The 66,339-nt window shown below is 34.2% G+C and overlaps 2 protein-coding genes and 1 pseudogene across 2 annotated transcripts; 1 reads left to right on the top strand and 2 right to left on the bottom strand.

The window, feature by feature from the left end:
- Window positions 1-18,831: 18,831 nt before the first annotated feature.
- On the bottom strand, window positions 18,832-23,182 carry LOC138331932 (uncharacterized). The gene is made up of 2 exons (XM_069279800.1): window positions 22,659-23,182; window positions 18,832-21,844 (listed from the first exon to the last, which is right to left on the bottom strand). The coding sequence occupies exons 1-2, from the start codon at window positions 23,081-23,083 to the stop codon at window positions 21,100-21,102; spliced, it is 1,170 nt and encodes a 389-aa protein (XP_069135901.1). The 5' UTR covers window positions 23,084-23,182; the 3' UTR covers window positions 18,832-21,099.
- An 890-nt stretch (window positions 23,183-24,072) lies between these two features.
- On the top strand, window positions 24,073-39,620 carry LOC138330680 (uncharacterized; annotated as a pseudogene).
- Window positions 39,621-42,900: 3,280 nt separating this feature from the next.
- LOC138330679 (uncharacterized) lies at window positions 42,901-46,048 on the bottom strand. The gene is made up of 5 exons (XM_069278223.1): window positions 44,261-46,048; window positions 44,021-44,097; window positions 43,615-43,836; window positions 43,249-43,371; window positions 42,901-43,030 (listed from the first exon to the last, which is right to left on the bottom strand). Exons 1-3 carry the CDS (start codon window positions 46,046-46,048, stop codon window positions 43,617-43,619), a joined length of 2,085 nt encoding a protein of 694 aa, XP_069134324.1. The 3' UTR covers window positions 42,901-43,030; window positions 43,249-43,371; window positions 43,615-43,616.
- Between the last annotated feature and the right edge of the window lie 20,291 nt (window positions 46,049-66,339).

The following is a 66,339-nucleotide window of genomic DNA, read 5'->3' as shown; positions in this document are numbered from 1 at the left end:
CGTATCAAATGTGAAAGATTATCATTTATTTAATAATAAATTGCAGTTCACAGTATTTTTTCTTATTTTCTTCGCAATCAACTTACAATGATATTAATGCTGCTGAATAAGTTTACAGAATTATTCTAAAATAGTTTATATTGTATCTGGGGGCAAATCACTACTACATGTACGACATATATGTGGTTATTCAGTTTATTCTTCACAACACACCGGCCAGGGGGGGGGGGGGGGGCGTGGGTTAAAAAGCTAGTTCAAGCGAACTTCCGGAATTGCGATCACAATACCTGGTAAATCCATGGAATTTAGCGATCACAATACCTGGTAAAACCAGTTTTGAAAGCTAAAAATGCTAAACGATCAAGCGGAGGTAACTCGATATACGAAATTCGGAAAGATATCATCTGTTCGATAATTAACCATAAAAATGTTTGACCGAAGAAAAAACTTAAAACAAATTACACCACTTATGCTTTTGTAATCAAGACAAAAAAAAAAAATCATTATAGGGAAAAAATTAAAAATATCTCACCATAACAAGAAAATAAATAGTAACAGAGTGACGTGTTGTGAACAAGGCGTCTTTTATCATTTTATTTTCATGAAAAAATCGCAAGCAACAATAGTCCAAAGAATGGATTTATCGCCACTGCATGCAACAACCGTTATGGAAATTTTCCATTTTGTGAATTTAACGGATACAGACTTGTTAGCAATGAGAGAGGGATGAAGTAAAGAAAAATTCATCGCTGAAATTGAAATGTCTGTATTACACATGAAATTGATGCGAAAAATCAACAAAACAGTCCAAGAGGCACTACGACGTCCAGCATTAGATATCTTCACCAACGATAGACGCCATGTCAGCCTAATAATGCTCCGAAACGAGAATTGAAACCCGTGGAAACTCAAACATATACCAAAAAAGGATTTAAAAGCAAAAGCGACGAAGAAATGTGAAAAGTACGAAGAAATGGTGGCAGTCAGAGGCAACAAATAAAAAACACGCAATTGGGAATGAAAATACTGCAAGGTAAAATCTTTAGTTGCTTGCGATAAAATAAATTTCGCTTATGCGGTATGATAAGTTTAAACTAAAAATGCTGATTATAAAATACAGACAATATGCAGTCAATAAAAAGCACACCGGGCAAAAATTGTAAAAGCAGCGGCATACAATTAAGTGTTATATGATCTGTTAAAACATTTACAGTCATTGAATGCATCTTCACAAAATATTGTCACCTATTACATAAGTCAGCCATGGCAACATAAAATTGTACATTGTACAACAAATACAATGTATCAAACGGTCTACGTAAACAGATGAATCTACATAATGAATGGACATAGCTTAACCGGTAACCTCCAAAATGCACAAACAATTTATCAAAAACACATATGTTGTAAACATGTGCTTTTTTCTTTTCTTTTCTTTTTTCACAGACGGGCACAACGAGACATAGGGATGTCATCTCGATATGGGAGAATGTTACGCCAGAACGAATTATAACTTCGAAATTGAGAAAATTCTACTGTTGAGTAAAGCCAGCAAGTGAATTCAAAGAATGAAAAATGACCCAGAAAATTATCATAAGAATCGGCGATGAAAATCAATTCGATCCGCTATAAATCGACATTTAGGCAGATCTAAATAGAAATTTAGACATTGTTCACGACACAATTTTTAAACTAGCAAACAAAAAACTCCATGGGGTTACTAAAAAAATGAGAATGAGGGAAGGTACCTTCACACCACACTTAACACAAAGAAATCATCCCCATACGTGACCTTATCAAAATCTCCACTTACCTTGAAATAGCCCACACATAATCCAATTAAACTCCGTTAGGTGTTTGGTAGTTTCCTTACTATCCGCATTTTGTTAGTAGTGGGGACTAGAATTTCCACCACACAACTACATAGAAATTCCTTCGAAGTCTTTTAGTAGAGTGATTGAAGTCAAAGAATATGCACATTTTGACACATGAAACACAACAAAAGAATTATCAAAGCGGGCTTGGTCAGCAAGGAAGCGATGTCAGACATATGGATGTAATTCAACAGAAACAGGATCTTGTCCTATTAAAATGTTGAAATTATTTCTTCACAACAAACGACGAGAACGCGAAGTCCTTGTTTAATAGAATATAAAAAGGACTTTTTCGTCACACAAAGTGGTCCGGCATCAGTACCATAAAACTTTCTCAGACCAAATTTTTTACCTCAAGCCTATGGAAAATCATATACTTGAGTAAAAATCTATCTGAGAATAGTTTTTATGGTGCTGGGCCCAGTTCCCACCACACTTTTTGTGTATAATAAACTTGATAATAAACAGCCATAGAAAACAAATCGTTTCGTAAATTCCTTACGGACATGTGCGGCTGAAGCAAAATGTTCTCGTCGTTACACACGGACTGCTCCGTGCGACAGCAAATTCAAAGCGTTCCATCGCTAAACCCTGTCCTATATTATTAGGATTTTTTTTTTTTATTTTCATTTTTTTTTTTTTTTTTTGCCTAGTATAACAGTCAGCCTTCGCGGTACCCTCTTAAAAATTTGGATTTGGTCCCTACGCTACGTTCAACGGCATATTTCTAATATTTCTAATCTTATGTAACTACTGCCCCCCATGTTACATCCCATTTATGAAAATAAAACATAAACTCTGCACAATGAAGTACTCATCCGAGACCCTTCCTTTATTGTCACATTTGTAGTGGGCCCAGTCTCGTATACACCGATTTTAGTAGAACAAACGCTAGTTGCTCATATCAAGGCGTGCGCTTCCGTTTTTATTTTTTTAATATCCCACGGTGGTAGTTAATAGATAAACAAAAATGCAGTATTTGTCCAACTGCACCCCGATATCCCCCAGAGGTTTGACCCGTTTTTTAAGACATATTATGATATTGGCATAACCCTAAAATAAAAATGAATAAAAGACCGATTGACCGCCGCCGAGTCATTAAAAAACCCGATTTTCAGGTCACTTTGACCAAAGAGTAAAAAAAACCGATCTTACTACAATTCACTGCTCAGACTCAAGGCCATTACGCAATTTTTAATATTAGATTACATCCGTCAGGGACTTATTTCAAGGCCGCTTCGTATACATGCAGGATCACTATGTGTCAGCTAAGTTGGTGTTTATCATCAAAGCTATAATAAATGGGCTGTGAAATTTGTAGCAAATTACTCCTATTTCGAGGTCATGGGCACTGCACAGATGTTCCATGATCGTTTTTAGCCAGCAGGGCAAAAGCCCCCTAGAAAATTAGAAACATTGCGCAAATTTACTACTGATCAAGAATCCAGAAATAAATAACTTCATAAATTACTAAAGAAAGGGTCACATGGCACCTTGTGAACTCACATATAAGCGAAATTACAGTCCAGTATCAACCTGTGAATAATAGAATGCCGGCAAAGCCAACTCATGAATGGGTCGCCAGTTTATGTTTAGTCAAAGATGATGAATCGAACGCGGACTAACGTATTGAACAAAAAATCCTATGATTTATTAAAATGTACTTATTTCAAAAAAGATGTTAATACGGATATTTTTTAATTAATTATCCGCGAGATTTTAGTATTATAATTAATTATACTAATAAAGACATCATAGAAAACTTATTGAATAACAAATAAATATCAAGAGTAATAAATAGTAGTGCCTATGTTCATGCTTTTTTAAAAAGTGTTAAACAAAGATACAACAACGAACGTGTTTGGATTTCGCACATGACTTTTTTTTATCGGCCCTTTAACGCCAGTTTTTTGTCAAGGACTATATACTCACAGAAGGGTACCCTCCTGGTGTTGAAACATACAGGCGTTTATTTTCTGTCGGCTTCATACTTAAGAGTTTTATGTATCAACAAAGAAGAACTTAAACAATCACTCTGATTCCCTATAATTCTAACTGTGAGTTTTCAAGAACGTTTAAGATGGTAGGAGAATTTACATGTAATTTAATTTCAGAATGAATCATAAATGAGCCGGCACGCACATATGAATCAATAGATGAAAATATAAGTTCTTCTAAGATTTTTTAGAAAAAAAAACATCCCAACAACGGTTTGCTTTAAATGTCATAAATATGGAAATAATAGTGAACGTTACATACATTAATCTACATTCACCATATGATAGTAAGCTACAAACACCTCGACTTGACGAAATGTACTCTTTTCTATCAACAAAAAACCGGCAGACGAATCAGTTATTTAGTTCAGTTTCAAACGGTACTTACTTTAACACCCATTATTTCGCCTATTGAAAATTTTGAGCTTCTATATGCATACCAGAATTACTTCAAGATAAACAATATCAAAAATCATTAATGTGTGTTCCCGAAAACAATCGGGGGGCATAGGTCCACTAATGAATCCTATATGGAATAAAGTACTGATTCGCGCATGTTATCCCAAAAGCCAAAACATCACTATTATTACTATAATTCTCAATAGTTTTGTGTTTAATTAGACATGCATTATACAATGAGTATATACCAGAGTATCGTTTTTTCTATTGTAGCCCGGAAGTACATATTTTCCCATGTATATTCAGCTTTGTCAGTTCCCAAAACGCCAGACAAAGTTTACAATGTCATGTGGTACATGTCTAGTTTTTGTATACCTGTAAGGTTTTTTATATGTAAAAGCTGCCTTTAGGTCTATTGGTCCGTCAGAAATCAGTAATGGTTTCATTTACATAATTGGTACGTTGTTTAAGTCATAGTTTTATTAGCTTGCCAGTTCATTTTGTTTCGGCAATTGTAACACAGAAACTAGAAATCAGCCTCCCGACGCCTATTGTACTGAGAGACGAGGATGGTAATCAGTTGTCGGTTTTTGTATACCGCTTGTAAAGGTTTTTTATCATGTATAGACACTGATTATGATATAAAGATAGTATATATTTAACATATGCGATATTCCAATTTCTCATTTGTTTACAATGACCTTCATTCCATGCACATGGGATAACTTCCCCCTTGATCCTATGAGTTCGCTGTGTCGTGTTGGTCATTCATACATTTCAATCACTAAATCATTAGTAAAAATTATTTGTTCATAGTGTTAGCATGTATGAATAACTAGAAGATAGCACTAAAGATGATATAAAAATTATAGCTATGTATACATATGACAGATTTACAGTGAAAATAATTACAAGTTCAGACGAAACGTTGTCGTAATATATTACAAAATCCTCTTCTGATTTGTGACTTAGTATAGGTCAATAGTTAGGGTCCATTTACTATATATAAGTAGTAAAAAGTGTAGAACGCGAATTTAGTGTAAATAAAATATGACATTGAAATAACAGGATATTTCATGGCTAATACTTCTGAGCGCTAGTTTCTATAATATTTTGGTCTAGAGCTTGAGTCCGCGCATTAAAAATGTACTGATCAGTCATCCTTTTAAATATAATGCGTAGAGTTTTGTTTAGTAATGTCTTGATAAAGGGTCAAAGATCGCCTCAGAAAATTTGACAATATTTGTTTTTGTTCCACGTATACGCGTGTTGGAATTACTCTCCTTGTCACCATCATTATGAAAGTATAGCATAGTAGCTAACTTATACTGTCAAATCAATATACGCGGCTAATTTATTAGTTTTTGATACATCATAATTTTATCAGACGATTTCATCAGAATAGACGCAACCTTTTAGAATTTTTTAAAGGTGACAATTCAAGTCTACAGTAGAAACATTAATTAAAATTTGGTAGTAATTATACAATACTTCATGAGGACAAACCTCGGTATTATAAATGGAAATTAGAATCAGTGTCATGTTTTACTGCGATTATGCCAGAAAAGCCTGCGGTGTGTGAACGATGGCTGTGAAAAGATCAAACTCGCTCGCTGTTCCGCCATTACACCATTGTGGTCGAAACACGTGTATGTTGGCGTCAGACACCTGTGCCCATGCACGTAGAGTAATGTCCACAGCTGTTTGTCCTAAGAACAGCTCAATTAAAATGGTATCGCTCTGTACAAGAGAGTGTGAGTTATTACCTTTTTTTACGCGTGAATTGTCTTGCCTAAAAGATCATTTTTTTAACACTCCTCGGGTAATTTAAGTAACACATTTGGTTTAAGGTGCGTGACTTAGGCTCGGGTAATGCGGTACAGTTGCGATAATACATTGTACGTGCTGAATGTGTTGGTATTGATCAAGCAGAATTGTAAATTAAGGCAACGTATATCCAATTGCAAAAGCTAAACAAATGGACCGTGGAATTTGTCAATATTTAGTGTTATGTGCCTTACATAAAGAAATATATAACAAGTACATTTAGGCCATATTTTGTCTTCTTGTTATTGTAAAGAAAGTTAGTCTGAGGTGAAATGTCCCTATTTAGATAAAGATGGTTAAGGATAGAAAATTAGAATATTATATTATTGACACGTTCACATTTAACAAAATTTGATGCTCGCCATTTAAAAACCGCATTTTTTGTGACATTATGCTCTGTCGTAAAATAAGCAAATAAAGAAGTCCTGATTTCGCCATATGCGATCATGAAATGTATATTCGTAGACTCTTATTAATTACCGCCTTAATTTGCAGTGTTGTGTGATCCATGTGATACATAATTACAATAATTAAGCAGCAAGAAGGTAATGCCATTAGTGGAACAGACTCTAAAATCCCCTGCCTCTGGCCTCGCTAAATCAGAAAAGGTCTGTCTTGTATGTAATTGCCATGTATTTGTGGCTTTTTTAGGATTTTTTTGGGGCAATTAACACTCTGTCTTCTTGTCCCCATGAATTGTTATCTTCCGTTCAATATATGTTAAAAACAAAATGAAGATTTGATTTTTTAGAACAGCAATGCCGCGTTACTACAAGAAACATTTTCAATACCTTTACTCCAAGGGTAGATTTTTTTTAAAAGCGATGTAGCGATTCACTTGATCCCCTCCAATCAGCCAAGTTGTGATAAATACATTTATGCTTAATTATTAATACTGACAAAAAATCAATTCCACACATGAATATAAATATAGTATTTTATGAAAGTAATTTGGAAAAAAAAAGATGAAATACATGATCATCGTTATTTGATCTTTATGCTTTCTACTAATTTATTTACATATACTATGCCTATCAAACAATATTACTTTGAACTATATATACAGTACAAGAGCCCAACGGTGATTTTTACAAAATTCTAATCCACGCACCGTCTAGCACGGACGACCCGACCCGCAATTGCCGCCCTGACGTTGTACCAATCCTTGGGCATAGTTTTTTACCGCTCACGTTGCAACACTGAAGCTACTTGAGGCAACCGGATGCACGGATCTCGTGGATACGAGTAATCGTCAGCGCATACGTGGGCGTCCATCGAGCTAATAGCGCGATCTCGTCGCTGAATGTCAGATAGCAGTGACTTTTTAGAGCCTACGCAATAGCACGGATCCGTCAAAGGAATGACATAGATTGCGTGGGACAGCGTTCTTGCTTAAGATATTTACCAAGTAATTGGATTTCTGTCTACGTCATCACTTGTACAAAGGACAAAGATCACTCGTCCTCTCGTCAATTTAAGCATTTATACCCCGATTCAATTTCAGCTCCAATTCTACAGAATGTAAGTTCGCGAGGAGTTCGCTTAAGTACTTGTATTTTGTGATCATTGGTGTGATAATTCATTCAATAGGCTACATATTCCAAATATAGAAATGGATATATTAGCTTATATAATGTTATATCTCACATCTTTGCACAATGTGTGGTACTACATTTAACTGACCATATTTATACAAACATGCTAATAGTAATGTAGGTTGTCCCGATTCATCAGACTACTAAGCGGTGTTTAGAGGAAGAGTTACAGCAAATCTAAATAAGGGAGGATATTGTCTAGCATATTTCTTTATATAGTAGAAAATATTCCGAGAATATGGAGAATGTTTTATAAGGGTCTTCATTATTTCATCTGTTCGCTTGTCCCATATACTCGTAACACCATCCTGTTCGAGGTTGATCGTTATTATGGAAGGGAATTATACAAAAGCGGGTGCAAAAATAAATGTATTTAGCATGGAAATGGACTAATTCTAAGTATGAATTCTATCAAAAGACTAGTATGTATTATTCGATGTTTATGTAAACGTTTACTTAGCGGCATTAAATGAAACGTGAAAATATATCGCCGCTGTTTAGAGTTAAATAATTGAAGTATTAGAATAAACTAAAAACTCTGTACAATCCCTCGGGAGTGTAACTCAAAATTTGGTCATTTTTTTTAAATCGTGGTTGGTCCCTACTACTGGACTGTTTAAGAAACGACGAATGATTTGATGGAGGTAATCAAAGTATGATAATAGAATTGTAATGGAATAGATTTAGATTACCCTTTTTGTGCAAACGAGTATAAAAGATATACACTGTTAGATCCGGGTCATCTTCTTACTTGGTATAAGAACGTCAATCACCAACGCAAAACTTGAATGGATAAGAATTGAGCAAGAATTTTAATTGAACATGAAAGGAGTACGAATGTCATCTTCAAAACGATAGTCCGTTGTACTCATTGTCCTTGAAATTCGATTTTTTGTTATCAATTTTATTTACCCAAACCAATAATGGAAAAGATAACGTTGTTTTGAAAAGGCATAACTCGCTCCTTGGGGCGCACAAATCCTTAATCTACCTAAAATTGGTTTGTCAAGCCAATGAGTATACCATCAATTATTACAGATATAAAAATTATTTTCGTAAGCTATATGCATGAGCAGTTAAATGTCATTTCCAACTTATAGTTACATCTTACTATCATGTAAAGATTTCATACAAAAATACTATATGGATTCAGTAAATCACAAGTACTGATGTATGTAACAATTAGTTCTTAACCGTTGAAAAGGAATATATTGAGACAAATGGACGAAAAATTGAGCAATAAAGTCGCTATATATGTGGCAGATCTTTTGATTCAATTAAAAAACATACTTAAAATTATAACCGTTATATCGATAAACGACCATTGGTTAATATTTCTTATTACTTCGGAATGTAGATACTATCGATATTTAATGTTTGTGATGTATCACTATGGTTAGTTATAACAGACCCTAGTGTCCATGGTATATACCATTTAAATGTAATCGTGTATAAATATGTATATCCAGCTGATGAGTCAACATACAATGTACTCCGTCTCCTTGTATTTGTTCCGGTTTAAACCGAAAACCGAGTATTAGACACGCAAAAAAAAATGATTGTCACAATCATATATTCATTTTATATTAAGCTTTTCACCAATAATTTATAAATCCTTGCTTTCACTTACGTGTGAAGAAATTTAAAATAAAATAAATAAATGATTATCATTGCTATTTCACGTACAAGTATAATTATGATTTATTTCTATATTGTGTTTATTTATTTACTTTAATGCATTAACGTACGTGTAAGACAATTTACAAGAACGATAATCGACGCGAAAACCCTAAGACTCTAAACGTCAAGGGATTTCTAAGCGAGATATCTCTCGTATGATTATTTCTTGAAGCTTGTCGAAGGTCTAACTAAGATGTATCCTCATATTGATGTGGGTATGATGACTAGTCGTTAACTGTCATCCATGCTGTATTAGGCAAGATAGATTGAGTCGATCGATGCGAGAGCGTAATGGGTGAATCTTCTGTCACACCTACAGTGTCGGGACAACTATACCTGTCAGATTCATGTGGCTCTGCACTGAGAATGCCAGGACCTAAGATATCTTGGCGCCTGAAATATACTGTATTGTAATAAATTGGCCATATCTTCAACTTTTCTCACTTTTAGGAATGAAGTAGAGGAAAAGTGAAAACAACAGTAACATATTGGTTTTATTTTACCTACGACGTTCATCTAAGCTACATGTAGCCCGTTAAAAATGGGGAAATTGCTTAAAACAATAAAAATTGATTTGTAACACAAACACACTGTGTCCTGGATCCCCAGCTGACAGAGATCAATTAAATGCCCGAGTAGTGTCCATGTCTTTAATTCAAGGGTTGGAAACTCCTTCTTTGTCTTTGTTGATAGGCAGAGGGTAACCTCCGGTTTATAGGCATTTTTTGGCATTTGGCCTTGGCTAACTTCTTTTAAGTGCATTCTTTTTAAACATTCATATTTTTGCATCATCACAAAGTTTAAACATTATATCATGGTTTGATGTGATCATGTTTCCCGATTTAATGTTATTTAATATGATTTTTGAAAACATGAAAATAAGCAATTTTACCTGGTTTTTCGAAAATCCGGCATTCAAAACCGGAAGTGCGTTTTGTTTTATTAATAAATAAGTTAAAATATTATTTTTTCCATCCAAAATCGTACTCAAACCATCTGAAAATTACTGAACTTTAACAACATATCAAAATTATTCTTTTATATTCAACCATTTAAGAGTTTATCTAAAAAACCCTAAGCACATACAAAGGTACATCTGCCGATCGTAAAATTGGAGGAGTTGCCAATCTATGTATATATGTTTCTGGTTTTACGTACCTTCGCGATAAATCGTTCAGTGTCAGTCTCAATACAGGTACAATATATGAGTAAAATATCAGTACATGATTGGAAGTATATGCATTTTTTTCTGCCAGACAGAATTACATTCTGATTTAGATATGCTTTCTTGAAATGTTGGTCTTTGGTTTTGCGAACAAAGAAGAGCTCGATGTATTGGCCTCAGATTTTTCTTTATAAAGCGTGCCAGTCGCTCAACTCAAGTCACGCGTTTTCTAAGATAATGCACATTTTAATTTAGCTGCAATATTGTAGCTCAAAAGACTTTTAGACAGAAAATGGTGTCGTCTTTAGAGCTACAATTGGTGCCTATTACTGCTAATGGAGCAAAATAATGATTATGCAAACGAGTATAACGTTTGTTTGCATTTATCGTACTTGTTTGATATCGCTGACCTACTAGCTAGGCAATTAAACTGAACCACATAAAATATCAAATTCTCATCGAGGCATTATTTTTTTACATAATACATATGAAGGTCTTTTTGATGGGAATTTATACGGCAAGTCCACAAATTGTTAATTTGACGTCTTGTGAACGGTATGGTAGATATTAAGAATGGTAGTTATGTTTGTTTGGACAAAAATAATATGTAAATGCATGTATACGCATAAAATAATTGGAAACCTACAAAAAAGTATAGAAAACTGTGCCCGAGTGATTTTCGGAGGCAGTGCTCCACTACGACACATAGGGACCAATTCGTACCCGGCCGAAAGGTATCAAATTGGTATAGTAGGCCAGGTACGATTATTCGTTCTAATTCAATTGAGCCAGTTTATAAATGATTTATTAAAATGGCTCCGGACATATTTTTCAATTCAATTTGGTAATTACACCAGCGTGTCAAAAGTAGCAGACCTTACCTGGCAGAAATCAGCGGATGTTCATAGTTCTTGTGTAATTATGTCTTTATCGTCAACAGATTAAATAATTATCGTATATGCCTCACATCCGCAAAACTGTATTACTTTATTTATCAGAAATATATTATTTTACATCAATGGGTGTGATGGTACGGTATGTGGGCCTAGTAATACAAAACAACCAAAACGAAGACAAAAATGATTGTAAAATGTGTGCATTCGTAAATAATAGATCCCGCTTGTAGAATGAAGAGTTTGAAATAAACTAAGTTTCATTTAAAATATAAATCTTTTAATCAGTTTTGTAGCTCTAGACTTCCTTTGGCAAAAAAGTCATATATCTTTTGAACAGTAATTAATGATAGTTGTCATTAACATTCGTTTTAGTGTATTCACAAAATGATATGTCACAAAACAAAATTCTCGGCAATGTAAAACTAAAGTTTCATGACGAATGTACATGTAGCACGGAATATAGATTTCTATCTTCAGGTGGATTTTACGTTATTTTGTTTCTGGTTTATTTCCACGGGACTTAATGCAGGTTATTACTATATGAGATCTGAAGGACAATTACCTGTACATACCTGAGCCAAGATGTTAGTTACAGTTAAAACTGTCAGCGTGGTTTGGGTGGGGATAAAGGTAGTCTTGATTGACAACATATACCGTTCATATACAGTAATATATATATACAATTATTTTACTATAGTTATATTATACAGGTACAGATTCTGTCACAACATGATATCAATTTAATTGAATGTTATAAACCGGTCCCCTGAGGATAATATATAATAATACGGTATACCTACATGTTGTGACGCCTGGGGTATGACCTTAGGGAATGACTCGAATTAGGGTGGGAAGGCCCTAGTGGCCATGACAACATACCTATGTGCCTTTAGATAGTTAGAGTTACAATTATCAGAGATGTAGATAGATTATTACACAACTATATAGTACCTGTTTCCCCATCAGTATGTTCATGTCTATAAATGCATTGGGTATACATATAGCTGAGTAATGATATGAAGTGCATAATGAAAATAATGGAAATAAATAAAACAAGTAATTAATCCGTGTTGAAAGTACTAAAACAGATTGACGATTAAAATATTTCTGACAACATGAACTTAGACACTCTACAAAATTTAAATGCTATCATAATCTGCAGCTTTTGTGTAATTTCAATGTTGATCTAATGCTGATGGGTATACCACACAAAATTATAAACAACATTATATAACATTATAAAGAATAAAAATGAAAAATATGAATCTATTTTTTTCAAGCATATGACCAAGGATTTGCAAGTCCTTGGTATGATTGAATATTAAATGTCTATAATTAATTTTAATGTCAAACTATATGTTTAAACAGAGATTAAGCTTTAAATATCGCCAAAGACAAGAACGTAGATGACTTATAAATATGTGCATGAAATAAACTCATCATAAATATATTTTGAGGTGAACATGATCTGTAACCCCACCCATGCGCCGTCCCCAACCCCCCCCCCCCATCCCCCCCCCCCCCCCGCCCCGATCCCGTCCCTCTCTACCGTCCCGATCCCGTCCCTCTCTAACGTAGCGCATGGACGAGAATCGGGCGTCCCGTTGGTAGACGATGGTTTTCCTATAACTTCAGCGGCGTATCTAGGATTGGAAAGGCCTGCATGCCAGGGGGTGCAGGGTCAAAATCGGCAGCTTCAGTACCGAGATACCGCCTCTGAAGTGTTCGATTTTTAGTCCTTAAGCCTTGTAAAAGCAAGAGCAAGGCTTCAGAGACTATTGTCAACGCTTTTGCCGAAGTACGCTTGAACTAGCTTTTTAAACAACAACCCCCCCCCCCTTCTTTAAAACAGGACACCTTATTAATTAAGTAAAGCTATCGCCATGACGTTTTGTTTACAAAATACTATTAGATATTAAAACTATTCACACACTCTGGTGAGGGCTACATGTACATTTAGCTATTGCTACAAAATGTATGATTCTATCTTAATTAGGATATAGGTTTTATAATGTATATAGACATTTTGTTCATTCTTTGCTTCACTAGATCTGCTGGGTAATATAGGGATTAAATTGGTCTTGTACCTGTATACCCAAGTCAGGATGTTTGTTACAGGTAAAACAATTCATGACCAGAGGGCAGGATTAATGTCAGTGTGTCAGTTCAATACCACACACGTACATATTGTCCCATTACTGCCCATGCGCCATGGGGTGTTCCCCGAACACCAACTCTGGGTAGGATGGGGTGTTTTCATAGGGATTCTGTTGATAGGGAGTTATAGTCTGTCTTAATCTTATGAAAAGTTAACAAAAAATCATAATAGTTGGAGATTTTAACGCCAGAACCCAAGTTTGTGATGATCATGTTATACTAAATCAACAATTTATCGAAGTGTCAAATTTAATCGAAACTAATGAAATGCATAATTATTTATATGACTTTGAAGTCCTCCCCCAATTAGGAGTACCATTACAGAGATCTAGCCAAGATATGTCAAGACCAAACAGATTTGGCATAAAACTACTGGAACTTTGTAAAAATAATAACCTGTATATTGCGAATGGCAGAGTTGGCAATGACAAATTCATTGGGAATTATACATGTAAAAATGTAAGTCTTGTAGACTATTTGATCGTATCGTCGAATGTATTTTATGTGCTTAATGATTTCGAAGTTTTAGATTTTAATCCTCTGATATAGGATATTCACTGTAGATTAGTATTTTGTATCCAACGTTCGGAGATAAATACTGAAATAGAAGAAAAATTCATACCCACCGAGAAAGTTGGTAAATGGGTTAAAGAAAAACCAGCCGATTTTGTATACAATTTACAGTCTGAGAGCGGCAGCAAACTGCGCGATATAAATGACTTAATCGAGAAAATGCAAGAGTCCCCCAAACTAGTTTCGCAAGCTGATATGAATGACGTTGTGGATAGTCTTACAGACATATTTAAGAAAACGGCAAAAAATGTCTTGGGTACGAAACAGGCGAGAATGGGTACAAATTCAGTTACACTAAGGAAAGATCAACCATAGTTTACACGCGAATGCGCAAATAAAAGAAAGGAATTCCATGAAGCTAAAAAACGGCACAAAATCCTTAAAAATAACGAGAATCGTAAAAAGTCAATCAAGAAAAGTAGGGAATATAAAAAAAAAATAATTAATGCAAATTTTAGAAAGTTCCAAGAAAAAACTGATAACGAAATGAGGAAAACCTCCATGTATGAACCGAAAGCATTCTGTGATATCTTAAATAGAATTGATAAACTAGATAATTCAATGAGAGTTGACATGACAATTGAAGAGCTCCATGATTACTTTAGAAATTTAAATCTGAATCCTAATAATACTGAAGACGAATTTGAAAGTCCAGTCTGGACTGATATACCTTTATAAGACAATATACTGAACGGTCCAATTACTAGTGAAGAAATAGTAGACTTTGTTAAAAAAAATAGATAATAATAAAGCGTGCGGAATTGATGATATATTTAATAATGAATACATTAAAAGTACAATTAATGAAATGATGCTCAGATACAATAAACTGTTTAATATTGTATTGGACACAGGTATATTACCAGAAAGTTGGAGCACTGGCATAATTAAGCCAATTTTTAAGAACAAAGGTAATCGTAAAGAATTAGATAATTACAGAGCTATAACGCTAGTCTCATGCTTGGGTAAAGTTTTTTACGTCAATAATAAATTCCAGACTTCAAACACTATCAGATGAAATTAATCTTATTAGTTGCGCTCAGGCGGACTTTAGAAAAGGACACTCGACCATAGATAATATTTTCATTCTACATGCTCTGACATCTTTAATCTGTCTTCAGGTAAAAAGCTCTATTGTGCCTTTATTGATTTTAGGAAGGCCTTCGACTCGGTCTGGCGTATAGGTTTATGGAAAAAATATAAAAAGTAATATAACTGGGAAGATATTTAATGTTTTATATGGTATGTATTCAAACACTAAATCTTGTGTGAAAAATGGTAATGAAATGTCACAAATGTTCACCTCCAATATCGGTTTGAAACAAGTGGAAAATTGCTCTCCGTTTTTGTTTGCTCTGTATTTCAAATTCAAATTCAAATTCTTTATTTGCATTAAGTTTTTCAACTTATTTGCTTTTTACAAAGAATAATATCAAAATACAATTAGCATACATACAGGATAAGTGGAGAATGGACAAATCATTACATTAATGACTTTCTCAAAATAGTTTTGCATTATAAATATATTTACTAAGAAAATTTAATTCTTTTATATTTGTAGTACTCAAAAGTTTGGTTAATTTAAATACAGATGGTTTTTCCCAATAATGTCTTTTTATAAATTTCTTTCTAATATCTTGATAAATTGGACAAATAAGAATAAAATGATATTCGTCCTCAATATCACGATGAGGGTCGCAAAACTTACAATCACGCTCACTTCTATCTAAATTTGAAAAAACGTCCAGATTCAATGCACAAGTTATGTGCCGATAACCTTATTTTTGTCAGTACAATACGATTTTTGTTTGGGATATACTTTGTCAAATAAGTTTGCAAAACAACTTGATCCACCAGGTGACGATATAAATAGCACTTAGAAGAGTTTTCTAATATAGATGACAGCTCTTGAAAAAGCTATATCATTAATTCTTTGTTTGATTACTGGTAAAATATTTGAAGGAACAACTTTATGCTGGTTTACCCAAACATCACCAAAACCATGACTGTACAATATATCTTTAACACATTCTACCCAATTAAATACATTGTTCGATTTTGGTACATTCAATAAAACATTATAGGTAGTGGTTAAAATACAGTTATTAGAATTTATAATTTTCAACCAGTATTTTATCATTCGATACTTTCTGGTGTAAACAAGAGGAAAACGCCGAAGTTCAAAATAAACCATTACATTACATGTGGATTTTTAACATGTAATACCTTTTTACAGAATTCAAGCTGTACCAATATCTGGAGCTTTGCAGCCACCCCAGACTTCCGATGCATAACTTAATACACTGTTAACATATGTATCAAATAAATTTAAAAGAGTAACAAAATTCATTTGCATAGATTTACATTTTGAAAACAAAGCAAACAAAGCCTTTCGCCCTTGTTCTGACAATTTTTTTTTTGTAATGCATTTGGTTTCTGTTTGTCATCATAAAACCAACAACCTTCTTTAAAAGTAACTTGCCACTTTTTCTAAAAACAATTATTTTTGTTTTTTCAACATTCACAGTTAGATTCCATGTTTCACAATAATTATGTAGGTTGTATTTGAACGACTTAGAAACTTTTTATTGAAAAAAAAGTTGATTGTTTGTCTAAAATTTATGAACTGTGTCGCGACAATATTGATATGTATGTTAAACTGTTTATTATTCTATACGCTGACGACACTGTTTTAATGTCCAAAACAGCGACTGGTTTACAAAATATGATAAATGTGTTTGAAGAATATTGTCAAAAATGGAAACTTAAGGTTAACACAAAGAAAACAAAAGTTGTAATTTTTGCAAAACGAAAACCTACAGGAAGAAACCGATTTTTGGTGTTCAAAATGCAACTAGATATTCAAGATACTTTCTCATACTTAGGTGTACTATTTAACTACAATGGAAGCTTTACAGCTGCCAAAAAACAATTGAGTATTCAAGACAATAAAGCATTTTATGCTCTTTACTACGGAAGCCGTCTGGCGCCACACCAAAAAATATATTTATTGTGTTCCCTCACAATAACATTGTGAGGGAACACAATCTTATTGTGAGGCCACACAATGTTATTGTGAGGGAACACAATCTTATTGTGAGGAAACACAATCTTATTGTGAGGCAACACAATATTATTGTGAGGGAACACAATATTATTGTGAGGGAACACAATATGATTGTAAGGGAACACAATCTTATTGTGAGGGAACACAATATGATTGTGAGGGAACACAATATTATTGTGAGGGAACACAATGTTATTGTGTGAGGCCACACAATATTATTGTGAGGGAACACAATGTTATTGTGAGGGAACACAATCTTATTGTGAGGGAACACAATATGATTGTGAGGCCACACAATGTTATTGTGAGGGAACACAATCTTATTGTGAGGGAACACAATCTTATTGTGAGGGAACACAATCTTATTGTGAGGCCACACAATATTATTGTGAGGCCACACAATGATTACTGTGAGGGAACACAATATTATTGTTAGGGAACCTCACAATTATATTGTGTTCCCTCACAATAATTATTGTGTGGCCTCACAATAAGATTGTGTTCCCTCACAATAATCATTGTGTGGCCTCACAATAACATTGTGTTCCCTCACAATAATTATTGTGTGGCCTCACAATAACATTGTGAGGGAACACAATAAATATATATTTTGATGTGGCGCCAGACGGCTTCCGTAGTATGATATACAACTGAAGTTATTCAATTCATTAGTTACTCCAATATTTACGGCGGTATTTTTTTTAATGAAGGACAAAATGTATATATTTTGTGTAGGGTTAAAACATATTTTTTACGTTTACGTGCTCACGTAAAACAGTTTGTGTAAGACAAGAAATATTTTTTTATGTAAGGTGATTTTATTTTTTTCTTAATGTAGGACAAAAATGTGTTTTTTTTTTATGTAAGACGAAACATATTTTTTTATGTAAGGTGAATTACATTTTTTTCTTTTACGTGTTCACGTAATACTTATTACGTCAGTGAGCACGTAAAAGAAAAAATATATTTCACCTTACATAAAAAAAATATTTGTCGTCTTACGTAAAAAAAAATATTTTTCACCATACATAAAAAAAATATTTCTTGTCTTACACAAACTGCTACGGAAGCCGTCTGGCGCCACATCAAAATATATATTTATTGTGTTCCCTCACAATGTTATTGTGAGGCCACACAATATTTATTGTGAGGGAACACAATGTTATTGTGAGGCCACACAATATTTATTGTGAGGCCAACACAATGTTATTGTGAGGCCACACAATAGTTATTGTGAGGGAACACAATAGTTATTGTGAGGGAACACAATATAATTGTGAGGTTCCCTCACAATAATATTGTGTTCCCTCACAATAATATTGTGTTCCCTCACAATAATTATTGTGTGGCCTCACAATAAGATTGTGTTCCCTCACAATAGTATTGTGTGGCCTCACAATATTATTGTGAGGGAACACAATAAATATATTTTTTGGTGTGGCGCCAGACGGCTTCCGTAAACTGTTTTGCGTGAGCACGTAAACGTTTTACGTGCTCATGTAATAAGTTTTACGTGAGCACGTACAAGAAAAAAAAATATTTTTCACCCTACATAAAATCTTTCTTTTTTTTTTTATTAAATTAAAAACATTTTTTACATTAAAAAAATATTTTTCATGTCACTTCTGTGCTGCCGTACATTCTACCCTCGGGATCACAAAATACTGTAAAACTCTCAAGGCAAGCCTAAAGTTTTTTATAACATTAAAATTTGTGATCCTAGATCGGGTAGAGTATCCCTATTCTTAATAATAGTCTTACATTAGGAATTAGTGCTGTATGTCCTATTATATAGAAAACTGACTAATTGTCATCAAATACCATACATGTACTTATAGCAGTGAACTATAATCATTAACATATATATATCTTTTATTCAAAAGTAATTAAATATCTGTTTAACGCATTAATTAATCAGACACAGATGTTGTCGCCAGCACATGAACTATAGAACAAAAACCTGACTCATGTGCATATCCGGCATGTACAAGAATTATATCACGGATATCGATTATCGGACTCAAGATAATATCGTTTGGTGCTATTTGTGCCATATTTGGGCAGACTGCCATAAAATAAGTACAGCGCGATCTTGAAGTCGTGATGTTATTGAAAAGGTGATTATGATATGAAACACCTATCATACACAGCCTAAGGAAGCCCTTACACACTACCCAAATTTTCTACGGGGAATGACAAAGAAGATACAATTTTAATTTGAGTGACATTATTCAAATGTATTAGGCACATTCATACTATTGAATCAAATACAACTTCAGCACTAGCAAAAGACAAATACTAGTACGAGAAGCTTTTCTTTGGATTCCTTTCTTTTAAAAATACAAAAAGGAATTGTATCTAGGTTTGAGGGATCAACATATCAATTAATTGATAACTATAAAAGACATGAATATACGAAAAGGAATCAAAATCATGAGTACGACCGAAAAAAACACACGGACCCATATTTATAAACAAGAAGATGATATAAAACGAACAAGTATTCAAAATGAACGGAGACATCGAGGGCAAAATGACAAACAAACAAAAAAAAATACCAATACTTTGAAGACTACATAGTTACAAAATCACGTCGTACATGTCTACAGTTAAACCTGTCAATGACAGACACCTGATGATAACATGTCTACAGTTAAACCTGTCAATGACAGACATTTGACGAGAACATGTCTACAGTTAAACCTGTCAATGACAGACATTTGACGAGAACATGTCTACAGTTAAACCTGTCAATGACAGACATTTGACGAGAACATGTCTACAGTTAAACCTGTCAATGACAGACATTTGACGAGAACATGTCTACAGATGAAGCTGTCAATGAAAGACATTTGATGATAACATGTCTATAATTAAATCTCTCAATGAAAGACGTTTTCTTTAGGATATTGCCCGTGATTCGGCGTTTTTCTCCGGTTACTCTGGCTTTTCTCCACTTACAAACCATGGCCTGACCACAGATCAGCCACGTTGATTTGTTAATGTAATAAAACAAAGTAAAACAGTTTAAGTTCGTATCTTTTCCATACGCCACCCACACACTCGGACAACATTCTATGAATTGATATCATAAACTAACTAACATTAATCATTTCGTGGTTTTTGCAATGAAATTCACGAAAACCATTCTATGCGAATATTTTTTTTTACATTCAAAGGAGCTGCAATTCATTATTTTTATTCTTAAATGAAACGTGTTTTGAAAGGGATATCATGAAATGTGGTACCAGTGGTAGTTGCTTTACAATGTAAAACAAAAGACGACACAAAACCTAAAACTTGCCTATTTCTCATAATAATACATCGTCACAAATAAGATATTTTCATACGCGAGAAGACACAAAAGGACGTTTGGTTTATGAAACAGAAACATTGGATGCTTACCGTTTTACAAACCAAATCAACTGTAAATAGACTTAACATACACATTACGTAATTTCAATATCGAAGAAGAGAGAAGAAGAAGTTCACCACACGATTGACCGATCGCCAGGTGTAATATAGCCACGCCTCCATCTCGCAAACGCACGTGTTTCTATTCAATGTCGGAGCAAACATCGTAGCACACACAATACAAAATGCAAAGTCACGTGCGATTTGATTGACAGCTGGCCATCCGTCAATTTACAGTATTGTTTGATAGGTCAGTTCTGAGGTCACTAAGACACTTTGTGTCCGACATAGAGGACAACGTACATGTACACTTGGAAATTAGTTACGATATCTCCAACTTTTTAATTAGTTATAAAAGCAGAACAAACTTCTTTTAAGTACATAAATTCAATGAAAGTACAGTCCTATACACACACGTCCCTGCAGTAACTTCTAGGGGAAACGATTGATGTCTGCTATAGAATTACTCGTCTCATTTCTTTATAAATGGCAATCAAAAGAAGAAAAACGCTTATGAGCATAACGAAAGTCTTTGCTGCGTTAGAGGCCAGTATGAATTTAGCTCTTCGTACCCAATACGCTTGTCTCCATTTCTTTAGAATACGTTGGAAATTGTTTTTTTCTCGTTTAAACTTTACCGCAATTTCAATTGCAGCCTTCAAGGTTTTGATGCCTTCTTCGTGGTGTCCTTCAAGCCAAATCAGCTTCGCCTGGGCACGATTGTACAACATCTCTCTCCTGTCATCTGTATTTGTCCAATATTGTGTTTTAGCCTTCTCCAAGCATGCTCTCGCTTTATCCATATCAACCTTTTCTATATAAAGTTCCTCTGGATCAAACACATCCTCGCCATTAAGGCCGATATTCAGACAGCAAAATGCTTTCTTAACAAGAAACATTCTTGCCCACCGATTCTTTATTTCGATATTTCTGTCATCGTCTGCTATTTTGTGCACTTGCATCAATCCTTCATCAATTTGAGTCAGGATATACGTTTTTTTCTCCCTGTTATACACATTTGTTCTGGCGGCTATAACACTGAACTCACCAAGATGTACATTGATATAGCCATAGAAACAGCTGCTGTTAGCTTTCGCCATTTTTTTGTCTTCAAGATAATTCCTCAGAGTCTCATATCCTGCTCTTGCTTCTGTCATTGCAATGTCAACTTTACCAGAAACAGCAAGAGCGGCTGCATATCTACAAAAGAAGAAATATATTGGATTCGTACAGATTGCCGTTCTTTACAAACAATTTAACAATTTAAAATGATATATTACACTAATTAAGAGGCCAATAAAGTGAAATTTACGTTTTCACTTCGCTCTGCGATGTTTGGTCACGCGCTGACCTTTGACCGGTATGAGAAAACATTTTGACATTGTTTACATTGTGCTTAGTTTAACGTCGCTTCAGCAGAATGGTACATGAACTGCTTCACAGTTCACTTTATTTAAAAGAGATTAAATTTCTTCATCAACATGAAAAAATATTTCAAAATCGGCGATTTTAATCGTAACAACGTCCAGAGAAAGAAGTTTTTCGGAGTCATATTTTGTGTTGCCTTGGCGACGAGAAGAACTGACGGGCAGCTGTTCTGCAGCTGTGCATGCATGCACGATAAATAATGTTATATAGAAAATATAGAATTTGTTCAACTTCGGGAATTTTTAAATTGGTTAACGTATTTATCAGGATTGGTTGCCAATTTTGCTTGTATTGACTGATGAAGACAATTAAGTTCGTGCAAATGGAATTCACTTCATTTTCACGAGATGAACTTGATCAATCAATCCAAGCAACACTGCGTCCTCAATCAATACTTTTTCTTTAACCATGTATCGACCTCATCAAAATGATATATTTGTATAATATTCATAAAAGTGCGACATCTATTCTTTTGTTAAATAAATATACAATATCATGTAATGTTTACAGCAAAATATGTGTACATTTTAATAAACGCATACTGAAATGTTTTTGTGAATGACAATCTGGAGACGACACAAATTACCTGAATTTGTATATCATTCTTGCGATGTCCTGAAAGGAAGTACGAGGCACCAGCTTTTCCATACATTTGTAGACATCGTGATCGGCCAAGCCTTCAGTTACATCTGAGCTTGTCCTTAAAGTATCTGCTAGTCCTTCGTACTTGGCAAATAATAAACCATACACTTTTCTGTCAAGATCACAAGATAGCCATTCTTCACACTCTTTAAGACACTCGATATGGGGCATAATATGCTTTCCTTGGTACACTTGTTCTTGAACTTTGTCTGCCAACGTCCTATACTCTACAAAATCGTTTATCGCTCTCTGTTTGTATCTTCGTATTGCACTTTTAGAACTATAATTTGTATTATCACCAACATGAACATTCTCTACGTATCGAAAATTGTATATTTCACGCGCACAATCCACGTTATTGTCAGCCATTTAATTACAAAATTTACCAGCAACGAGTAACCGCCGACTGACTTAAGACAATTTTCATTAGAATCCAACATACAAAGCCAGTATTGTAGTCGTCAAGAGCCGTTCCTATCTTTTGTCTACCGATTTGTATTCATATGGGTATTATTATAGCTGCACAATCAAGAAGCATATCAAAGCCGTAATGATTTTAAATGTGCAACCATTGAGCTTCAGAGTACATTATTCTATTTATGCTGCAACTATTGTTATACGATATAAATATAATTGTTATATTGTTTCATTGCCTATACATGTACTTACAATATGTATCTATATTATATGTGTTTTGGTATCTTCTAAAGGTCACCTTAGGTTGTGCGAGATAATTGAAACGTCAACACGGATATTGATAAAAAATCAAGTTACAAAAATATGTAGTTTTCTTTAAGCGCCTTTAAAAGGACAATTTAGTCTAAGAGTGCATTAAAATTTGCACATATACCGGAAACAAACCAGTTGTAATGAAAGTGAGATTAGTTGGTTTTACTGTGATATGCCAATAAAGCCCACTACGGTGAAATGTATGTGAATCGGACGTCTGCCGAACTCTGAACCTTGCTAGGGGATTAAAGTAACTTTGGTTTAGAAATACTTAAATCGCTTTTATAGTAGTGTGTTTACCGTATTATGTGCATGCTCCTGTCTAAAAAACAATGTAATCAACTCCTTGTTGGTTATATATTGCATTTGTTTAACTTACGTGATATTGGCACAAGTACGAATACAGCGTACATATTGTACCGGCTGAATGGTATTGCTATATGATTTGGAATTTCAACGGCTTTAATTAAAATACTTCAAAATGTCGTGGATGTTTTCAATATTAAATGTTTATATGTTTCATAAGGAATGAAAAACAAACATTGATGCCATATTTTGTTTCATGGTTATGTAATAGAACAAGCCTCTCTTAATTGTCTCTAATGTCATTTTAGAGTATTCGTCTCTGTATGCCTTATGCTACAAGTGGTAAGTACTGTGTTTTGGGAGACTGTGGTATATTTTGATGTGTTTTACTCCGACAATTGGCAAACCAGTCGTCCATTCCCCTCATGCTCCACGTCTTGCAGGAACGATACGCTATCTACCATTTTGTAGACTTTGGTTGTCTCGGTTGAAGATGTAACACAAAGCCTTCCTTCAGGGGCGTATGCTCAACTCAAAATCACAAGTTAGACCAAGGCATGAAAATAATGCCAGTAACGTTCGGATCACTTCTTAAAGAGACTGTGTGATTTTTTTAATTTTTAAAATGGGAATGTAAAACGAGATCAATAATTTTGTAGAGTCGCAGAAGTTATTAACTATACGTTTACTAGCACACTTATCATCACCTTCAGAACTGTTTAATTAGAATAAATAAAATGTTAATTTTCATAACGCGGGTCGTTTTATGTTTCCCGCCGTCGTCCTAAATGCCGCGCGGTAGTTGACTATCACTGCGCCAGACGGCAAAACGGCGAAATGCATCTCCACTTTTATCATACATTAGACAGGAAATCTTGCATATGTTTGGTGTTGTAACCTCATCTTAAGCCATCGATATATATTTTCTTTTGTTATTAATGTTTTTAAGAAACCTTTAAATTTTGCTCCGGAAAGGTAGGATCACTTCTTAAAGAGACTGTGTGATTTTTTTAATTTCATGGGGTATGACAGTTAACAAAAATTGCAAAAAAATCTATTAAAGATACTGACATCAATGCTTATAATTAATTTTTACTTGATTTGAGTGAATATTTTGAAAATTGATCTTAAATTTGTAATTCATATCTTCAGTACTGAAACAAATATAACTCAATGAATTTGTCAATAATTACAAGATCTTGTAGTTTCTGCTACTGCTTAGCGCTCAGCATACAGGGAGTGGGACGACTGGTTCGCCCGTTGTCAGTATAATGTGACCGGGTGGGGTGTGTTGCTTGGTGTTTTCGGCGGCATGCTTCAGTGATATAGCACTATAAAAAGGGCAACAGTTCCACTATACAAGAAGACACAACATGAATATACCGCAGTCTCCCAAAACACGCACCTCGCAAAACATACACGCAACATACCGCATTCATGGGAGGCCGTCCTTACATGACCATAGCTGTTAATAGGACGTTAATAAATCAAATAAACAAACAAACAAACAAGATCTTGTTTGACGTGATCAAGTCAGACTTTCACTTTTAATATCGTTGATATTTTTCATTACAATTATTTAGTTAAACCCTTAAATTATATATGTTATAGAAATGCAGTATATTAAAATGATCGTCGAGCTCTTTGGTGCAATTAATCAATAATAAATTTAAGTAGCTTTTAGTTTCATGAATTTGATATAAAAATAAAGATATGATCGCGCTCTGGATACTTTATTTATGTTACAGGAAGTACAGGCAACAGCTCAAGATATTTAGTTTTAAAACGAGATACTTTTTGCAAGTAAAAAAAAAATAGGTAGATTTTTGTTTGGGGCACAGATCACAGTATAATGCACATAATCTATCATAGAAACAAATAAATTGTTTGGAATAAATATGTTCTTATATTAATAAATAACCCTTTAAACATAATTAAAAGTAACCAATCATTAAAACATTTACAAAACTATATCTTAAGATCATAAAAACTCTGTAATTCATATTTAACTAGAAAAAATACACAGCTGGAAATGCTTAAAATCAATATTATGCTTTAATATAGACTGTAAGCACTTATTTGTAAACTAGGTACCTGTCCAACGGGATGATCAGTCTGAATCCATCATTTATGCTATTCTTTCTAAATTACTGCAAGTACAAAAGGCAGACTCTCATTTACACGCTCACTATGGAATAGAGCACTGATTGCGCATGCACCAAAGTCGAAACATTATTTTATATGTAATTTTGTGTTAAATAGACACATATAAGCACGATTAAACATCAGTTATTGTTCAAATGATGAGTATCCTTTATGCTCTGTCGATGGTGAAGCATTTTTAAGTATTAAGGAGATTTGAATGAATATTCTTGTTTTTACATACAATTTGACTGTTTAGTAAATCCCATATAACGGAGTTATTCCTCGGATTATTTTATTTCTTCCTTATTTCATACATGTATTCTTTAAAATCTTGACCTAGTTGTTCCAATTAGGATAACAAAGTTATAACAACTACATGGAAGAGGACATCTCTCAAGCTTAGACCAAAGGGAAGTAAGTCTGATAGATCGAAACAGATAAAACAATTGATTCGAAAATTATAATCTAGCTGGGCATGTTTTTATATTCACAGTTAGATTTGATTGTAATAGCCATAATGGTAAATAACTAGATTTGGAAACCAGGTCAAATTTAATGCTTATGACTTTAATTTTATCCTGTCTCTAATTACATGTCGTCTTTGTTTTATTATGCAATGATAAGAATTCCAAGGATTTTTTTCACAGCATATTGTCACGTAGCCCAAATTAGCAGTTTAAATCCTAATGCCAATAAAACTTATTTTGATTGTAGAAGTTTGATTATTTTTGTCATCACACCTGTAATTGGGTTTGATGTCTCCTACTATAAGCAGCAATGTCTACACTGAGGTTTCTATACAATAATTAGTTTAAAAGTTTGCCCATAGACTCAAGTTAAAAAAAATGTTTGGACTGCTTTTCAGTCATAAAGGTCAAATGGCAATATCACAACAAGATTGTCAAGGTGCAATCAAACTCAAACCTCATACAGATCGTGATGATCGTTCTTAAGGTAGAACAACTGATTGTTTCGTACTACTTTTCAAGTCCAAAAGGCAAAGGTTTTACTGTTACAAGAATAATGTTACCAGGCTATAGATTTGACCAAAAAAATCTTTTATCAAGCTTGAATTTCCAGTCTTGCACCTTGATTTACAAGTGTGCTTAAAATTCGTGGACCGTCCTTGTGGAAATCAGATTGCTGTAAAGTGGTTGAAGTAATGTAATTATTGTAGCTTCAGTTTCCAGGCTTGATCAACATTCCGTCGGTTGTGTGTCTTTGATTAAAGAATCGGTCGGTCACGCTGATTTGGGGAATAACAGATTTGACGTCATAAGTACAACTATACACAAAAGGGGGTGATGTACGACTACGTGAATTTTACAAATATTTGTACAGTTATGATGACGATATGATTATATGAATAATGTATAATATATTCTTAATATTTTGACACGTGTGTTAATCTATGCACAATAGTATGGTGGCATATTTCTGCCATCGTGTTATATTAGGTCGAGTTATGTAACGTAACTTTGCCGAGATAGTTATGTCGACCTGTCGAGTTATATCATGACTTGTTGAGATATTTATGTCGGCAAGCCGACTTACATCACGGAAAGTCGACTTATATCCTGGAAAATTGACTTACCTTATTACGACGAGATCCAGTATAGTCAGTCGCGATAGTGTAACTCGACTTTCCAATATGATTATGTGGATTTGTCGTGTTAAAACTCATCTTACCGACATAAATATCTCAACAAGTCATGTTATAACTCGACTGGTCAACATAACTTTATCAAAAAGTCATGTTATAGCTCGACTTGCCGACATAACTATCTGGTCAAAGTTGAGTTACCCTAAGTCGACCTAAACTAACTCGATGGCAGAAATATGCTACTAATCAACAAAGCGTGACAGGTTACTAAACTATGGTGGCTGATTACGGCCATCTCGTGTTGTTGTGTTGTCGCCTTGTCGTGTTGTCGCCTTGTCGAGTTGTCGCGGTCTCAAACTGCGACAACCCGAGATTTAACAGTTAAAATGTCGACTTGTCGCGTTTTCGAACCGCGACAAGTCGACAACACGACAAGACGACAAGTCGACAACACGACAAGTCGACATTTCAAACACGCTAATTAGCGCGTACAGAATCTCGTGTTGTCGCGGTAAAATGTCGACTTGTCGTGTTGTCGAGTTGTCGACTTGTCGTGTTGTCGAGTTGTCGACTTGTCGCCTTCCTGTTACACATGCGCAAACAATGGATAACACTCGCCATATTGGATTGCTAATGAAAATAATTGTGTGCATGTGGTTGTAGCTAGATGAAGATATTTGATAGCAATTTCTTTACCGAGAGTTGTCAAAGTATTTTTTCTCTGAACTATGAATTTCAAAAATTTGTTTATTATATGATAATCGTGTAATAATGGTCTGGTCGTGCCGTCTGATTAGTAAGCAGTAATCGTCATCTGTTAATTTTAAGGTCACTTGAACCGCTAAGGCCTAATAGTTCATTTTATAAGATGTCACATAAATATACATTTTATGAATTATCTTATAAACATACGCCTAATGTAAAGCTTATGTGTACTGCAATTTGATTGCATTAGGGATAACATGGCTGCATGAATGGATGATATATATCACCAATTCTAACCTGCCTGCATGTTTGAAATATGTATTTCCCGACTTATTTTTGTGTTTCCTGCTTCCTTTTACTTGTTAATCCTCCCCTTTTTTCAATGATGAAAATGGTTCGCATAATGGTAATTTCTGGGAAACTAATAACCAGGATTGCAGTGTACATATACACTCTTTCATATCGGATACGTTTACGTACATGTATTGCAAGATTATGTTTTTTTTCACAATTTCATTTCGTTTTTTGTCGGTGACCCTACGCTACATTTGTGATAATTGTAGCGTAGTGTAGTGCAATCATCCGTGGGTCACTGAAGATGGTGTCAATCTAGAGTTACACATATCTTAGCAAGTTTACTACTGAGTCTTGTAATTAAAGTCTGTACATTTATATCGGTTATCGGACTATCAGACTTTCCGACTAATGGGCCTTAGGACTAACGGTCGTTCGGACTAACGGACGTTCAGATTAACGGGCCTTCGGACTATTAAGGATAAGGTGGTCACCCAGGCAGGTTACCTATCGACATCACTTTTATTTGTCGTCTATCACCATTAAACAATAACAATTCCATCATCTTCTCAACTGGTCCGAATTCAACTAAGTCTGTTAGGGAACATGTTTAGGATAAGTTGAAGTGTAAAATTCAAGCGGCTGATCTCAACAGGGTAGCAGATCTTCATATATATGTAGATATTTGAAAAAATCTTATAATGTTGCCACGCCTAGGAAAAAAGTTCAATATACGCTATTCGGATAATATATACATGTATGATGTACCTATATCATAGATGTTTTATGACGGCGGAGAACATTTTGTTTTATTAATTACCCGATTTTATGTTTTGATTAATTAAGTTAAATGTATCGTAACTAGGCATGCATGTTTTTCTTCAAGAAACTATTGAAAACCATCAGGTTGTTTTAAGGTGTGATAATCATTCAAATGATCAGAAAACCATGTACGATGCCTTGTAAACATTATTTACAAGTCAGAATTTATGCCTTATGTATGTTAAGATAAATGCATACCTGCAGTAATCACTTTATAATTTCTTATTACTTTATAAAAATGTTAAATGAAATTGTAGACCACATCTTGGCTTCATAGCCTGACCACATACGTACTGTCAAAATCATTTTCAGTTCTTATTCATACTTGTAAATGTAATTTTCGAAAGGTTGATGGTGAATAAAAATATCCAAAAGCTCTTGATTCGTGAGTATGAAAATTACGGCACATATATACAGCTTTTAAGACCAACTACCTTTCCGAAACGAAGAATTCAATTAGCGTTTGCTTCTTAATTGTTTTTATTTTCATGATATGAATTAACAAAATAGCAGCACATCTAAAATTAAAACAAAATCAATTTTTTTCTTATATTGGTGATCCAATACAGACACAGGATTAATTGTCTACATGTAGATGGCGATCCATTATATCTGGACCCACCAGGAGTGTCTATGCCATAGCCCATTTTTGACGTTTTATGTGTTTAATGACTAAAATCGGTAACATCGTTTACTCCTACATGGTGATATATATTTTGGAGAGGGGTCCGGATAGATCCGAGATCAAACTATATTAGTCCTCCTACATGTAGTTTTAGCGGTTAAATTCATATTTTTTAGTAAGTGCTTAACATACTAACGTTTACTAACGTGGGATTGAGCAATAAGTTCCTTTCTAAAATTCATACACAACTATACAAAATGTGGCTGTCCACTAAGGTACGAAATAAAGCGAAATATTATGCATATATTTTTAAGTAAGGATTTGTTTATTCATGTTATTTATGCTTTGCAACTTTATATAAATAGAGGTTGCTCATCTTTTTAAGAAAGTGTGTTCTGACATTTAATGAAATTTGTACCGAATATAAAGTTTAATTTTAGCTACATAATATAAAGGAAAAGGCATCGAATATCTCGATATAACGACGGAGCATAATGGTAATTGTATCGAATATAACACAGGAATTACCGAATATAAAGATAAAGCACTGCAGATATACATGCCATAAGGATGTATATATGTTGTTGTCCCGCCCTGGTAGAATAAATAATAACCCAGACCGTAGCCCGAGGTCATTATTTTAAATTATACCTGGGCGGTATATAACACCATATGAACCGAAACTGAGGTCCTTTTTTTTTTTTACTAGATTTTATTTTCTTTGGCAAGTATCAAACCATTCTCTAATGTCCATGTTACTTACAAGAAAAAACATTGACCATAGGACACCACCCTGAAGAAAATCAATGTTTGCGTAATGTAACTTGAGTTGCTTTTATTGACTTTGCACTCGGACCACATTAAGACAGGTCAATTACACTTGAATGTATCATAATTAGCCAAGCCTCTCTTAACCACAAATTGATCGCTTTGAGAAAGATTATTATATAATTATGATATTCATTTCGTAAAATGAACACATGTTTTGTGTATTAGGAATTTCTAGACCCAGAAATACTAATTGTGTACTTTTCTTTTGCAAGAGTTCCATTATATTAAATGTCCACTGGAAGTATCTATGCTACAGCATTTGATTACTATTGTATGAATTACTGTAGTCAAAATACACAATCAAACATTCGAGGGTTAAATCTTGCTGTATTACAATAAACAAATTTTATAAAAAGAATATTAACATTATGTACGTTGTGATGCATGCAGATGATCAAAATAGATGAACTAATTACCAGAAAGATGGGGCACAACATCTTATCTGTTCTATAACGCTTTGGACTAAATGAAAGTTTTAATGATTTTTTCTTATCGTTTTAAATCAAATTCTTTATTAGATCTTAAATTAAGGTTATTGTTTGATGTACTGCACACATAACCTATTACAGTAATTAGTAATAATAGATAATATATCGTCTTATCATCCGTGTTCTCTTTAATTCTTCAAATTGAATGATAAGTTTTAACCGATTAATAACACAATATTTTGTAAAGGAGATTTTACAATATTAAATTGATATACATGTACATTTGTCCTCTCTGTTACTGTTCATTGTACAAACATTTTTGTTCTGTGTTCTGACAATGTCCTTTGTTTTGTTAATATTCAATTAATTTAATATTATAATTTCCGTTAAGTATAATACATTTTAAAAGAGTTAACAATGGGGAAAAATATATTTTTTAAACAATTTTGAACATCGAATATCTTACAAACACACCAAATATTCACAGGCACTGACTTCAGTGTTCTATATTCTATGGTGGCTGGTTACGGCCATCTCGTGTTGTTGTGTTGTCGCCTTGTCGTGTTGTCGCCTTGTCGAGTTGTCGCGGTCTCAAACTGCGACAACCCGAGATTTAACAGTTAAAATGTCGACTTGTCGCGTTTCCGAACCGCGACAAGTCGACAACACGACAAGTCGACATTTCAAACACGCTAATTAGCGCGTACAGAATCTCGTGTTGTCGCGGTAAAATGTCGACTTGTCGTGTTGTCGAGTTGTCGACTTGTCGTGTTGTCGCCTTGTCGTGTTGTCGCCTTGTCGTGTTGTCGAGTTGTCGACTTGTCGCCTTCCTGTTACACATGCGCAAACAATGGATAACACTCGCCATATTGGATTGCTAATGAAAATAATTGTGTGCATGTGGTTGTAGCTAGATGAAGATATTTGATAGCAATTTCTTTACCGAGAGTTGTCAAAGTATTTTTTTCTCTGAACTATGAATTTCAACAATTTGTTTATTATATGATAATCGTGTAGTAATAGTCTGGTCGTGCCGTCTGATTAGTAAGCAGTAATCGTCATCTGTTAATTTTAAGGTCACTTGAACTGCTAAGGCCTAATAGTTCGAAGGCCCGTTCATCCGAAAATTAGAAAATATTGCAATTTATGTAGTTGTTTTACTTCATGTAAATTGATAGTTTGACATGTTTTTAATAAATTGTGATAAATACACTTTCGGCAATTCTTTAAAATTATTTAGCTGCAAACTTCTATGGACGGCAAGTTGTGATTTCTTCAATGAGCATTGCATGATAAATACATCAAAATTATAAATAAAAAAAAATCATAAAGAGAAAGAAAATATCTTTCATATAAGATGTCACATAAATATACATTTTATGAATTATCTTACAAACATACGCCTAATGTAAAGCTTATGTGTACTGTAATTTGATTGCATTAGAGATAACATGGCTGCATGAATGGATGACATATATCACCCATTCCTACCTGCATACATGTTTGAAATATGTATTTCACGACTTATTTTTGTGTTTTCTTCTTCCTTTTACTTGTTTATTCTCCCTTTTTTCAATGATGAAAATGGTTCGCATCATGGTAATTTCTGGGAAACTAATAACCAGGATTGCAGTGTACATATACACTCTTTCATATCGGATACGTTTACGTACATGTATTGCAAGATTATGTTTTTTTCACAATTTTTAAAATTAGTCACATTTCGTTTTTTGTCGGTGACCCTACGCTACATTTGTGATAAATGTAGCGTAGTGTAGTTCAATAATCCATGGGTCACTGAAGATGATGTTAATCTAGAATTACACATAGAACGAATATACGTACCCGGCCTACTGTACCTTTCGGTCGGGTACGAATTGGTCCCTATGTGTCGTAGTGGAGCACTGCCTCCGAAAATCACTCGGGCACAATTTTCTATACTTTTTTGTAGGTTTCCAATTATTTTAAACATATACATGCATTTATATATTATTTTTGTCCAAAAGAAACATAACGAACATTCTTAATATCTACTTTACCACTCATAAGACGTCAAATTCATATTTTGTAGATTTGCCGTATAGTTTTCCTTCGAAAAGACCATCATATTTATATGTGAAAAAAAAACAATGTCTCGCTGTGAATTTTATATTTCATACGGTTCAGTTTTATTGCCTAGTGGGTAAGTGATGTCAAACAAGTAAGATAAAATGCATACAGACGTTTTAATAATGGTTTACACAATCATTACTTTGCTCCATTAGCAGTAATATGCACCAATTGTATCTCTAAAGACGACACCATTATCGGTCTAAAAGTCTTTTGGGCTACAATATTGCAGCTAAGTTACACATATCTTAGCAAGTTTACTACTGAGTCTTGTAATTAAAGTCTACATTTATATCGGTTATCGGACTATCAGACTTTCCGACTAATGGGCCTTAGGACTAACGGTCGTTCGGACTAACGGACGTTCAGATTAACGGGCCTTCGGACTATTAAGGATAAGGTGGTCACCCAGGCAGGTGACCTATCGACATCACTTTTATTTGTCGTCTATCACCATTAAACATAACAATTCGATCACCTTCTCAACTGGTCCGAATTCAACTAAGCCTGTTAGGAAACATGTTTAGGATAAGTTGAAGTGTAAAAATCAAGCGGCTGATCTCAACAGGGTAGCAGATCTACATATATATGTAGATATTTGAAAAAATCTTATAATGTTGCCACGCCTAGGAAAAAAGTTCAATATACGCTATTCGGATAATATATACATGTATGATGTACCTATATCATAGATGTTTTATGACGGCGGAGAACATTTTGTTTTATTAATTACCCGATTTTATGTTTTGATTAATTAAGTTAAATGTATCGTAACTAGGCATGCATGTTTTTCTTCAAGAAACTATTGAAAACCATCAGGTTGTTTTAAGGTGTGATAATCATTCAAATGATCAGAAAACCATGTACGATGCCTTGTAAACATTATTTACAAGTCAGAATTTATGTCTTATGTATGTTAAGATAAATGCATACCTGCAGTAATCACTTTATAATTTCTTATTACTTTATAAAAATGTTAAATGAAATTGTAGACCACATCTTGGCTTCATAGCCTGACCACATACGTACTGTCAAAATCATTTTCAGTTCTTATTCATACTTGTAAATGTAATTTTCGAAAGGTTGATGGTGAATAAAATATTCAAAAGCTCTTGATTCGTGAGTATGAAAATTACGGCACATATATAAAGCTTTAAAGTCCAACTACCTTTCCGAAACGAAGAATTCAATTAGCGTTTGCTTCTTAATTGTTTTCATTTTCATGATATGAATTAACAAAATAGTAGCACATCTAAAATTAAAACAAAATCTTTTTTTTTCTTATATTGGTGATCCAATACAGACACAGGATTAATTGTCTACATGTAGATGGCGATCCAATAATTTGGACCCACCAGAGTGTCATGCATAGACCATTTTGGACGTTTTATGAGTTTAAATACAAAAAATCGGTAACATCGTAATCTACATGGTGATATATATATTGAGAGGGACGGATAGATCCCAAGACAAACAAAACTTAGTCCACCTACATGTAGTTTTAGCGGTTTAAAATCATATTTCTAGTAAGTCTTCATTCACAAAAACGGTTACTACCGTTGGTAAGAGCAATAATTTTCTTTTCAAAATCCCACACAACTATACAAAGTTCTGTCACTAAGACGAAATCAGCCGAAAAATTATGCATATATTATAAGACGGATTTGATCTTTATTATATAAATGTTTGCACATTATATAAAGAAGGTTGCACATCATCTAAAGAAGTGTGTACAGAATTTAAAGAAATTTGTACCGAATATAAAGTTTAATTTTAGCTACATAATATAAAGGAAAAGGTATCGAATATTTCGATATAACGACGGAGCATAATGGTAACTGTATCGAATATAACACTGGAATTACCGAATATAAAGATAAAAGCACTGCAGATATACATGTATAAGGATGTATATATGTTGTTTTCTTTCATACCTACACGTGTAATACTGGCTGGTCTAGGGCAAACACTCATGTCGCCTGAGGCTGTATTGCATGGCTACCCATGCAATAAAGCCTCGTGACGTCACGGCGTCAACAAAATCTCTATTACTTCGGTAAAATTTTAACTTTTTTTTCCACAAAATTGACTGGTTTTACTATAAAAGATGCAAGCAACGGAATTTGTGTTGAAAATATCACGTAATTTTTCATGTATGGAAATTGACTTCCAGTCGTGGATTTCTTCGAATTTATTTCAAAATGGCGGGATATTATAGTTGTAAAATTGCAGTAAAACGTCGTGGTATGAAAGAAAAATACTCTTTCATAAGTGGATATGAAGGATAGGGATATTCTACCCTCGGGATCACAAAATGTTGCAAAACCCTCGGCAAGCCTCGGGTTTTACTACATTTTGTGACCCTCGGGTAGAATATCCCTATCCTTCATATCCACATATGAAAGAGTCTTATAGTCCTGCCCTGGTAGAATAAATAATAACCCAGACCGTAGCCCGAGGTCATTTTTTAAAATTATACCATGGCGGTATAACACCATAATGAACCGAAACTGTGGTTCTTATTTTTTATACTAGATATTATTTTCTTTGGCAAGTATCAAACCATTCTCTAATGTGCATGTTACTTACAAGAAAAAAGTATCAAACCATTCTCTAATGTGCATGTTACTTACAAGAAAAAACATTGACCATAGGACACCACCCTGAAGAACTCAATGATTGCGTAATGTAACTTGAGTTGCTGTTATTGACTTTGCACTCGGACCATATTAACACAGGTCAATTACACTTGAATGTATCATAATTAGCCAAGTCTCTCTTAACCACAAATTGATCGCTTTGAGAAAGATTGTTATATAATTATGATATTCATTTCGTGAAATGAACACATGTTTTGTGTATTAGGAATTTCTAGACCCAGAAATACTAATTGTGTACTTTTCTTTTGCAAGAGTTCCATTATATTAAATGTCCACTGGAAGTATCTATGCTACAGCATTTGATTACTATTGTATGAATTACTGTAGTCAAAATACACAATCAAACTTTCGAGGGTTAATTAAGGAATGATTTTTATTGTTTGTTGTTTACTGGTGTGTAAACTCCATTTTTTGTACAGATATCAGCGCGCCATGTTGAAATATCTGTACAAAAATGCAGTTTACACACCAGTAAACAACAAACAATAAAAATTCTTCCTTATATTTACATTTTGATTGACCATTTCATTCAAATTAAGTGTTTAAATAAAATAAAACTCTGTTATTTCAATGTTATACGATCGTTGGAACAGCCGGTCAATTGATGGAATCCCGGAACAGCTGGCTTCAATTTGGCGGGAAATGTTGTCAAATTCAGAGAGTACACAAAATATAGTTCCACATTGACTTGATCTTTTTTCATCCCATTTACACAATATTTGTTAATTTTTTATTTGCTGATATATAATTTAAGATTTACATAACATCAACATGCAATCTATTGAAGATGTTTCATACAGAAACAATAGGCCTAACCGGATGCGCATTCACATTACTTGCGGAAGTCAGTATTCCGGTGTGTGTATTCTTGCGCGGCAACCACTGCGTTTACGCGAGTGTAAACGATTTCGCAGTTGGTAAGGTTATATAGCAAAGAGAAAACGGAAATGTAAATATATCTTGCTGTATTACAATAAACAAATTGTAGCGTTTTTTTCCCCCGCCGGTCGTGGACTGGCGCGGACAGCCACTGCAGTGTATATCTGTACCTATCTGCGAGTGGCCCTCGGTATAAGTGCCCTTTGTGGTAGCGCCGGACACCCGCCACAATACCCGAGTTTTATAGAGAAATAGTCGTGGGTCGTCGAGAGAATAAATGATCCAACACAGTCATAAAGTTTCCTGACTTCTGTATTCAATAGCAATCCACTATGGAAACGTATTTGGGCCTTCTTTTGTCGTGATAAATCATAGTCTAAACGACTTTAAAAACGCGACATGACGTGTTCCTTGAGGATTTAGCGACATGTTTTATACGACTTAATCACTAAAACCCACATTTTGGCGATGGTAACAAACACGACATTTAATAGATACACGACGGGTGACTTACTATTACGTCGACATGTACCGATAAAGATATGAAGGCGACTTACCAAAGTCGTCCATTTCACAAGTTATAACATCATGTCGACATGAACAAATCGACTTGCCTTGGAAAAACATGAAGTCGATATCCTGAATATCACCTGATTATACAAGCAATCATCAATAGCCGAAGAATGACAAAGGTGAAAGAAAGATGGGCTTCCAAAGGGTATGTTAAACTTAACCTGTGAATACAGTGTAATAATGTGAATACCATTCAAATTAATGATTAAAATCTGATTACATTCATTGTAATTCTGTTTTTAAATACATTTTGAAATGTGCTTTATATTTGACGGAGAAACAACGTTAAACTAATTAATACAATTATCATTTATCATCACAGGATCAACACAATTTGAAATATTTTGCCCTCTAAATAATCTAGATCTATAACATAATAACCTGAAGGCATGTTTGGCGTTTCATGCTTGTACTGTGAGGTTTTAGCTGTTTATGAAAGTGTTAAACACAATATGTTTGTTTTCCAGTTCCTGATATTGCTGAATTACTTTGTATTATCGGAGACTGTTTTTCCATACCCAGGAGATAATGATAATGATTGATGATCTTCTCAGGTACTACTTTGGACTTTTGTATAATTCACGTGAGATCTGCGGTTTTCTTGTGCTTGATCATGGAGTTGTCATCAGCATGTCAACAGTAAAACGAAAGTTGAGACTTGGATTAAGGAGACATGCATGTGAGAGGCTATTGCAAGAGATAATACAAACAAATATTTACATTGCCACTGCACAGTATCTATATGTTGCTACTACGCCAAAAATGTGTTATTTTCCAATATTAACATTGTCAGTTAGGCTCTGGCGTACTGATACCATAATCAAAGTTCAAGAGGTCACGAAAAGACAGTGTTTAAGTCTGTGTGAGAATTCACTGAAAGATTATTGAAAGATTTTAAAAATTTGTCAGTATGAAAATATATTCTAATTTAAAAATTTCAAATGGATAGAAGTGTTGTATTTATCCATTTATATCCGCTTTATTTCATAACTGCAATTGTTGAGTCGGTTGTCCATGACAACACACCGGAAGAACACTATTTTCCGCCAATTCAAAGGCTGTCCTATCAAATGGTATTTTGCTATATGCAGACGTATAAGTTTTATTTTCATACTTTATTTTTACTTAATTTCTTTTTAAATTGGGAATGACTACTTAAAATGTAAATATAAGCATTGGCTGTCATATTTTTGACATGCATTTGTGTGTAACATACATTGGGTGTTCAAGCATATCTATCATGTTGCGCTGTAATTTAGGCTACAAAGCATTGTGGAATTTACTCCAAGTTGTTTTTGGGATGCGTTCGTTTCCGAATACCGTGAGGACATACTGAAGCATCACTGACGTAAAAGGAGTGCATCTGAGATCAAGACGTTGTTTACGACGGAAATTATACTATAGTAAAGGTCCTTAATTATTATCTCATACATATTGATAGATACGATAAGCTTAAACCGTTTGGTATAGCGATTAATGGAGCTATAGATAGATTTTCACGAAAAATAGCATAAAAGTTGGGCTTTCTTACAACAATCCGAAGTTAATTAGAAATATGTACCTAAAGTTCATCGTCCAGTTGGGAAGGGTTCCGCGCGAGTAAGAGATGCTGGTACTGCGAATGTTTTAGAGGACTTACAGATCAGTTATAGAATGCATGATGCTGATAAGATGGTAGGCAATACGGAGTTCCATTACTTGCAGATCAAGTTGCAATCAACGAATAGAACTTTTATGAGTCACTTTGCGATTTACATTTACTGACTTATATAATTACTCGATAATTAATTTTCGAGACATGAGAGTTAGCGGTATGTTTGATAGAGCAAACCCTCTTCATATTGAATGCATGAGTTTTTGTTTTTTTGTCTTTCATTCAAGAACAATTGGATATATTTATCCTTAATTGGAAGGTACATCGAATTAGAACCCAGCGACACCTTAATATACATCATACCTCATGGAATCCCAGATGTACTATACAAAATATATCAACCTGAAATCTATGAAGCTTATGACCGCTTCCATCCTACTCCACTAAACCTGCCTTTATTATTAGTTTTTTTTTATCTTATACTTCTTAAAATGCATATATTAGGCAGGTTTAGCGGACTACTTTCATCTACTCCCGTGTGCTTTGGAAACCATAGACGCAGTCATCAGGGGTTGTACAGATGATTTTTTTATAAATTATTAAATTGACAGCTGTAATTAGAAGTGACAAATTAAAAACATGGCTTGCAATAGAGGATATTGATGAGCTTTTCTTTGCTTTGATAAATATGTTTAATTATTTATCTCACCAACATCATTAAAATGTCTATGAATAGATAATAATCGCATAATTAAAAAAAGATAATAAGTAAGTTTGTGGTTAAAGCTTAAGACATAGAGATATCTACTGCAATTTATTTATATTATTTTCGCGTACACGTAACTATGGGTAAAGTAATGAGACAAGTTATTTGAACACTAGTATGACATCACGTGTAGAAATTACTATTGAAATGAATATTGTATGGATATACCGGAGTCGCCTCTTGGAAATACATTAAAATTTTACCGATACACGTAAAAAGACTTTATAAAATCGTTCATTCATAATGCTACCGTAAAATCAACGATAATAAATTTTAAAGTCACAATATGTTATTTTTATTAAATTTATGGTCAGTATAAATTATGGACAATGTTGATTAACAAATAGTTTACTCCTTAGTTTTACATTATCTACTGATTTCAATCAATTATTTAAGCATTGAATTGTCTTCCTATAGAATCTATGGTCTATATAGATTCCAGAGCTTTACAGACAGTCTTCATAATGCGCGCTAGCACTTGAATTGGAAGATGGTTTAACACTTTTATTTACATCATTAACTGATTGTGTCTCTACATGAACATTGCTTAAGATGGATCAGGAAACACGTTTATCAACGACGATTTAATCCACAAGATGGAACAGCTATTTTGCCGGTGATCAGTTGATTCAGAAGTTACCATTTCAACATTAGTGACGTCATAAAGGTCTCGTTTTGGGTGTCCGTTATATCCATAGATTTCACTTTGCCTTGGTTAATTGATATAGTAAAAGTGGTAAGTAGATGTAAATATGTCATCCAGGGGTGCCAATCTACGTCACCATTAGGTTGTAGTCAACTACAAATGGCAGCCATACAGTCATTTTAAAATAGTCCCCAAGTAGTACGATTGTTGCGGACGTCGGAAAGTCGGTTTGTTTATGAAGGACACACCAGAGTTTTTTTTTCTCAATTTATTCGATTTTTCTTTAAAATATTTCCGTAAGCATTAAACTATCTTCCTATGGCATCTATGGTTTATATAGACGGTGGTCGTAACCATGTCAACATTAGTGACATCGATTAAGTCTTATTTCTGCATTAATTACAATAGTGACTTATTTCAGAATTCATATAAATCAACAAAATCTCTCAGGCTTCATTCAGACTCACAGACTGCCATTCATTCGCCTCTGTCGTGAGTTGACCTAGGATCACATAATATTAATGTATTTTTTGTATGTACGACGACTGTTTAGTACCTTGCAAACCCACTTGTAGATTACGTCACGGCTATTTTAGTACACTGCGATCGACTAGTAAATTATTTCACGGCTATTGTTTAGTGCATTGTGGCCAACTTATAAATTACGTCACGACTATTGTTTAGTACATTATGTCCCACTTGTAGATTACGTCACAGCTATTGTGAAGTACATTGCGGCCTACTTGTAGAAAACGTCACGACTGTTGTTAAGTACATTGCGGCCCACTTGTAGAAAACGTCACGGCTATTGTTTAGTTCATTGCGCCCCATTTGTAGATTACGTTACGGCTATTGTTTTGAAATGGCGGACGTTGAACGCAAAATTTATTGTTCACTTAGAAGTTAAACTCTCACGTCCACAAAATAATCTATATTGTTTGGTTTAATGTTGAATTTTAAAATAATATTCTGCAATAAATAGCATTCGCTTATAGAAAATTATAGAATTTATTATTAGCCGGAAAAGCGTAGGAAGATATAGTTGTTGTTACTTCAAGGAAATCCGAGGTCCTTTAAAAATCGAGTTTGCTCGACATATTCTTTAAGGGTAGACAAGACGTAAAGGCGCTCAGATATTCTTTAGACTGATTTTACTCTTTTGGTCAATACAAATGTAATAACAATTGCTAAAATGTATCTTTACATGGCGTACATTGAGGAAACCAAGAGGTACATGTATCTTGAGCGTCACTTGAGTAAAACAGTACTATCGAACTTATAACAAACATGTACATGCAACCTGCTGTGCTGCTGAATAAAACATGTTTTTACATTATATTTGATGCAATGAAGAAAAAAGGGAATGTTGACAAATGTTTCCAAGAAACAGCAAAAGTGCCTTTGACCTTGATCTGGTAACCATGAAACTCCAAACTTGTCAAAGATATTTTGATAGTTCATGTATATTCACAGGTTTTGTTACGATCTATGAAAAAAACTAAACTGTGAAATGCTGACAATGTGTGTGTTTTTTTTTTTTTATTTCTAAGAATAGTCACGATGACTCTGACTCAAACCTAATAGCCCTAAAATTCTAACTTGTTATAACGGTGACCTTAACTGAATACTTCTGTCGTTCATGCTATATATATTCTATATATAGCCAATAAACATAGCTCAAGTCATATATAAAAACACGAAAGAACGGCGGACATATAAGACAATTAAACGATAGAATATATCGGATTATCAAAAGTTGAACTTTAAACCAGTGAATATCCATAAAGAAATTTTACCAATTGCTTTTCTATTAAAGCGAATAGTCGGGCAAGTGACTGTAAAATCGGTAAAAATGGTATTAATATATCCGGTATAATTTCTTATGAATTAGAAAAATAAAACTTTCCGTCAAAATCGCTGTACATGCGAAGAAAATAATAATATCTATGGGAATCCTAAAAGTCCTCCCGACCGGCTATGAGTGCAGGTCAATCTTAAGGTTCATCATACCACTTTGAGCTATCATTTTAGGGTGTAGTTTTCTTTCATTTTACTTACTTAAAACTGCGAATTATTGTATATCATTCTGTTCACTATTCACTAGACTAACTGATTATTTATGTTAAAAGTTTACAGAAGCTAGCAAATTACCACTATAACAATTTTAAATAAGATTTTAATATCATTTTTTTCAAAACTTAGAGTTATTTCCCTTGCCCCTTCAAAAACAAAATAAGAATAAGTTAGGATACCTTATTGTTCCTAAAATTACACACCAGGTTTATTTTTACATAAAGATTATGCTTGAAGTCGATAAATGTTTAAAATATACCAGGGTATATTATGGAAAAATGTGGAATACAGCCATATTGGTACTACTTTTCAGTGAAGTATGGAGGCCCATAAGTGATAAAAGTGTTACAGCTGTAATAGCAACAGGAGAAAATGGCTCAAGATACAACCATCAATTTCAATAAATTTTTCACTCACCAAGAATTCTCTGAGCTTGTTTCTGGGATGTTTACACTCTACCACTTTGAGTTATCCAGAAAAAGGTATCTTTGTCTTTATCCTTCTTTGTAAAGTATTGGCACCATGAAACTGCATAAAAAAAAAGAACATTTTAAATTCACTGATAACCGATATTGAATAATCTTTTTAATATAATACTTAGTTATTGTCACATTTTCAATATTTCTGTTCATTAAGTTTATCCTAGCTAGCGCATATTTTTGTCTATGCATACACGTACGTCATTCCCTAAAGTAGATTTGAAGAACTGTGACACAACCAAACTCTGAAATATATTTTTAACTCACCATGTTATCAATGCAGAAATCTGTATTCTCAACAACTTATCAATGCCGAAATCTACTTTTACACTAACTGACTCAATTTCCACCACATATAGCAATGCCCTCAATCCAACACTTCACGGAAATCTGAAAAATAAATAAATACTGAATACTATTTCTGCCATAAAACAATGCTTATTTCAAACTCAATGCTACATTTTACTGGTGATTTTATTTATATGGTGATTACTTACCATTTAACTCCCATTCAAAGATATTTGATATCGAATCCTTTGATTTTTATTATACTTTGATATCTTTTTCGTTTTCCACTTTTTTTTTTGTAGGAGGGGTATCAATAAAACTTCTGATGGTACCGCTATGAATTACCTCTAAACATCAATAAATTTGACGTGTGCCATCTCAAAGTCTTCTACCAAATGGTCAATTTCATAAATGCCGTCCTCATACTCTATTTCATACACTGCACTTCTGGTTCCAGCTACACCTCTCACAAGTGAGAGAACAGTGCCATTGTACCACTCTGGATTGTTTCCCTCAGTGATCCATTGATGTGATATGGTTCTTCCCACAAAACTAGGTCTTTTCTTCCTGAAATAAAGTAAACATGCATAGAATATATTCAGTTTTAATGACTCATCAATATCAAACATCAAACTAAAGTGCAATATCATGACTGGTTTGTTCTAAGTATAATAAATCCTAAGTTTGATTATCATAGCATTACAGTAAATTGTAATATGTCTCATTCACATTATTCATGTGATAACAGTACCTGTTGGGTCTATGTGAGGCTGGCTTGGGCTGTGCTGTTTTGTCTTCGTTCCTTCTCCCCACTCCAATATCTTCAAACTACAGAACACATACAAAACAAATATTTTGTTTAAACAATAGTACAAGTACAGCATCTACATCTGAAACAATTTCAAAATATGAATAACAGAAGTTTAATCACCAGCCAGCTTTGATTCTAATAGCCTTCAATAATAAAAAATTATCTTAACACAATGCATACCCATAAACCTGGTTCCCTAATTCCAGGACTTTTCCCATTCCTTGGTACAGCAATTTCTGGTAACATGGCTTTCTTATAAAAGCTAGAGAGTTTTGGTAACATTCGGAAATTCCACAGGTCCGAGTCTTTGTATATTCTTTCTACATGGATTTCATATGGTTTTTCTGTTCGAACTATAAAGTCAATCCAAGGAAGTTGAGTAACATTAAGTAGTCCCTGACACTGGTAATAATAATCGTGTGTTCTTTTCAAAGAAAGTTTTCCATTCTGTTGTTCCAAACAAAAGTTTTTCATGCATTTTAATTTTGCTGCCTGGGTTAGATTAATTGGTTTACCATGGAGTAAATTTTTTATTTCAATAAGCCCTGTAATGTGATGATTCTCTACTACTTTTCCATCTGGACTACATGCCAGAAACTGATGTTGTGGATCAATGACTAGTCCGCTCTCAACAACTCTGACATTCTTCCCCTCCTTTGCAGCTATATTGGTGTATTCTTGTCTGGTAACACGTTCTAATGCTATACCTTTCCTCATAGCAGCTGTACCTTTAAAAGAGGAGTAGAGTAGAGTTCTTACAATAGGTGCCACTTTAAGTGATGGGTTACGCTTAAATACTGAGGCGAAGTTAGAGGAGGTCAATCTTATTTTTCTCTCTGATTTCCAGACGGCAGATGATGACTGATTACGTGATTCAATTTCGATTTTCTCAATGTCTCCAGTTGACTGGTTAAAGTGAGAGTCCATGAACTCCTGTCCTACTTTCTTTAGGTCAGAGGGAGATATGTCTTCGGTAACATCTGTAGCCTCCTTACCATACTCTAGCCTGGCCTTTTTGGATGATGATGTCTTGGACATGGCCAACTTCCTTTTCCAACGCCTTGCTCTTGCTTCTGGCTTTAACTTTGACTTGACGCTGCTTTGAAGACATCGGTGTCTTTTCTCATATAGGGCTGTAAAGTTGTCACCAGCTCTTGTTTTTGTACATTTTTCCCAGACCTGAGGAGACCAAGTGGGGCCTAAATTATATCTTAAAGCGCCCGCATAGCACCTAGTATGCCAAGATCCCCTGTTGCACAAATTGGTGTTCTTCCCTCCATCAAATTTTGTTCGAATGTGCATCCAGCACTCAGCCAAATTTGTTGTGTTATTTCCAATTAATCTTGCACTCTTGCATGCCACCCTATCAAGAATTAATGCCACGTCTTTCAGAATATCAGACCTTAAGGGATCCATAGTTACGGCTGTATCCAAACGTGATTCTTCCTGTGCCTCAATGGAAGACCCTTCAGACCAAAGTTTGGACTGTAGTTCAAAAACATCATCTGTAGTATTCTCCTCATTTAATGAGTTCACAGATCTGTTGGAGGACAGTGACCTTGCTTTGCAAAAATCTAAACTACATTTGTCATGCTGACCATATATGTGGAAAATACTGTTTCTGATATCATGCTCAAGTAATTTGGCGGCCTTCTTTTTATCTGGTAATGATGATCTCATACGTATCGCGCATCTGATGGAACTGGTTAGCCGAATACGTGTGCTTTTACATAAATTGCCTTTCCCTTTGTAGGATGGATTTTCATCAACAAGAGCTTCCAAGTGTGAACGTATGCACTTGCACACATGATTGGAGCATTCCAATTTCTGTACTTGCTTCCCCCATATTGGTCCATCTTCGCGTATACGGGCAAATACGGATGAATCTCCATCACCAATAATGTTCATATATCTGATTCCAAGCTTGTCAGCGTTGTGAAAACCTTCGAGAATAATGTCTGACTCCATGGCCTGGCTTGACTTTGTCCAGTTTTTAAAACACTTGTGGGGCTTTGGAGTATCAGAGGTACTTGTACTACAAATGTAGCAGTGTTTATTGCGGATGCCAAGGTGTAACACTTTTTTTGTTGCTGCTCCAATAATGACAGCTGCTCCCCCTAGCGCATCATAAGTGTGTTTATGAGAGCGCTTGCTCCAGCCACCATCACAAATAACATCGATGGCAGGAACTCCTACAATCAATACAACAACCTGCATTCAGTTTAATATATCACATATGAATAAGATAAGATTTACAGCTTTTGTTCTTTAACAATTTAATCTATTTTATCATAAGCAAAATCAATATGATAGACTTCAATTTTGTTCATAATTCGACCAGATATATAACAGAATAATGTTTATAATAATTACTCGATAGATCTAATTCTCCACAATAAACTGTGATAACGGCCATTTCATTAAACCTAATGGAGGGCCTTAACACTTTTTTCATCATACATAAATTATGTAGGAATTACTGGCTTCAGCTTTTTCATTGGTTCGTGATAAGCAAGATTTTAATATATCAGTTGGAAATAGTTTTAACCTTACCTTCATGATATTTGCCTTTAGAAATAGCAATTTCCTTTTCTGCCTCAATAGCCTCTCTCAACTCGGCCTCCAACACATCTGCCCACCATGTATTTATATTCTTCTCAATGTTGGAAAAGGTTTTTTCGCTCATGCCTGGTGAGTCAGTGCATGCTAAGAACTCGTTTAAATGAGCCAGGCCATTTCCAGTGACAAGTGAACCCCACACTGCTCTTACATTAATGTCAAAATGCCTACTTTTTTCGCTGCTTTCCAATGTAGAACTAGTTTCAAATTGGAATGATTTCTTACATCCATTACACTGAACATGAAGAATTGACGCTAATCCATACGTCTGGCATTCCGATGCTATTGTGATTGGACTGCCCCCTTTCAATGCAATTTGTCGTGCACCATCACACAAAGCCGAATGTACAGTTATTTCGCTAATTTTATTTTGTAGACATGACAAGTTTATGAAACGATATCCATCACCGGTCTTGTTTGATACTTTTGGCACCTGCCTATTGGTTGTTGTATATTTCACACCATATGCATCACAACTGGTGGCTCTAGTTGAGGCCACACGAAACAATTTGCCAGTCTTGTTTTTTATTGTGTTTCGTGATATCTTTAGTACTATGCGATTAGTGTCTTTACTATCAACTAGAGTGCTTGAATATTTATATTTCCTTCTACCTCCGACATGGTGTTTGTTTCTACGGTAATTTCGGTACCAACCAGAAGCCAAACCAAACCTTTTCTGACGCTTTTTGAAAGTTCCCATGGTGAATTAATTTCGTTTTCTACCTATGTATCATCTTCCGAGGAATTATATCCACTTGTGGGCTGTCGTATTTTTCATATAGTAAACACGTCATTTAGGACAATAACAACAAAAATAAAAAATGATGAAGTTGGCTTTATTGGTTGTTTATATCAAATACATACATGAAAAAAAGCTAAAACTAAAAAAATAATGTTATTGTGAAGTTTGCAAATCGTGTGTCGAATCATGGCTGACAAGCTGGCTGGTGACATTTACAAGGGAAGATGACAACAAATCATAATAAAGATCGTTGACATATGTGTCATTATTAAGTAATTCAACCAATTTACTTACCTTGCCGCTGTGTAAATAACCAAAATCCGTGTTTAATTTGCTATTTTTCGAGCTTCCACTCTGGTTACTTTCACTTTGGCCAAATTACCGTCTGTACTTACAGGAACCGGAAACAGCTGCACAGAAAATAGTCCAACAGTAACACGTTATTAATATAATGATTATTTTACACTAGACATCAGCAGAATGTTATACATATATGTAATAAATGTTTCGAATTAAGCTTTAACATATTGATATTGAAATGACGCATAACTTTGTTTTTTATGTTTTGGCGTAGTAATATTAGCATAGTCCCTAGGAAGACGTCAACAAACTTCTCGTGATGTAGATTTTGTTGGAAGAAATTCTAGACAGATATTGAGCCGATCTCAACATATTGTGGTCTGTGTAATAGATAGAGGTTGGAAATTCCTTAACCAGTGATGGCATGAATGTAAATGTAACGGTTTTATGGTAAAGACAGATTTTATCAGACACATGTGGTTTCCATCATGGCTGCCTCCATGATATGAACATCCCTTGAAATGATTGTGGAATTTCTACTTTCACTGTATCATAATTTGAAATTTTGCCCTTGTATGACCTAAAGAAATTTAAGAGGCATGGGAAAATATTTAGTTTTTAAAATGTTGAAATTCATATTTAGTGTTCTAAGTTTTTTAGTATACTGCTCTGGATTTTTCTATGTTTACATTTTTATGGCAAAAGTACTAAATATGCCAAATCCTTTCCAGTATATAAACAGTGTCAATGTATAGCTTCAGGCATTATTCAACCATGATAACATTCATCTTTTAGATCTCCAGTCTATATAAATGAAATTTTAATAAATATCGCACATCATATTATGGTCCTGCTCAGGTGGTATGATGAACCTTAAAGCATGCGCAACACCCACCACTCTCCGTAGTAAACAAAACATGGCTACCGTAGTTTTGAACCAAAATGTTTCCGCCAAAACAACCAACTGACTCACCTGAAATGCGAAAGGAAAGGCAATGGAGCAGCGACAATCCCAACAACTGACTCGGTAAACATTACAACGCATGGACAGTGTTAATACAACTTGTTAAAGTGAAGAGAACAGTTCAAACGAGCACGCGGCTCCGGACCGCTACTGTACGTACCTAGGCCTACTACCCGGTACTCCCTGCTCAGCTGATAGTGAGTGAGTCTTCGTATTTTGATCATTATGTAAATAGTCCCTAGCAGTATTTTTTTCATAAATGAGTGGTCACATATGGTCACATGTTTCATACCTGTTCCCCAATCGCGTAAAACGTAACCCTGGGGTAAATAGCGGTTCTTTAGTGGGGCCTCTTTAGGGGTAATGAATGCCCTGTATATTTATAAAATGCACCGTTGTAATGCATGTACAGTTAGAATGTAACCGCTTGTGCATTATCAAGCTAAGATTTGTTTCAATTAATCTATAATATTATGCTACCGGTCAATTCATACAGTTCTGATGTATATATTTATAGATTTTTTAATTTGTAAATTTTTGTTCTGTACATGTTCTGGTAGTGTTATACACATACATTGTATATAGGATTTACATCGTAGGTTAATTGGTAAAATTTGTATTGTATATGTTCTGATATACACATAACATATGTACATGTAGGTTTTAGCTTGTTCTTTAGATATATTTGGAGGACACATACAGTATTATTTCTGGTCATAATAATAAATAGTGTTTGTACATGTGTATGTACTGCCAGAAACATATATACATGTATATATATTTCTGGTACTGCAGCCATGTATCATTTATAATTATTCTGAATTTTTGTTGGAACTATAGATAATGATTTTTGTATCTTTTTTGAAACAATATTTTATTCTATCAAATGCATCAGTGACACATTCACAACTTATAAAATGTTTTCTCTAAAATAAAAAAAAAAAACCTGTAGAATGAACCTACATTTATTCATTTAGGCCTATATATATTTGAAATTGATCATTTCAATTTTTGTCACATTCAACAGATATAAAAAATTGTTGGTTCTTTTTTTCAGGCACCATGCATGCATAGTGACATGAATACAGAAAGTTCATCCCTTGGACCTGTATACAAGTGTATGTATACATATACATACAATTAGCATCATATGAAGACTGAAGAATGTTGATTTGAGTGCTCTTGAAAGTAAACTTTTCCAATATGGACCTAGAAGATCATGAACAGAACATTTAAACAGTATTAATTTATTAAATGTTCCTTTCAACTGTAATCATTAAATAAAATTATGATGCAATACTTTTTCATTGTTTAACTTTGTAGAAATATTTGTTTATATATATTAGTCCTCTAGATCCAGTGATTATAATTCTTGCATCCATATGCCTGCCCATTTGTTTGTCAGGGCTTGTGAGATAGCTTTTCAATTACTTTTAAAATATAAGGATTTTTTTTACATATAGCAATATAGATACCATTGTCTTAGGATTTCTAAATTCTACTTTACAAGAGAGTAGACTCAACATATAAATAAAACCATAAAACTAGCAAGTTATCTGAAATGTTAAAAATCTTTTTGTCTGAACCAAATTTCACATTTATTGTCTATGTGTAACTTGTACATAGACCATTTATGTATTAATACTGTAGTAACAGTGATTACAAACACAAAGACTAAAATGTAGTATGTAGTACTATGTACATCTGTCTTTGATTTGAGTTCTAAACAAAAAAGTGGTACCTATTGGGAAGTTGTGACTTGGGCGAAGGGTGAAATACAGAAGAAATAGCTACACATGGAAAAAAGAAAGATATACAGTACCATATGGATTCAAAATTGCTCCAAAATCAATGAGACTAAATAACCAAAAAAAAAAGCCATGTAAACCCCAAATATGCAATGACCAGATCAATGATAAAGCACCCTTCCACTTCCAGTTATCTGTAGCTATTCTATATTTCAACCCCCCACTCAAGTTACAACTTCCCAACCTCATGATTCTTCTGTCTTTTAGCCCCCCCCCCCCCACCCCCCAACACACACATACCTGATTGATTGTCATGTTATTTCAGGTTCCTATTCAGGTATTATTCCTAAAAACCAAAAAGGGTATACACACTGTGTACTCTCAAAGGAGGGGAACCACTTCATTCAAAAATGGAATTTACAATTTCATCTTAATTTTGAAATTTTCAATTTAATTATTAATTACTGGACTATTAAAACAGTATAGAACCCCTCGGCTACAGACAAAGTACTGTGGTACACATTTCTCTTAATTAATTACTTTTCTTCAACTCGATCATCTTTTTCTCCAGAGCACAAAAAAGAACAGGAAATAACAGAAAAGGAAAGTAACATACATGTAGGCCTATATGTTTTCTGGAAATATATATATGATGTGTTAATTCTCACAGCATAGGCCTACATGAATGTAAAGAATTAAATATTATCAATGTTTGAGAGAATTTCCTAGTTGTAATTCTATAGCTGCTACATGGAATGTACGTTTACATATATACATTGTACGATACATATACATCATAAAAGTTTCTTTCCTTCCAGCTGGACATTCATGTCATCTCTCTCCAGAACTCAAATATTGTTTACAAAAAAAAAAAAAAAAAAAACAACCAGAGACATAGATAATTTAATTAAATCTCTGCAAAAAACTACACGAATAATTGAACACATATATTGTACTTGTAAAATATCTATGTATGAGCTAATTTATTTTCACATCTGTGACAGCTACATGCATGGACGTTCTATGGAACGTTTTCGTGTGGTTTTAAATGGGAAATTATGTTACGATTATTTGTATTTAACCTTCATGATTCGGTTGATGTAAAATACGACGAATGCGATGCTGCAATAATTGCCCCTTGCCGGGGCCCCCATCTCTGCATCGGCCGAATATTTGTGTCGATTTCCATGTACAAGATGCTTTTATCGAAAAATGATTACAAAGCATTGTCATTAATGTAAGAATACTTCATTTGCATCAAATGTATCATCTCAAAACAACAATTTGCATACCGCATTAGTGGTTTATCACACGAAACGAAACCGACACGACTGAGAAACACATGTCCATGTTGACATTTCCACGCAGCCTCGTTTTCAAAGAGTTTGGCGAATTTATATTTAGAACTGTGCTAAATTTACACGGGGCTTCCCCAAAATTTCAATGGTCAAAACTGGACACCGTAAGCAGAACTTGACCATCATTATGGTATACAATGACTTTTGGAAGGCCAAAGAACGCATTTAGACTGGTTTCCTTTGCCCGACTATTCACTTTAAAGCGAATAGTCGGGCAAGTGACTGTAAAATCGGTAAAAATGGTATTAATATATCCGGTATAATTTCTTATGAATTAGAAAAATAAAACTTTCCGTCAAAATCGCTGTACATGCGAAGAAAATAATAATATCTATGGGAATCCTAAAAGTCCTCCCGACCGGCTATGAGTGCAGTTCAATCTTAACGCATGCGCAACACCCACCACTCTCCGTAGTAAACAAAACATGGCTACCGTAGTTTTGAACCAAAATGTTTCCGCCAAAACAACCAACTGACTCACCTGAAAATGCGAAAGGAAAGGCAATGGAGCAGCGACAATCCCAACAACTGACTCGGTAAACATTACAACGCATGGACAGTGTTAATACAACTTGTTAAAGTGAAGAGAACAGTTCAAACGAGCACGCGGCTCCGGACCGCTACTGTACGTACCTTTAGGCCTACTACCCGGTACTCCCTGCTCAGCTGATAGTGAGTGAGTCTTCGTATTTTGATCATTATGTAAATAGTCCCTAGCAGTATTTTTTCATAAATGAGTGGTCACATATGGTCACATGTTTCATACCTGTTCCCCAATCGCGTAAAACGTAACCCTGGGGTAAATAGCGGTTCTTTAGTGGGGCCTCTTTAGGGGTAATGAATGCCCTGTATATTTATAAAATGTACCGTTGTAATGCATGTACAGTTAGAATGTAACCGCTAGTGCATTATCAAGCTAAGATTTGTTTCAATTAATCTATAATATTATGCTACCGGTCAATTCATACAGTTCTGATGTATATATTTATAGATTTTTAATTTGTAAATTTTTGTTCTGTACATGTTCTGGTAGTGTTATACACATACATTGTATATAGGATTTACATTGTAGGTTAATTGGTAAAATTGTATTGTATATGTTCTGATATACACATATACATATGTACATGTAGGTTTTAGCTTGTTCTTTAGATATATTTGGAGGACACATACAGTATTATTTCTGGTCATAATAATAAATAGTGTTTGTACATGTGTATGTACTGCCAGAAACATATATACATGTATATATATTTCTGGTACTGCAGCCATGTATCATTTATAATTATTCTGAATTTTTGTTGGAACTATAGATAATGATTTTTGTATCTTTTTTGAAACAATATTTTATTCTATCAAATGCATCAGTGACACATTCACAACTTATAAAATGTTTTCTCTAAAATAAAAAAAAAACAACTGTAGAATGAACCTACATTTATTCATTTATATATATTTGAAATTGATCATTTCAATTTTTGTCACATTCAACAGATATAAAAAATTGTTGGTTCTTTTTTTCAGGCACCATGCATGCATAGTGACATGAATACAGAAAGTTCATCCCTTGGACCTGTATACAAGTGTATGATTTTTGTTTTTTAGGCAGTATACATATACATACAATTAGCATCATATGAAGACTGAAGAATGTTGATTTGAGTGCTCTTGAAAGTAAACTTTTCCAATATGGACCTAGAAGATCATGAACAGAACATTTAAACAGTATTAATTTATTAAATGTTCCTTTCAACTGTAATCATTAAATAAAATTATGATGCAATACTTTTTCATTGTTTAACTTTGTAGAAATATTTGTTTATATTAGTCCTCTAGATCCAGTGATTATAATTCTTGCATCCATATGCCTGCCCATTTGTTTGTCAGGGCTTGTGAGATAGCTTTTCAATTACTTTTAAAATATAAGGATTTTTTTTTACATATAGCAATATAGATACCATTGTCTTAGGATTTCTAAATTCTACTTTACAAGAGAGTAGACTCAACATATAAATAAAACCATAAAACTAGCAAGTTATCTGAAATGTTAAAAATCTTTTTGTCTGAACCAAATTTCACATTTATTGTCTATGTGTAACTTGTACATAGACCATTTATGTATTAATACTGTAGTAACAGTGATTACAAACACAAAGACTAAAATGTAGTATGTAGTACTATGTACATCTGTCTTTGATTTGAGTTCTAAACAAAAAAGTGGTACCTATTGGGAAGTTGTGACTTGGGCGAAGGGTGAAATACAGAAGAAATAGCTACACATGGAAAAAAGAAAGATATACAGTACCATATGGATTCAAAGTTGCTCCAAAATCAATGAGACTAAATAACCAAAAAAAAAAAGCCATGTAAACCCCAAATATGCAATGACCAGATCAATGATAAAGCACCCTTCCACTTCCAGTTATCTGTAGCTATTCTATATTTCAACCCCCCCCCCCACTCAAGTTACAACTTCCCAACCTCATGATTCTTCTGTCTTTTAGCCCCCCCCCCCCCCCCCCCAACACACACATACCTGATTGATTGTCATGTTATTTCAGGTTCCTATTCAGGTATTATTATATTCCTAAAAACCAAAAAGGGTATACACACTGTGTACTCTCAAAGGAGGGGAACCACTTCATTCAAAAATGGAATTTACAATTTCATCTTAATTTTGAAATTTTCAATTTAATTATTAATTACTGGACTATTAAAACAGTATAGAACCCCTCGGCTACAGACAAAGTACTGTGGTACACATTTCTCTTAATTAATTACTTTTCTTCAACTCGATCATCTTTTTCTCCAGAGCACAAAAAAGAACAGGAAACAACAGAAAAGGAAAGTAACATACATGTAGGCCTATATGTTTTCTGGAAATATATATATGATGTGTTAATTCTCACAGCATAGGCCTACATGAATGTAAAGAATTAAATATTATCAATGTTTGAGAGAATTTCCTAGTTGTAATTCTATAGCTGCTACATGGAATGTACGTTTACATATATACATTGTACGATACATATACATCATAAAAGTTTCTTTCCTTCCAGCTGGACATTCATGTCATCTCTCTCCAGAACTCAAATATTGTTTACAAAAAAAAAAAAAAAAAAAACAGAGACATAGATAATTTAATTAAATCTCTGCAAAAAACTACACGAATAATTGAACACATATATTGTACTTGTAAAATATCTATGTATGAGCTAATTTATTTTCACATCTTTGACAGCTACATGCATGGACGTTCTATGGAACGTTTTCGTGTGGTTTTAAATGGGAAATTATGTTACGATTATTTGTATTTAACCTTCATGATTCGGTTGATGTAAAATACGACGAATGCGATGCTGCAATAATTGCCCCTTGCCGGGGCCCCATCTCTGCATCGGCCGAATATTTGTGTCGATTTCCATGTACAAGATGCTTTTATCGAAAAATGATTACAAAGCATTTTCATTAATGTAAGAATACTTTATTTGCATCAAATGTATCATCTCAAAACAACAATTTGCATACCGCATTAGTGGTTTATCACACGAAACGAAACCGACACGACTGAGAAACACATGTCCATGTTGACATTTCCACGCAGCCTCGTTTTCAAAGAGTTTGGCGAATTTATATTTAGAACTGTGCTAAATTTACACGGGGCTTCCCCAAAATTTCAATGGTCAAAACTGGACACCGTAAGCAGAACTTGACCATCATTATGGTATACAATGACTTTTGGAAGGCCAAAGAACGCATTTAGACTGGTTTCCTTTGCCCGACTATTCACTTTAAAATAATTCAATGTCCTCTGGCTATAGCCGTCTAATTCCTTGGGATAGCAATGGCTTGCGGAACGTCCAATTAAATAAAGTGTAATATGAGCAAGAGTTGTGTGCAGCCAGACGGAATCGAAGCTGCGACCCTGGTATTACTATTACTGGCTCTACCGAATGATCTAAAGGGAAATTCCCCGTAGCGTATAATATTGTTGCAAAGTTTAAATTGAGTTTGTACAGTGATCGAAAATGTAAAATGTTTTCGACGGATAATACCGGACATAACGTTATGTCCATAGGTCATCTTAGACTTTGACTTAGTGATCTTAAAAACATATTGCAAGAGCCCTGTCACTTTGCAAAAATTAGGCTAGAGTAAAAGCTGTCTTTTCATTTGATGTTTGACGTCATTCCAATGACGTCACTTCATAGATGAGGTCCCTTGTTTATCTATGAATACTAGAACGACCAGCCTACTATGCATTTTCGGCCGGGTACGAAATGGTCCCTATTGTCCTAGTCGAGCACTGCCTCGGATAATCATTTGCACAGTTTGCAGACAAAATTTATTAACCCGGTGGAGTTAAAAAATAGTTTCATCAATGCTTACAATTATTTTTTTCAGTCTACTTGATAATGTAAAATACGCTTAAACGTCCGATTACATTGATTTTCTAATGGGTTATTTTTTAAATCCATACGCAACGTCGACGTTTCTATTATGACGTCGTGATAACGTCGGGTGTTTGCGCCATTCTCAGAATTTTATGAAGAAAAAACAATCTGCCGATCAGAAAGTCGAATTTAGTATGAAAAGAAATAAAAAAATATTATTTTTGTCAAAAACAAACATAACGACTATTCTAACTTATAATTTCAACTGTACCACTCACAACACACCAAATTCACAATTAATTTGTAGACTTGCTGTATAAATTTCCTTCGGAAAGACCTTCATATTTATATTTGAAAAAAAAATGTCTTGCTCTGAATTTGATATTTATTCAGTTATATTGCAGTGTAGGTAAGCGATATAATATATAAATACTACCTGCATTAGAGGGTGACAGTGATATTCCGAGGGGTGACACTAGGCACTGTCACCCTCTAATGCAGGTAGTATTTATTTTATTATACCAAAAGTCTAGAAACAAAACTAGTTTTCAAGTCTTTGCAATCTATTAAAACATTTTAACTGATTTTAGCAAAAGTCGAACAGTCACCGTCGGCAGTAGAATACTGTAGCATATCAGTTTCTACTCAGTAGCGCTAACTTTCATTGCATTACAAAAAAGAATACTCACAATAAGCATATAGTGAAAATTCTTGTTGTCTTGTTTCCTGCGTTTGTTTAAATGTTAACGTTTTTGCAAAACTCAATGAATTTTTGGCTTCGTCCCTTCGTCGGGTTACAACATTAGCAACGTCACGAATACGCTTGAAATCGCATGTCTTCCGTTCACTTAATCACCGACTGGTTCATAAAAACCAACATATAGCGCTTTGACGGTAAGCGAAAAGAGGTGAACGGAAAGCTCCGTCCTTAATATGATTTTTTTTATTGATAAACAGACTAATATGACAAAACTATTACTAAATAGCTCCAGATAAATTTTGAAGCGTCGCTTCAAAAAACAAAGATGGCGTCGAAAAAAAGAAACGAGTGCGCATCTTTTTCGGGCGGTTAATATTTTGCACTGTCAAAAATACACTATCACCCGTTGCTAGGGGGTTGCTACGAACGTGTCTATTGTTTCCTATTGTTCTAATGTTACCCGCCGTGTGATAGTGTAAAATACCAAATATCTCTCGACCAATCAGAATGCAGGATTCTCACTGGATGCACCTCGCACAACATACCCACAACACACCGCATACATGGGAGGCCGTCCTTACATGACTACAGCTGTTAATAGGACGTAAATTAATCAAACAAACAAACAAACAAAACTAAGATCAAATGTATGCAAACGCCTTGATATGCTTCAGTTTTAACATCTTAAATTCTAAATTGTTATCACCACAACATATATCAGACGAGGGCCTATTTATATGCTGTGGCCCTTGTACTGAAAGAGGTATGAAAGGATTATGTTAGAGTCCTAGTTATCAAAGATGCTTCACCACTACCGAATGGTACATGCAATTTTTCTCTATCAAAAATCAAAAACAGCAGCAGACGAATTTGTACCTTTCTTTAGCTACAAAAATTACTTACTTTACACCATTACCGCCATTGAAAAGTTTGAGCTTGTAAGGAAGCCTGTTAAGGTCACATTGAAAAAAACACAGGGACCTGGCACGAAAAAATTTAACCAATATAGTATACATATATATATTATAATATATATATATGTATACTGTTAGTTAAAAAAATCGTGCCAGGTCCCTGTGGAAAAAAAATAATATGTCGTAATAAAGACTTAGTATGTCGTTATAAAGACTTAGTATGTCGTAATAAAGACTTAGCTATGTCGTAATAACGACTTAGTTATGTCGAAATAACGACATAGAATCCCGTAATAACGACTAAGTTATGTCTTAATAACGATTTAGTATGTCGTAATAATGACATAGTATCTCGTTATAAACGACTTAGTATGTCGTAATTACGGCTTAACGACTTACCTATGTCGTTATATCAACTTAGTATGTCGTAAAAAAACGACATAGTTATGTCTTAATAACGACTTAGTTATGTCGTAATAACGACTTAGTATGTCGTAATAACGTCATTATTACGGCATACTATGTCGTTATTACGACATACTAAGTCGTTTAAACAACATAGGTAAGTCGTTATTACGAGATACTAAGTCGTTATAAGGGATACTATGTCGTTATTACGACATAGCTAAGTCGTTATAACGACATAGGTAAGTCGTTATTACGATATACTGAGCCATTATAACGACATACTAAGTCGTTATAATGACAAAATAGTTTTTTTCAATGTGACCCTAAGAGGCTTCCGTAAGCTTGTGATCTTACTTGGAAAAAAATATTAGCAATAATTAATTGCGTCCCGAAAAAAATCCATGACACAATGCCCTATATGGAATAAAGTACTGATTGAACCATATTACCAAATGGTAATTGGATTTTTTATATGTATTTTTGTATTTATTAGACACACATATACACGATTCAATATCAGTTATGAGTATGGTTTATGCACTGTCGGTGGTGGAGCATCTTTAATGACTTTATGGGGCCATTTACAAAAACTGGTCTCTTTTGGTCTAGTAAATAATCGGTTAAATGGTGATATAATATTTGCATAAAATGGTAAAACATCCTACGAATATCAATACTAGTATGAAAGCAACAACAGAGAAAGATTGGTGCCCCTACATATGCTTTAATGAAAAGATTGGTGGCAACTTGGTTGCGGAATTGAAGTGCGGCAGACAGAGTTGAGGATACCTCCTTCCCTTCCCCTCTCCTAATTCCTGTCAATGTTACAACCTCCAATATGTTCAGTCAAGTTCGTGATATTATGATATTGTTATGACAGACACAAGAGTTGCAGAAAGATATAGATTTTAACATATTGATTCATTGTCCTTTATACATGATAACTATAACAAGGCATACAAATGAATTAAATATAATTACTATTACTTAAAAAAAATCTGTTGCTTGATTTGATAAAAGCTTGTATATGTCTAAAGACTTAATTCTGCATTTATGTGTATAGGCAGATTGTCATTATCAAATAAAAATAAATGTAGATTAACAATACCAATATTAAGATTATCTATGTTTTAAAAAAACTATAGTTAATGCTGCTTCATAAAGGTTGCTTTCCAAGAAATAATGTGAAGTATTCTCGAAAGGTTGTACATTGCTACATGTACTAACAGGATTTTCAACAATATTAAAACGAAGCAAATCAGATATTTTTATGAACTTTATTAAATTAAAAATGCGATCGCCGTATATGTCACTATATTAGGAAGGTGGCGACTAACAAGAATAATTTGTAATAGCAATGTTTTTTCCTCTTTTTCTAAAGAATTCCACAGATGTAAGCTTAAGGTTGTTGGTAAAAAGGACGCGGTGCTAGTAGAGAGTCAAAAAGAAGGAATAGCATAATTACTTCGTAAATTGTACTGACTATGTCACCAACCTTATTTGGTAAAAGAGTTGTTACAAAACTATATATAGGAGTGTTTGTTTGTTTGTTTTCATTTTGTACACTAGACTTGATATTCTTCTTTTTCGCCATTTTTCCTTTCCGAAAGATTTCCTAGACCTGTTTCCAAAAATATTGAATCTTTACTTGCATATGAAGATAACCCTGTCATTACTCCAGCCGCTTCCTTCGCTGAGCACCAAGTCGATATTCGTGAAATCGACTTCTTTTTATTTGAATGACAAGTCGAAATAATTAAGACGACATGGTCTAAAATCTTTGACACAAACGACTTTCCTAAGTCGCCTATCGATTTGTATCTGTACAAGTCGACAAAGTAAATGTCGACATGACGTCAATCATAAGGGATATGTCGCACAATCTATATCGCGAAAGTGCCAAGTTGCTCGCCATGTCGTGTTTTTTAGGTCATTTAGACTACCATGTTTTATCACAACAAATGCAGGGCCAAATACGTTTCCATAGTTAAATACATACAAACGCAGCAACACCTAGCACCTCAAGAATCGAACTCCCAGAACTCTCTCTCACTCCTTCTTATATACTAAAACCTGTCGGGCAAGGTTTGCCCGATCGGGCAAACGTATCCTTATGTGACCTTATGACATAACTTGTAGGATCCTGTCGGAGCAGTCGGGCAAACCGAGCTAATTACGAGGATACACATACAAGTAAACATTTAGAGAGTAATTAGGAATGAGATTATGATGACCGTGGGTAAGGTAGTCAGGGACACTATAAAGGACCCCCAGAGTGGCGAACCCTCCGGGTTTCCGTACATCAATTAAGAGGCAATTAATACCTCTTCGACTCTTCGACGGGGCCATAAACCTAAACACTGTCATACAGACACGCAGTAGCCACAGATCAAGGTAATTAAATCATTATCAAGGAATGGTCCAGTGTGTATCCCTACTAAATTCCCACGGTCAACATGTACATAATTAAGAAGAATACAAATCAATCGAAATTGGTATAAACCTACAAATACATACATAAAAAATAGTACAAAATTTTATAAATATGAATATTTACATTATGTACGTTGTGATGCATTCTGATGATCAAAATACATTAACTAATTCCAGAAAGATGGGGCACAACACCTTATCTGTTCTATAACGCTTTGGACCAAATGAAAGTTTTAATGATTTTTTCTAATCGTTTTAAATCAAATTTATTAGATCTTAAATTAAGGTTATTGTTTGATGTACTACACACATTCTTCAAATTCTTCAATTCTTCAAATTGAATAATAAGTTTTAACTGATTAATAACACAATATTTTGTAAAGGAGATTTTACAATATTAAGTTGATATACATGTACATTTGTCCTCTCTGTTACTGTTCATTGTACAAACATTTTTGTTCTGTGTTCTGACAATATCCTTTGTTTTGTTTATATTCAATTAATATATATTATAATTTCCGTTAAGTATAATACATTTCAAAAGAGTTAACAATGGTGAAAAATATAATTTTTAAACAATTTTGTACATCGAATATCTTACAAACACACCAAATATTCACAAGCACTGACTTAAGTTTTCTATATTCTATGGTGGCTGATTACGGCCATCTCGTGTTGTTGTGTTGTCGCCTTGTCGTGTTGTCGCCTTGTCGAGTTGTCGCGGTCTCAAACTGCGACAACCCGAGATTTAACAGTTAAAATGTCGACTTGTCGCGTTTTTGAACCGCGACAAGTCGACAACACGACAAGTCGACAACACGACAAGTCGACATTTCAAACACGCTAATTAGCGCGTACAGAATCTCGTGTTGTCGCGGTAAAATGTCGACTTGTCGTGTTGTCGAGTTGTCGACTTGTCGTGTTGTCGCCTTGTCGTGTTGTCGACTTGTCGTGTTGTCGAGTTGTCGACTTGTCGCCTTCCTGTTACACATGCGCAAATCATATGAAATAGCCACTATCTTTGAATATAGAAAACTGAAGTCAGTGCTTGTGAATATTTGGTGTGTTTGTAATATATTCGATGTACAAAATTGTTTAAAAATCATATTTTCCCCATTGTTAACTCTTTTGAAAAGTATTATACTTAACGGAAATTATAATATTAAATTAAATAAATATTAACAAAACAAAGGATGTTGTCAGAACACAGAACAAAAATGTTTGTATAATGAACAGTGACAGAGACGACAAATGTATATCAACTTAATATTGTAAAATATCCTTTTAAAATATTGTGTTATCAATCGGTTAAGACTTATTATTCAATTTGAAGAATTGAAGAGAACACGGCTGATAAGACGAAATATTATCTATTATTACTAATTACTGTAATAGGTTATGTGTGTAGTACATCAAACAATAACCTTGATTTAAAGGGTTTGTGACACAAAAAGTGATAAGTTGTCTATAGATTGGCTAATAAAGAATTTGATGTAAAACGATTAGAAAAAAAATCATAAAAACTTTCATTTAGTCCAAAGCGTTATAGAACAGATAAGGTGTTGTGCCCCATCTTTCTGGTAATTAGTTCATGTATTTTGATCATCAGCATGCAATACAATGTACATAATGTAAGTATTTTTTATAGAATTTATATATTGTACAGTTAAACAGTAAGATTTACCCTGGAAAGTTTGAATGTGTAACTCGACTGCAGTAATTCATACAATAGTATACAATTGCTGGAGCATAGATACTTCCAGGGGATATCAATTTAATGGAACTCTGCATGCAAAAGAAAAGTACACAATTAGTATTTCTGGGTCTAGATGGACGCGGTTTTAGCTCCAAACTCGGGATATATCTGCATCTTTTTTTTGTAGTAAAAACGTAGTAAAAAAAATCACGTGCTTATACCTCATTCATGCCATTGGCCGGAATATACAATTGCATTATGGGTAACTAGTGATCACGTGATTGTGTGTTTACTTCCAAATATGGTGATAGTTTGCTTGCCATTTCTTCGGAGAAATTGATTTATTTGAAAATATTTAGACTCCAAACTGTTATTAATATTGCATGCATATCATTTTGACTTGCACATATGTAATATTTTACTATAAATAATGAACTGAACTGAGTTGTAAAACTGTCATTTCCACGTTTTGTAAATAAATGATATAATACGAATTGACCATTTCAATAGGTCTAACCGTCTAATCTAAGATCAGCGAAGATCGGCTACTCCCGGCTAAATCCGAGAATTCGAAATTTATATTTATATATATTATTACCTGCTTTAGGGTTCAGAACATATACATATAACACAGAGAAAGTAAGATCTTCTTCAAAAGGCCTAATTTTGTATACTAAATACCAGGTCAGAGAAATCACTCTATTTGGAAGTAAACACACACTCATGTGATCACTAGTTACCCATAATACAATTCCATATTTATTTCGGCCAATGGCATGAATGAGGTAAAATCACGTGACTTGTTTTACTACGTTTGACTACATAGAACGCGTGTTTTGTACCATTATTGGGAAAATCCCCCACGGATCGTGATTTCATTTCCACCATTTGAAACAGAAGGCTTAGAGTAGACGTTGATTGTGAAACATTGATAAATTGAAGATTACATGTTGTGCCATGGCAGATGTCAAAGTTCATGTATACATACTCGACAATTACTTGAAACATCATCTAATTAATTTGTGTTGAAATTATAATTGATGTTGACCAGGAAATGCACCAGGCTAAATTTGGTTGAATAATGCATGGGAGGTGAATTAATCTTAACTTTTCCACTTTGTGGAAAATCCTTCAAAACGGATTTATCTCCCTTGATTAAAATGACAACCCATGTACCTTTGCTATGATATAAAAAAAAATCCTTTTTAAATATTAATCAAATATGTGTATTAAATTAATTTGAAACATGTTTGTTTTGCTGAAAATTTGCAAAAAAATAATATCAATACAAAATATTCATGATCGTTATTTGATTGTTGTTGTTTTTGTACTTGCTGTAAAATGAGAAAAACCGTGTTGTGGAGAAGAAGTTTGTTAAAATTTGAATTGTTTACAAATGGATGAGAGTTGAGAATGAGCAGAAGGCAATCAGGATATATACATTTATGTCTAACAGTCACCTGAATTCCGATATGCACAGTTATAAATAATGTTTTGCTTTTAAACAAACAAATAAATATGTCTCAGCCCTGTGACTTGGCACATAGGTCAAGATCATTGATTTGAACAAACTCTGTATCCCTTCATCCCAGCATGCTATGGCCAAATAACATGTCCATGTATGAGGTTCTTGGTTATTAAGAAGATTGTAAATTGTTTACAACAGACACTGGATGATGCCAGCCAAAAGACAATTGCAATAGGTCACACAGGAGGAGATTAATTCAACACACAATCATATATACTTTATATACTTTTTCTCATAAATCATTACATATAATCCTTGTACACATCCACATCAATGGCGACGCTAACAGGAAATTAATGAATATGCAAAATGGCGTGCGAGCGTTGAAGGGTCGAGATTTTGGTGTTTTGGGGGTCCGGGGATCTCCCCCGGAAAAAAATATGATTTTGATGATGTTGCGAGCGCCGAATGCGCGAGACTTTGGTGTTCTGGGGGTCCGGGGGTCTCCCCCGCGAAAAATATTACGCTTTGCAATGGCCAAGATGAGTTTTACGGTGTATTTTTTGAGGATTTTAATGCGTTCTTAACGTGGTAATTTTTCGATTTACATTTACCTGCATTTAGAAATTATAATTGTGAATGTCGTCATACCATTATGCAACCCTGCTCGATCTGAACAAACGTCTTCACACCATCAGCACATTGTTGTTTAACTAAAAAAAATAATGAATTGATTTAATTGTGTTGCTTAGACATATAAACAATTTAATATTTTAAGAAGCATTTTGAAATAGTAGAATCCCTTGATGGACATTTTTAGTTTAGTTCATGTGTATTGAATTGTTTATTATTAAAGGTTTGGACATTACGTGCTTGAACTTTTAGGAAATGCGCCGCAAAGCGGCAAAATTTTCTAAAATGAAGTACGAAAAATGTGCAGGAGGACCCTTTTCTTCCTACGCCCCTGCAGTTGCACATTTAAAAAGTTTGATGAACTTGGTACCCACTACTGACTGATGTAAAATCATGCCAATAAAAGATGGATCTTTTCTCTATTTCTGTATTTTTGTTTACCTTTTTCTGTCCTCTTGGAAATGTTTTATAACATGGGAAAACTAAAAATGAAGTCTATATAGCAGGAATTACAAAAACACATAGCCACCTGTCAACCATGCATGGTTTTTTCTGATTGGTCACCCGAGTTCGGATACAGAATGAAACAAATACATACACACTGTATATAAGCACCATATATTGGCCTATCAGGCCCATGAAATCAGCCAGTGACGATTATCCATTTAACCTTTTATATATGAAGAGTATTTGATTCCATTACATATGTTTCCTTTGAAAATTGAGCAAATAATGCTCATAAAATGTGATTTCCCTATTTAAACTATGGTAAAGACCCTATCTCCTGGGGAAAATTCCCGAGACCCCAGGGCCATGAAATTCACAATATTGGTAGAGGGCCATGAGACCTTTCAATCTATGGAGAAACAAAATGATACATTTTCGTACGGAACCTACCGAAGCATAATGAGTTAGGTCCTAGGTCCCAATTTACCAGGCGGGAAGCAGCCATGTAAGCACATAAGCCCGTGTTTCTTAGTAATATGTGTACATACATGTACATGTATGTATTAGATTCCCAAAAAGCTAAGTGGGCTATGCGGAAAACTTATAACTATTTGTTTGGAAATAATATGGAAAATAACTATGATATGATAGTATTGCTAACAATTTCAAATGGTGGAAATGAAACCACGATTCGCGGAGGATTTCCCCTATAATGGTACAAAGCACGCGTTCTTTGTAGTAAAACGTAGTAAAACAAGTCACGTGATTATACCTCATTCATGCCATTGGCCGAAATAAATATGGAATTGTATTAGTGGGTAACTAGTGATCACATGAGTGTGTGTTTACTTCCAAATAGAGTGATTTCTCTGACCTGGTATTTACACATAATTTGGCCTTATTTTCTCTGTGATATATATTGTATATGTTCTGAACCCTAAAGCAGGTAATAATATATATAAATATAAATTTAGAATTCTACGAATTTAGCCGGGAGTAGCCGATCTTCGCTGATTTTAGATTAGACGGTTAGACCTATTGAATTGGTCAATTCGTATTATATCAATTTATTTACAAAACGTGGAAAATGGCAGTTTTACAAACTCATTCAGTTCATTATTTATAGTAAAAACAGTGCATATGTGCAAGTCAAAATGATATGCATGCAATATTAATAACATTTTGGAGTCTAAATATTTTCAAATAAATCAATTTCTCCGAAGAAATGGCAAGCAAACTATCACCATATTTGGAAGTAAACACAAAATCACGTGATCACTAGTTACCCATAACACAATTGTATATTCCGGCCAATGGCATGAATGAGGTATAAGCACGTGACTTTTTTTTTACTACGTTTGACTACAAAGAACGCATGTTTTTACTACGAAAAATAGATGCAGATGTATCGCGAGTTGGGAGTTTAAAACCGCCT

This window comes from Argopecten irradians, chromosome 9 (genome assembly GCF_041381155.1).
Source record: "Argopecten irradians isolate NY chromosome 9, Ai_NY, whole genome shotgun sequence".
Classification (NCBI taxonomy): Eukaryota; Metazoa; Mollusca; class Bivalvia; order Pectinida; family Pectinidae; genus Argopecten; species Argopecten irradians.
This window is presented reverse-complemented; position numbering and strand designations above follow the sequence as displayed.

Coding starts and splice junctions, on each gene's coding strand:
- LOC138331932 (XM_069279800.1), bottom strand. CDS start 23,083: ATGGCTGACAATAACGTGGATTGTGCGCGTGAAATATACAATTTTCGA. Junction 21,845..22,658: donor AGAATGATATACAAATTCAG/GTAATTTGTGTC, acceptor CTTCTTTTGTAG/ATATGCAGCCGCTCTTGCTG.
- LOC138330679 (XM_069278223.1), bottom strand. CDS start 46,048: ATGGAGTCAGACATTATTCTCGAAGGTTTTCACAACGCTGACAAGCTT. Junction 44,098..44,260: donor TTAGGGAACCAGGTTTATGG/GTATGCATTGTG, acceptor TGTGTTCTGTAG/TTTGAAGATATTGGAGTGGG. Junction 43,837..44,020: donor GCCTCACATAGACCCAACAG/GTACTGTTATCA, acceptor ACTTTATTTCAG/GAAGAAAAGACCTAGTTTTG.